This window comes from Telopea speciosissima, chromosome 1 (genome assembly GCF_018873765.1).
Source record: "Telopea speciosissima isolate NSW1024214 ecotype Mountain lineage chromosome 1, Tspe_v1, whole genome shotgun sequence".
NCBI classification, from domain to species: domain Eukaryota; kingdom Viridiplantae; phylum Streptophyta; class Magnoliopsida; order Proteales; family Proteaceae; genus Telopea; species Telopea speciosissima.
Window position 1 is genome coordinate 62,630,217 of NC_057916.1, and position 72,089 is coordinate 62,702,305.

The 72,089-nt window shown below is 41.0% G+C and overlaps 3 protein-coding genes across 3 annotated transcripts; 1 reads left to right on the forward strand and 2 right to left on the reverse strand.

Moving 5' to 3' along the window:
- Positions 1-1,812: 1,812 nt before the first annotated feature.
- LOC122652654 (protein FAR1-RELATED SEQUENCE 7-like) lies at positions 1,813-3,397 on the reverse strand. Its single transcript, XM_043846463.1, has 5 exons — positions 3,161-3,397; positions 2,758-3,044; positions 2,169-2,634; positions 1,922-2,087; positions 1,813-1,832 (listed from the first exon to the last, which is right to left on the reverse strand). The coding sequence occupies exons 1-5, from the start codon at positions 3,395-3,397 to the stop codon at positions 1,813-1,815; spliced, it is 1,176 nt and encodes a 391-aa protein (XP_043702398.1).
- A 5,786-nt stretch (positions 3,398-9,183) lies between these two features.
- Positions 9,184-48,667, forward strand: LOC122648823. Its single transcript, XM_043842065.1, has 5 exons — positions 9,184-9,461; positions 46,126-46,187; positions 46,694-46,784; positions 47,404-47,524; positions 47,634-48,667. Exons 1-5 carry the CDS (start codon positions 9,280-9,282, stop codon positions 48,345-48,347), a joined length of 1,170 nt encoding a protein of 389 aa, XP_043698000.1. The 5' UTR covers positions 9,184-9,279; the 3' UTR covers positions 48,348-48,667.
- Positions 48,668-59,067: 10,400 nt separating this feature from the next.
- LOC122652665 lies at positions 59,068-59,763 on the reverse strand. The gene has a single exon (XM_043846473.1). It carries the CDS (start codon positions 59,761-59,763, stop codon positions 59,068-59,070), a length of 696 nt encoding a protein of 231 aa, XP_043702408.1.
- Positions 59,764-72,089: the final 12,326 nt, after the last annotated feature.

Consider the following 72,089-nt stretch of genomic DNA (forward strand, 5'->3'; position numbering starts at 1 on the left):
TAAATCCAATAACCCAATAACCCAATCAACCATAGACCCTCAAACCCAATCAACCCAATAAACCATAAAATCAATAACCCAATAACCCAATAATCAAATAGCCTAATAATCCAATAACCCAATAAACCCAACAAACTCAATAAACCCAATAACCCAATAACCAATCAACCATAGACCCTCAAACCCAATAACCCAATAACTTCATCCTTAATCTTTCTTTTGTCTTTATAAACTGTAAAAATATCTTTGTTAAGAGGAGAAAGAAAAAATGTCTTTGTTAAGAGCTTTAGCCACGGCTGCAGGAGAGCTAGATCTATGTTCCTATGCCGCAAAAAATCTTGGGGTGGGCAAAATACACGATAAGACACGCCAAGCAAAACAACATTCCATGTTGATTTTGTCGGGCACACATGATGATAGACACCAAACTTTGTTTGACATTAAAGTTGCAACCTGATATGAAATCTCATTCCTATGATACTCTTTCGATGTCGAAGTTTATGCTTTGAATGTCAAACTGAGTCTTTTTAACGTCGAATTTTGAGGTTTTTTCTGCAAACATAAATTTTTTATTTTTGGGATTTATCTCATTATCAAGAAAAAATGATCACCCTTGGAGGCCTAGAACTCATCTTGGTTCATTCCTTGACACTGAAACCCCCCCTTGACATGATAAACCATGTATTTAACTTCAGTTAATTGGCTAAGGGTTTTTAGCCCCTTCAGCTGAGAACTCTTTTAATTATGTACCAAGTTTTATTATAATCATGCTTTGATATACTTCAAAAATAAAAGTTGAGAAATTAAGGCAATCGAAAAATAGAAAGACAAGAGTCCAATAAGATAGACAAGAAATTTAATAAGAGACTTACCAAAAATTAAAGTGATATAGTAAATTAAGCCAACAAAGACATTTTTACAGTTCATACCTTAAAACTGTATTTCTGTCACACTGCTTATACAACCCTCCTATGTCATGACAAGACAATAATCCACCAGTATATATGCTCCTGATTCTCTTGAGGAAAAGAGGGGACTGGTGTATGTTTCTTACTTGTGCAACTTCTATCAAAGATAAATATGAATTTATCAACCAACTACTACACAGAAAACCTAAAGTATGTAGATGACAAAAAATCAAAAATCCATTACTCCTCGTGGTATCATCAGCTACCTCAAACCAACTTTTCGAATCCACCTGCCCCAAAAAAACCTGGTGGAGATAAATAGGCACAGTAATTAGTAAGGCACACAAAATTCAATTCCAAGAACAACTCTAAAAACTATCATTTGATCATTCCCATGGATATCAAAATCTAACTATCTTATGTCAGATAGAAACATGTGCAGGCAAAATTGAAATTCATGCCTTCCTGGTATGAGTGCATTTTCCTTACTTGTGGAGAATGCAGCAATAAGCTATCTTGCAAGGAAACAAAAATTCAATTCCAAGAACAACATCAGCATGCACTCAAATGAGGAAGACAGCAGCAACAACATCCTTGGCAGTGACTGTAGTTTAAGCCTGTAAATGGCAACTCCAGTACTTGTAGTATTCCAGTAATAGTAACAGCACAAGGGTATTACAACAAGGGATTGGGATCTACATCAGCTAGGGTTTGTCCAATCCAATAGTATTTCACAGGCAAAACAGTATTAACAAACATATATAAATGCAGAAATGTCACTATATAAAATTAAAAAAATTATAAGAAAAGCACAACTGCAATGAACCAAAATCAAATATAATTTACAAAATTTAGAGTACGACTCACTCTTATCCTAACCAAAATTGGTTGAATAACAAAACTGTCACAAAAGAGTAGCAGGTTCTGCATGACAAACAAGGGTTTAGTGAATAAAGAGGTGTTGTGTTACCAAAAGATTAAGAACATATCTTAATATAACCTAAATAATTTACCATTCAAATCTATTTGCTCCGATCGATTTATGCCTTGTGTATTATCCCGTGCTCTCTCTATTTGCAAGGATAGGTTACTACATTGTGTATTAACCCCCAAGGTCTCTATTTGCGAAGAGAAGTTGCTGACTTGTGTATGATCGCCCATAATCCCCAATGTGTTAGCCTAACAATAAGATTTATAAGAAACTAATAAATATAAATAGAACTTGTAATATAGATATACCAAGACAAGGAAAAGAATTACCATAGGACAATTTTGAATGTTGTGGTCTGTACCGCCACAAGAAGAACAATGGTAACCCCTTCGATTAGTGACTGTTTCAATGCCAGCAACCATACGTTTTAAATTTGGTCCCCTTGTTATCGATCTACGTAAGGATTGATTTACTCTTCGTTGGACTACAGCTGAAGGTTCCGGATTACAACTGGAACTAGGCACATTTGCTTGCAATCTCTGGACCTGCACTAACCCTTCATTCAATATTTTTAAAGCAGCATCAAACCGCTCTTCAAAAAGAGTTCCTTCTCTTGCAAATTTATTGACAAGATCTTGTAAAAGCCATATTGGTTGTTGTGGCTGTCCTTGAGATGACCCTGACAAAGTTCCAGATGGGGTGTTACTAAATTGGGCCGCTTTGGTCCACCTATGCATGATATACCTATCTGGAATGTGGGATCTGTCTGTTATCACATGTATCTTAAGTATATGTCTGCACAGTATACCTTTGTTATTGAACAAGTTGCATCCACAAATTGTGATATCAGTCTGATGATTATCCAATACATATTGGACATCATTCTCTTAAACCCCATCCAAATGAAAGACCTTATACCTCTTCTCTATAATTTCATCATCACATTGATTCACTTGAAGACCAAAACAAGCAAACCACTCCTCAAAGAAAAACTTGAACACCTTATTAGTATAAACATTAACGGCTTGTTGCTCAATTCTGTGACTTGTAGCACAAGAAGGTGATGAGGTGATGCAGATAGCATCTTTCTTGGCTTCTTTTTCTCTTCTTCTGTTCTCAGCCTCTTCAAATTGAGTAACGAATTCATTAAGAGGTGTTGTTGATGTGAAGAAGCCCTTAAAATACATATTCATCAACTCTCCCCTCTGTGTCGTACTCATTCCAACAAAAAAGGTATTATGAAAGTAACAAGGCACCCAATGTTGACGTATCCAGAACTTTTCTTTAGCCATTGATGATCTTGTAAATTAAATCTATTTACCATGCACTCCCAACGCTCCTCAAATTCAACTGGTGTATTAGAACCATAAATACAACTCCTATAAACTGTGTTCAAATCAGGATATTTTTTGTACAATGCTCTCATGTGTTGTATCCTATGTTTCTCCAGATGCCATCTACATAGCCGATGCACAGTCAATAGAAACACAAGCTTGATTGTTCTCATTATTCCTGGGTTTTGATCTGTAAATATTGCTTTAGGCTGCATATTTTCCATCGCTCAAAGCTATGTCCTAAATAGCCATATAAATGATTCCTTTGTCTCATCAGCTATTAGTCCACAGCTAAAAAACGTACACTGCATGTGGTGATTAACACCTGTAAAAGGAGCAAATGAGAACTTATATTTGTTTTTTTATATGTCGTATTAAAGACAATTACATCACCAAAAGTCTTGTACTGTTCCCGTGCTCTACTATTAACCCAAAAAACTCCAATCAATTGGTGGTCTTCATTGACACGAATGTTTGAGTTAAAATAATACCGCAAGCGTACGGGTCAATCGTAGCTATGGGTCGAACACGAGGAGATATATGCCACTCTATTTAACTAGCTTACAAGCAATGCAAAGTGAACCAAATTAAAGTGTTAAATTAAACTAATTAAATTAATGAAAATTAATGCATCCTAACTCATAAGCATCTAACAAAATTAAGGGATTAAATTGGCGTCCTAACACATGAACATCTAACCTATCAAACTAAAACGAATTGAAAGGAATAACAAAAACACAGCCACACTTCATAATCACATAAGAAGAAATAAGGGAATAAAAGTGCATCCACATACCATAATCATATAAAAAAAATAAAAGAAATAGAGGGAGAAGAAGAAGAAGATAGAGAGAGATAAAGGAAAGGGAAAATGAGATTAAGGGTTTAGAGAATGAGATACCTTGATGTGCTTGAATACTTGAATAAACTCACCATGGCTTCCTCTTCTAAATCTCCATGTCTTGTCATCAACATAGGAACTTAGACTAGCAAGCTTTAAACTAAAACTATTACAACCATTAAACTAGACTTATGAAATCAAAACTAAGAACTTAAGCCAAAAATAAAAAAAAGAAAAATATGTGAATGAAATAAAAATTACACTAAAAACTGAATTAAAATTGAACTAAAAACTAACTAAAAACTGAACTAAAAAAACTAACTTCTTACAACCCAAAGGGCAAGGGGTATTTATAAGAGAAAGAGAGGAGAAGAGAGAAGAGGGAAGTGTAGGAGAAATATTCCCCAAGAAAAGAGAATATTCTCTTCTCCTTCCTCTTTTACAATGCCTTGAATCCTAAGAAAAAAGAAACAAATAGAAAGAAGAAGAAGAGAAGATTGTTTACATAGACCTTCTATTTCTGGAAAAGTAAACTTCCAATTCTAACAAGTGCTTCCTTTTCTTTGTAGATATTTTCTCCAAGCAATAAAATCAAAGCATCTTTGATTTTTCAAATTTCCATAGGTGAGAGAATATCTTTCAAAATAAATCTATCCCAAATAGAATTTCAGAAATGCCCTTGAGAAGTTGGAGGAGAGAGAGAGTAAGGGTGATGACTAGGATTCCTTCAAGAATAAATAAAATACCCATTCTGTCCTTCAGAAAACGTGGAGCATGGGGTGCTTATATAGGCCTCACCATTGTGTTCCTTACGAAAAATCACCCAAAATAGATCCAAATTTCGTCCAATTTGGAGTTCGGGAGCCCAAGATATCTCAAGTTGAAGTTGGACTGTCCAGAGCCCTCCAAATGGAATCTTTCGGGTACAGGAAATATAACTTTTGATTATTGCGTTAAGGCCCCTAGAATCAGAACTTTTGCTTCACTTTATCTCCGGCCGACTGTCAATAATTACAAATAAACCCCTACAGACCATTTTCGCGCTTCGTTACGGAAACGGCCGTAACTTCTTCGTTTCAACTCGGAATCAAGTGTCGTTTGAACCGTTACGAAGCTGACTCGATGGGCTACACATCCAAGCCATTAACACCTTTAAACAGCTTAAAAACATTTCTTTAGCATCATCTCTTCCATTTTCTCAAGAATTCACCTAAAACCTGAAAAGCACAAGAAAGCACCGAGTAACTCTGTCCAATGTGGTAAAATGTATGATTTATGCCCTAAGATTTCACACATAAATGTGCTCATCAACGAACATCATAAAAAAACCCTGCATCTGATGCCATTTTACTCTCCAAATAGTTAATTGTTTGTTGACAGTCTACCCCTATGCAATTTCTTCGATTTGCCCTAAGTATAGTCATACAAAATTCATCATTAATACCAGCAAACTTCTCACCACCAACAAAATCTTTTACAACTCTCCTTATATGTGCTTGTCTTATGCCACACTTATGCAGTTGTTGTACAAGGTCAACTGTACTTTTATGCCTTCTCTGATATGATCTAAGTCTGAAAGACTCATTCTTGTTCACCAATATATGGTTGTGCTCCTTTTCAAATTTATCCACCACCCACACCCCATTACTACTCTTGATCTTCAATAAAGCCCCACATTGAGTTTTCTTTGTCACACGTTACTGGCAATCCACCTTTCTCCGTTTGTCTTTTATTTTCTCACCCTGATTTGAACAGACATAATATTTTGCAACTACATGTTTATCTAACTTTGATCGATCCACCCTGAATTTCTGAACAGAAAACCCTATCTCCTTGGCATAACTGTTATAATGTTGATATGCCTCATCATCAGTCGGAAATACCATGCCAATAGTAGGTTCCAAGTCATTAACATTGGTAATCATTACTGGGAGATTCTCTTCCCCATCTAAACTCAAATCCACAGCTTGTTCCTCATCACCATCTTCTCCTTCTGAATTATTCCAATCAACATCATCATCTCTACTAACATCATGACCCACTGCATTTACTGTATTTTCACTATCAATAAGATACTCATCATTTAATACATCACTTGACCCAGTTTCATTTTTCCCATCAATAAAAGCATTGTATGGATCCGCTAAATCATTGAATTTCGTTATCACCCAATATTGTATACTCCTGCAACAGTCTTACCATGTGTAGGAACACGAGGAGCACAAAACTAAATTAGGATAAAATGTATTTTAATAATGAACATAGTATCACATAATTCAACCAAATAGTCATTTAGTAAATTGGGGGAAAAACTGCAATTCCTTGAAAGCAACACTACTTTAGGTTTAGTTGAAGAGGATTTCTTTCCATGAGATGATTGTGGAGTCCTCTCTCACATGAACTACCTATTACAATCCAAAGTCTTCCATGGGCAAGTCTTAATAGATTCCAAACATTACTAGATGGATATTCCATGTTTGAATCTGGGACCCAAATTTAACAGTCCCCATAGATCCACATTAACAATTCATTTTCATGAACTGTACTGATCATTGGTTTCCCAGGGCAATATAGAGGAATTATGGACTTATGGTGACTTTGACCCCAAGCCAACCCTATTTTGCACTAGGCTAGTTGGTCCAGGTTTCCTAGCTGTACTTATGCTGAAGAAATCAGAATGGGAGGTACAGTATAGAATTATTTGAATTTAGATGCTTGAAACACAACATGTATTGTACACTTTGACCATCACGTCTTGTTACACTGTACAACCCCATTGAACATAGAGTACATGTGGTCATAGCCAAAGAAAGACATGGAATGTACATTTCTTGTTCTTATACTGTGAAAATTTCCAGTTGTTTCTTGTTATTAAATGTTCTTTGTTTTACTCCTTATTCCAACCCCAACCTAATTTCATGGATTTCCACATACCTTGTGTGATCTTTTCTTTCTAAATGTATTTCTTGTCTAATAGTAAGGATCTAAATTAAAAGAAATGGAAATGAAGAAAAAACTCTGTAGATTTTATACATAGTTCATACAGTTACTTCTTTTTCAGTCATTACTAGGACCTAACTTCAATACAGTGGAAAAAAATTTAAAAAAAAAGTTAACAGAAGGAATTCTTGAGCACACACACCCCACCCCATGCTGTCCTACACCTGAACACACACACAGATAGCCCAATTCCTTGCTGCCCTACACCTGAGCACACACACCCCACCCCATGCTGCCCAACACCTGAGCACACACACAGCCCCATCCCTTGCTGCCCCATACACCTGAGCACACGCACCCCCATCCCTTGTTGCCCTACAACTGAGCATACACCATACCCCTTATTGCCCTACACCTGCACACACACCCAGCCCCATCCCTTGCTACCCCTACACCTGAGCACACCTCCTAATGATGTCAAACATTTGCATAGTACTACATATATTGAAAGCCAAGCATTAATGAAAAGCAAAGTCTTTTCATGTTAAAGGGTACAATTACTCCTACCTGCCCTACACCTGAGGCCCTCAATCCTAGCTCTATGATTAGAGATTATTTCATTACATTAACTTAGATCATTAGTAAACTAGATACAACAGGTCTAATATTGCATTAGCATGGAAATGGTGAGGGGAATAAGAAAACTAATATTATTTCATTACATTAACTTAGATCATTATTTCATTCATGTTCAGATTCTAATATAATGTTTTATCAACTTTCGCACAATTGAATTGCAGTATTTTCTTCCATTATAGGATTTGGAACAAAATACTAAGAAGAATAGGAAGCAAGCTACTCATAAAAATGGAACTTCATAATTTATCAATGATAACCATGATAGTATGATACAAAGACTAAAATTCTCAATGATTACAAAGAGGCTCAGCATGAGAGAGAGAGAGAGAGATCTACCACAACATATTGTCTACTGAAAACCATGAAGCTACAATTCACAGCATATAGAGAGAGATCTACCCTATATCATAGTGCTTACAACTGCTGAATATACCATAGTGATTACAAAGAGGTTCTGCATTGAGATAATATTTTTTTTGTCTCCTATTTTAAGAAGCAGATAATACAAAAAAAGGTCAATTAAAGCCAGTTCAGTTGAAGGAGGGTTTAATACATACAAAGGTCAATTAAAGCCAGTTCAATTAAAGCTTTAATTTCCCTCTTTATATCTCCTATCTACTGCCCCCCCCCCCCTTCTTTAATGTTTGTCAGGACTATTATTTACAAAGGTCAATTAAAGCCAGTTCAGTTGAAGGAGGGTTTCAATGGTTGCTATTCGGGCATAATTTCTATATGATTCAGAACTTAAATGGCAGAGGTAAAGAAAATTACCTGGAGTGGAGGATTGGGATAAGAGAATAATGACAAATCTGGGGCATCCCGCTGCTAAAAACGTAGGTCACCCTATCTTCTCTGTTCTATTAACCCAAGATGGGTAAAATTGGCACCAAAAAACCCTAAAACAAAAAAAATTAAACACTAAAACAACAAAAAAACAAAGGGAAAGAGAGTGTAATACATACAAAGAGAGAAAGAGAACATCAAATAGGTGATACCTGCTATTGATAAATCTCCATCTCCGCTGACGCCGGTGAGAATCGAACCAAGGGAGAACGCCAGTGAGGACTTCCGTCTTGTTTTAGGGTTATTTGTTAGATTTTGGTACAAGGGTGTTTTTGGAAGTTGAATTCAGTAAAGGTACAAGGGTGTTTATGGAAGCTGAATAAGTCATAACCGGTATCTTAGGATATTAGAGATCCTAACCGGCAGTAAGAGGTCGTAGCCAGTTTCCCATAACCGGCACTAGGAGGTCATAACCGGTGCCATTAAATTGTACAGTCAACCCACTTTACGGTTCAGATTTCCTTCAAAATAATTTGACGGCTCAGATTTACTTGTCGCGTTTAGTGGTGCGTGTAAGAAAAGTAACCGTAGCGCTGCTACCACCCACTCATTTTTGTTAACTGAAACAATGAGTGGCTAATTTTGTAAGAACCAATCTAATTGTGTCTAATCCTGTAAATTTCCCAATTTTATATTTGGATGCATCTGGTTGAAATTTCTCCCAAAACCCGGACCATGAACCGACCCGATTATAAGATATAAGTTAACTCATCCGTAACCCCTGCGCACCTGCTTATGGAGTTATACGATGCTTCCTAGTGACCATTGAATCAGCGAAAATAGTTTTCGGTTAAAGTCTGGTCCGAAGCGGCAATCGCAGGGAAAAGAAAAAGATCAATAGAAATGGCGGCCTCTTCGCCGGCCCCAAGCAACAGCACAGACACCACCACCACCACCACCGCCGGCGGAACCAACAGCACCATCGCAACAGCCGCCACTTCACAGCGTTCCGACCCACCGAAGCAGAACCTTCGCGGTCTCAATAAGCCCAAGTGCTCCAAGTGTGGCAACGTCGCACGGTCCAGGTTTGTCTCACTTCATTTATACCCTCGTATGAAGAACAAGGGAATTATAAATCTACATTGCTGAGGAAACCCTAATGTTTCCTTCTAGGGTACCCTTTTTTTAAATGTTCTTCTTTATACGAAAACTCGTTTTCTGTGCGCAAATTCGACTCAATGCCTATTATATGGCTGAGACAATACGTTGAATTGAGTTATATTTTCTATTTTCTTTCTCTCCTCCTAATGCGTACTTGTTTATCAGTTTATGTTCATTTCTTTTTCCTGTGTTTCTGCATTGAGGAAAGACAACTGAGTTTTTACTTGCTAATGGTGTTCCTTTGTTACGATGGAGTTTTAAATCTATTCATATAAACGTAAAATTCTCTCTGGGTTAGCTCTCCATGCATTATTTAGACTGTGTTCCTCTCTTTTGATAGTAATGTCATATCTTCTGTTGTAAACCGTACATTTCGTTATGGGTGGTTCACGTCTTTTTGCATTTCTTCGTTATGGGTGTTTCCTCTGATTGATTATTGTCAGAAACAGTTTTTTAAAGCTCAAGGAATCAATTGGATATCGTTAGATTTTAATTAGTTGGACGAAAGAGTGAATTTACAAACTTGGTTGAGTTACTAAAAATTTAGTAGAGAGAGCTGATTTATATATTCTGTGCTGCTCCTGTATTACCACAACTATCCCTTGTTCTTCAGTTTACTTAAAAACAAAACTTTTCAAAAATTCACTGAAGGAATAAATCTGCAGAGAAGTATTGGTGGCACTTAGTTAAGGCATTGTTATAGACTTTTAAATACTGTTTTATTTTATGTAACCATTGAGGGTGTTGTCGTTGATGGAGAAGTAGAGAAACCTAATGCGGAAAAAAGAAATTAATAGCCTGCCTCCTCATGGACTGTACTAACCTGCCATCACTGGACGTTGGCAATAGTTATCTGATCCGGTGAACTGGGATTCAACAGATTTGACTGATGATGTTTCTCCCTTGTGAACACCCCGCCGTGTATAAGTTTGCATGAGTGTACTGGAATTTTTGAAGACAATAGAGTGCAGATCCTTAAAGAGTACTTCTCCTTTGCTACCATGTTTCTCTCAAGCTTGAGTCATCAATGGGGCAAACGCAATGTCATACGGTGGAATGAGGGGAGAGTTTTACTCTATATGTAGCTCCTCCAATTCCTCCCACCGAGGGATTTCATTTATTTACACTACTTCACCACCCATTTTAAAATAAAACGGTTATGCCATGTGGTAATGAAATGCTATGTTATCTAACATTCATAAGTCTAGTGCTATAGTTACTTGATGCCCTATGTCTATTACAATGTTTGGTGGGTCTGGGTTTCAAATTGGGATGTGGTGATTGGGACCATTGGGTTAGATCTTTAGGAAGAGTATTGGCTTGGGCAGTTGAGTTATGTGATCTTTGTCAAAGCTTTTGCATGCTGCTAGATATGGACTTACTTTCATGCCTTGGAACACATGATGGTGAGGAGGTGTAGTCGTGTAGATGCCAACTCTTAGAAGGTATTTCCTTGACTCAAAAGTAGGGAAGTTTGCTAACCTCCTTAGACTGGTGCAAGATACTGATTGTCTACTTCGAAGAGGGGTTGTTGGATTCAGTGGGTTGTTCCAAAGGTATCTTTATCGACTAATTCCTTCCATGATTTCTTGATGAGGGAGGTTGTTGCTAATTAATTGTTTTGGCTTTCATATTTGTTAGTGATCCTTGGATTGAGGGTGTAATGCGGTGGCACTTTAACATTTGAAAATGGTTATCTTTTATTTCGTTAATTTCTTCAAATTTTGAAAGATAAAATAAATTTACTTGGTCATGCATTGTATGGTGATTGAATGATTTTCAAGCTTCTTTAAAATTTGTAGTTTGCTATCTCCTAGGATATGGGAAACTTACTTATCATGACCTGAATTAATTATTGGAGTTTGACGATATCCTTGTGGGTGATTGGGACAATGACAGAATGATTTTGGGATACTGTTGATATAATTCAAAGGTGTAAACCTTATAAATGAAAACTTCCACCGGATATTTCGGTTATAATCCTCTTCCTGTTTTGGGATCTCTTATTGTAGCTATTATAGTTCAAAAACTCGTCTCGACCAGGTCGAGATTACCAAAATCTCGAGATCTCGCCAAGATCTCAGCGACATAATAGTGCATTTTTTTTGGTTTCAGTTTGATGTTTTGGTGGGCAAATGGTCATAGTTGGTTCCAAAACTTTAGGGGAAGCTTGTTTACGCTTAATAAACAAATTTAAATCTTCAAAATTTTTTTTAAAAAAAAAGCATCCAATTTGGTGTTTTGGATTTGCACCCTTGGTTGGCAGTAAACGTTGAACCCTTTTGTATTATTGCCGATTCTACACATTGTTTGAATGCTATGAGACATAATTGGCAAGTAAAACAAGTAAATTATGCAATAATGAATGAAGACACATAATATTTAATAATTATTTAAGAAATAGTTAAAGACTTAAAGTAGAAACTACAAAGTACAGTGAACAATGCATACCACATAGACACCCAAGTACAATGAACAATACATATTTCAGACGCCCTAGTCTTCCATGTCCCAACAATACAATCTGTGAGTCAGTGACTGTCTACTGATATGAACTATGACGTATTGGATCGAGTTCACTCATGGTCCGATGGAGCCGACGTGCATTGTCCCCCGTCTGCATGACATGAATGCCATGTCATAATGTTCTAGAAGAAAACAGAGTAGTTTCTTCTCGAGCAGGTTGAGATTTTAGAGATCTCTCTGAAATTTCGCTTGTCTCGGTCGAAACTATGTATGTTTGATATCTCATATGCAATCTTGTCTCAACCAGGTTGAGATCTCCGAGATTTTTGAGATCTCGCTGAGATCTTGACGAGTTTTTGAACTGTGGTAGCCAAGGTTTAAAGTATCGGTATCGCGTTTCGTATCGGTTGGATGATTTTAAGAGACATATCGTATCGTATTGGAGATACGTATCACACGCTACAGATACATATGGAAATGGCCAAGATACACATGAAAATACACTTTTGAAACAAAAAAAACGATACAACTAAGCATATATTGTCGATACTTGATTGGTGGGGATGAATCAATACAAATAAACAATACAGATACGTATGAATCAATTACTTTAAGCTAAATGCATGTAAATTATACAAAGAAATGGGTATAAAAGTAGAGATTTTAACAAAAAATCAGGTTTTTTTGCAAACCCATACCTTTTTTGTTTTCTTCTTCTTCAAAATAAGAAACAGGAATGTTGTTTGAGCAAAAATCAACCCTATTTACATCTTTAGGATCATTTGCCCTTGAATGAGTAAATCCCTAACCTAATAGAGTGAAAGAAAGGGAAGAAGAGAGGCAGAAATGAGGTTTTGGAGTGAAAAAGAGACCGCAAAGTTCTGTTTTGTTTCTTTGTTTCACGAGCTACGTGAAAAGAGGGCAAATATCTAGTGTATCAACAGTATCGCAGAGTCCACCGTATCGGCCGATACGTCTGTGATACGTACCGATACATTTATTCTTTTTGCCCTTTTAATCTTCGTATTGAGACGATCGATACATATCGACTGTATCGTATTGTATCCCACCGTCTTGGCCGATATGATTTGATACAAGTTGATACAGCATTTTAAAAAAAAAAAATAGAGACGTCTGAGCATGTATCATCTTGCAGGCATGCGATACTGATACGTATCGGCCGAGACGAGACGGTGCAAGACTTAAAACACTGATGGTAGCTATGATGAGCCTATTGGAAAAATGGCGGTTTTGGGTGCAATGCATAGTTGTCATGGCGTCACGGCGATCCAAGTCGGTGGAGGGGTGTCACGTCGATATATCGACATGTCGCCCGCCATGGCGAGCATGTCGACCATATTTTATTTTTTATTTTCTCTATTTTTAATGTCATTTAGTATGCTATAGTATATATCCTATAACATCAAAAATCAGCATGAGAGTGTACTACTAATATACTATGGTTTAATTCATGAAAGTGTAATATCCATTAGTGTACATGAAAGTATGAAAACATAGATTAGCCTATCAAATAACTGTGTATGTGTGCCTGTGTGCAAGGTAAGAAGAAGAAAAAAAAATATAAAAAAACACCATCTCTGTGACTGTGCAAGCCTGCAACTGCAAGGCAAGAAGAAGGGGAAAAAAAAAAACTGAGAGAACTACTGGCTGTAATAAATCCCTCCACCCCCCCCATTCTGTCTCTCGACTCTCTCCCTGTCTCTGTGTGTGTAATTGTGTATGTGTGGCTGTGTGCAGGGCAAGAAGAAGATAAAAAAAAAACACCTTCTCTTTCTATGTGCAAGCCTGCAACTGCAAGGCAAGAAGAAGAAACAAAAAACCGAGAGGTCTATGATTGTGTGCAAGCCTGCAACTGCAAGGCAAGAAGAAGAAAAAAGTAAAAAAAAAAACTGAGAGGTCTGCGACTGTAAGCAAGCCTGCAACTACAAGGCAAGAAGAAGAAAAAAGGAAAAAAAAACAAAAAAAACTGAGAGGTCTGTCACTGTGTGCAAACCTGCAACTGCAAGGTAAGAAGAAGAAGTTAAGAAGAAGAAGAAGAACTGACGGAGAAAGTTGCCGGAAGTGAAGAAGACGAAGAAGTGAGAAGAACTGAAGAAGAAGAAGAAGAAGAAGAAGAACTGAAGAAGAAGGATCGAGTCGCACTCGCCGGAGGACTGGGAGGAGATTGGAGAAGAAGAAGAAGAACCAAATAAATAAAAAATAAAAAATTACTTACCTGGAGGTTGCCGGAGGGGTTCAAACTTGCCGAGAGTTGCAGACTTGCAGCTTCAGTTCTTCTTCTTCTTCTTCTCACTTCTTCGTCTTCTTGACTCCTTCAGTCTCCAGACATCTCACGAAGTCTCTCTTCTGTCTTGACAAACTTTGCGATTTCTAAAATCCCCAAATTTCAATTCCAATAATCCAATTAGGGATTTAGGGAATACTACTAAAGTGTACTGTTTAATCTTTAATGGTTTTAATTTTTAATGTTAATGTGACCAATACAAATGAAGGAAAAAGCATTTAAGCTTTTAAAAAAAAAAATTTAAAACCTGAGTTTTTTACACTTATATCGACCGATATGCCCATATATCGTGATATGGCGTCCATGGCGACGCCATGTACGCCATATCGGGCGATATTTATACATGAGCCATGTCGAAGGTCGATATGCGAGTTTCTCCAGCGCCAGGACGCCATGGCGGCGCCATGGCGACACCATGACAACTATGGTGCAATGAAATGCAGGCCAAGAGACACGTAGGTTAATGTTTGCTCTTGATGTAGGTGCACTACCTTGGACCAGCCCAAACTCGTTTTAGAACCCAGATTGAGATGTATTGGGTCTAATTTGGGTCTTTGGCTAGTAGGATATTTTAGGGTTTATTTATTTCTATTGTGGGATTAACATGCAATATTTTATTTTGATAGCTTAAGTAGGAGATAACTACTAGGATTTAGTTTCCTAATTAATTTGAGTTTCCAAATTAGAGTAGGTTTCTTTTTTATTTGAGTACATGTAACCGTGCAATTAGAACTCAAAGATTTGAAGAATGGAATAGTGAAGTGTTTGTGCCTGCGTGGCCAAAGTGATTGTGCGATCTTCTTCTCCCCCCCTCTCTTCTTATACGGTTTCCCCTCTCCCATGCAACTTTGAGTCTTGGACATCCCCTTTTCAGATTCCTTCCCCTCTCCTAACCAACCCTCCACCAATTCGGTATCAGAGCTGAAGGAGCCATCTCCTTCCTCATCAACCTCTCATTCCATTTCCTATCAATCTCTCCCATCTCATTCTTTTTCTTCCCAAATCTCTTTCCTGTTACTGTACTACGGTACAGGGAAAAAAAAATCCCATCGATTCCCACTGAATCCACCAGCCCTTCTCTCCAGCCATCCATTCCCCCTCCTTCCCACTGTGAACTACCCATCCGTTCAATTCTCGCTAAACAAAAAAAAGAAAAGAAAACCCAAATCGCAGCCCTGTCCCTCTTCCTTCTCCCCCATAACTCCACCACCTTCGATTCCAACCTCTTAGCAAAGCCCAACCCACCTTCCCTTTCCCTTCTTGTCCCTGAAACAGTGAATCCAAAAAGAAAAAAAAAAATAGAGGAGAGTGCGAGACGGAGACGTGAGTTGAAAATCATACCTGTTTTCAAGTCGAAGCTCAAATCCCTCCTTCCGGTGTACCAGACGTCATTCGTTGGACTCTCCTTGATGAACTCGAACTTAATTTTCCACCGCCAATCTCGCTTGGCAGAAATCGACTCCAACTCGTCTTCCTCCTTCGCGTTGGGTTAACACTCCGTGAAACACAATAAGTTCCTTAAAGCCTTTTTTTCCCATCATACCCCCCAATTTTAAGTCTTATCTCTTTTAGGACCTATTTTCTTTATTTCCTTTAAACTCTTATTTCTGCTGTTCTTCCAAGTTTTCCCTTTACTCTATACGTGAAACTCTTCTTGTGTGTTCATAGTTGGACTTCCCATAATTATGATTCTGCCATTATTTCCATAAATTTCTCTTTATGGGACTTGCCAATAACTTTTTGATTTGAGTATCCTTTTATTTGTATGGATCCATACCGATTCCGAATACAACCCTAGCCATGGATTCTTTTGTGTTCAATTCAGAATTTGGTTGCCCAATGGAAAGCTTGCTACTATTTATTGATGACAGGCAAAGTGACAATTTTGTCTCATGATCTGTGGTTGAGATGCTCTCAAAGGCCGACCAGATCATTAGTCACTCTAAGGATTATGAATTCATCGACTTCTCCGTTTCTCAATATTGTGACAGTGCATGTTGTGAATTGTTTGATTCTCCTCAGCGTATTATTAAATTGGGTTGTGAGTGGTTAGAAGAACGAAAAGGCATCGTTGACCATGATGGCAACTTGTGCACCCTACAGCCTTTTCATTAAGGGTGTAAATCGGTTCAGAACCGGGTATTTGGTTTGGTTCCGGTTCGGTTATTAGTGGGATCCAGATCCGGATCAAGTCCCGCCTCGGTTTTGAAATTTAGTACTCATACCGAACCTGTATGGTTCCAGTTTCTATTCGGTATTTCAGTTCCGACACGGTTTGTGATGCAGGTCATGAGTCTACATTGCACAAAATACTGTTCACGTGAACAGTCTTGAGGGCCCTATGGACAGCTTGCAAGAGAAGAATTTGAGAAGATATCCTCCACATCTCGTGGGCCCTATGGCCAGTTGTATGGAGGCAGACTGAAGGCTAATTGCTGCTGCGTGGAGAAGTCTTATAAATTAGCTTTTTATTAGATAGATTTAGTCTTTGTTTCTATTTTTAGATTTATTAAGTTATATATGATATAATCAAATTTAGAAAGCAATCTAGGATTAGTTTCCCATTTTAGTTGGGTTTTATTTTGTAATCAATTATAGGGAATTTTATTCCTAGAAGTTTGTCTTTGGTTTTATGAATCAGTACTTTCCTTTTCTAAGATTCTGTAGTTTCTTAATTAGATTGGGATTGGGTTGCTTTGAAATTGGTTTTTAATTAGGAAAGGAATAAAGAGCTGTAACCAATTATGATATAAATAAGGAGCAAGTCTGAATATAGGGCACGGTTGAAGATTGAAGAAAATAGAGAGCTATGGCTTGAAGCTGTAAGAGGCAGTGGCTGTGGGATGCAGCAACGATGAGAGACCGTGAGTGAGAGACCCTGGACTGAGAGAGTCCCCTATCCCCCTTCCATATTCCCTTCTTCTTCCCTATCCTTTTATGTTCTTCTTTCATATGTAAACTGAAAAATAGAAATAAAAAAAAAACAAATCAGTTATTCCATTTTTTTTTAATAGTTATGCCCCTAAGGAGTGTTGAACTCATGACCTCTACTTCTGAGATATTGGTCCTTGCCAACTGAGCTACCCCATTGAGGTTCAGTTATTCCATTTTGTTCTTCCTTATTTTATTGGTCCTGCTGCAATCGATCTCCCATTTGTTTTTCCCTGGTTCGAGGTGGAGCTTGCATTATTTTGGTTCCGGTTCCTGTACTTGGTTTATACTATATATATATATATATATATATAAAATACTATAATACAGTGGTATCATAAAATTTAATATTAGTTTTATAGTGTATTAAAACTAGTTGGCTTCGGAGAAGAGAACTTCCGGCTTCTAGGTCTCCGATTGACCACACCACAGGTCGCCAGAACCTACCGACGGTCCCTAACCCTTGTTTACCCAACGGTAGCAACCGATTTGCAGCCCTGTACTCTGACGATCCTGAAGATCTCAGCACTGTCTCCAAGGTTCCTCTGGTGCTGTCGCAGTGAGATATCATTCTCCCTCGAGCTCCCAAGCAGTTGACCCTGGCAGATCCACCTCTGTATCCCGATCTCCTTCGTCTTTGTTGTCACTCTGTTCTCTTCCCAGAAGAGACGAAAATATTAACCCCACTTTAGCTAAACCTTCCACCTTTGCTAACCTTCTAACCCCTTCGACTTCTGTGGGTCCCAAGCCTTTTCTAACCCCCATCCAAAATATTTCCTTACCTGTGGGTCCCACCATTCCTGTCATTGCGCTTGGAACTCCAGGAACCCCAGCTCCTTGTGGGCCTTTGCTAAATGTGCGTACCCATGTATTCCCTGCTCCTCGTGGGCCTTCGCCCAATCCCTTGGCCCATAATCTGTTAGGCAACTTCCGTCGTGGGCCTTCGCGCCAATTATCCACCCATCCCCAAACCACTCCAGCCTTCTCCCATCCATCGGGTAAGGTCTTTCTGGGCTGGTTTTGCCCATCTCCAACCTGGTCGATGGATCTTTTCCTTCGCCTGCGACCAACTCTGAGAGTCTCTCCCTCCCAATGGCAACCCTTTGCTTCCCCTCCCTCCGTTCCCCCTCAGGCCTCTGTTGCTCCTCATTTTCTTGTCTACCATCGTTGTGATTTAAGTGCCCCTCCATTCCGCAAGAAGCTGCCCATCCGGGACTATGCCGCAACCAACATTGAGAAGATTTCGCCTTTGAGTATGGATATCCGTAACCATGTTTCTTGCTGAGATATTTTGCTATGACATAATGGGCTCCCTTAAGTTGAGTCTGTTAAGTTGTTTTTAGTTCGGGGCTTTCTAGTCTCTCGTGGTTACGGGGTTCTCCCCTTGTAAAGGCTTGGCCTTGTTTTTGTTTCCCCCCCCCCCCCCCCTTTTCTTTCCTTTGGTATTGAGTCATTTAACCATCTAAAAAATAAAAAATACTATAATATATTAGTATTAAACTATGTTAATGTACTATTATATATTGATACCCAACTTCGGTTTGGTTTCGGTTCTAACCGCCGGTTCCTATGTTGGATCCGGAAAGTAACCAAGTCCTGCCTTGGTTCTATTCATCAGTTCCAGATGTAACCAAATTCTATTAGGTTCGGTTCGGTTCGGATCTGGTTTCGATTCCAATTTGACAACCTTACTTTTCATATGCGCCAAACATTCATTCTTCATGGGTTAGTTGATGAAGTTTGCTCAAAGCCAAAAGAGGCAACACCAGTGATGCAGCCTCAACCAGAACATCAAATAGTGGCAACAGAAGACGAGAAGATCGTGGAACAGGTCATGACCGAAGCTAGTGTTGTGAAAGCTTTTCCCCATCATGAGTACGTTCTCCCTCACGATTTTTGCCGCCATGGATGCACCTCCAAAGCTTCATATTTTGGATTTTCTTCAAGTTGCAGACATGGAACCGATAATTCCTGATCGTGAGCTTTTAATTCTTCCGTTTTACAGAACTCTTTGTCGAGTTTTTCTCAGCACTGGGGGAATTGATGCAAGTTCAGTACCTTGGACCGACCCAAACCCGTTTGAGAACCTAGATGGAGATGAACCAGGTCCAATTTGGGTCTTTGGCTAGTAGCATGTTTTAGGATTTTTATTTATTTCTATTTTGGGATTAACATGCAATATTTTATTTTGATTGCTTAACTAGGAGATAACTACTAGGATTTAGTTTCTTTGCGAAGATAAGCCAGAGTTCAGTGATCTATGGCTGAAAGAGGGAACTCGGAGAGGTCCTGATCAGGTTGTTTTAAAAAGCTAGGAGAAGTGAATGAAAACTACAGTTCGAGTGAGCGGGTAAGCAAGCAGGTACACCTAATTAATGAGTTTCCAAATTAGAGTAGGTTTCTTTTCATATTGGGTTTCTTTTTTATTTAAGTACATGTAACCGTGCAATTAGAACTCAGAGATTTGAAGAATGGAATAGTGAAGTGTTTGTGAGTGCCTGTGTGGCCAAAGTGATTGTGCGATCTTCTTCTCCCCACCTCTCTACTTATGCGGTTTCCCCTCTCCCCTGCAACTCTGACATCCCTTCTCAGATTCCTTCCCCTCTCCTAACCGGCCCTCCACCAGCTCTGTTGCAGAAGAGGCCCCAAAAAGAAGGTGGGTAAGAAATTAAAAATGAGAACATATAGAGAAGCATTTTAATTTCATTGCTCTACAAGTGCCCTATGAAATGCCATTCTATATCATCCGGAAGCTGCACATATGGAAAGTTTCCCGAAATCAAGTTTTCCCTTAACATATAATAGTAGTAATAGTAGTAGTATTAATAATAATAATAATAATAATAATAATAATAATAATAATAATAATAATAATAATAATAATTAATCAATTGAGTACTCGTGTAGATTTTTGGGGATAGGACTGCTGGAAGTGAATCTCAGTTGAAGTTCAATCCAAAGTCCAAAATTCAATAGGTTAGGGTCTAACCGAGATAATATGGAAGAGAATATAGAGACTGAAGAGTGAGGACTTAGGGCAGGAGAACTGAGAGGGAATGGGGTGGGGGTTTACCTGCTCTTCTTTGTCTTTTTTGGTATAAAATCAATAGGTATAGAGAGGTAGTTGTAAGGTTAGAGTTAACTGACATGTTTACCCTTGTTGCAAACATTTGCTTGATAAACAGTAAAGAGCAAAATAGATTTGAAATGATTTCAGTGAAATAGCTCTCCATCTATTTCACTATTTCAGATGAAATTGATATCAATTTGTCATAAATAAGGTGAAAAAATTATACCAAACATCCTAATTTCAATGTATGACCCCATGAAATATTTCATGAAATCATATCAAAGATAGCCTTAGATAGGGTTGGTAGAGTAGGAAATTGAGCCCAATTTGCTTTCAGTTTCTGTTTTAGTATACGTGTAGGACTATATGAGTGTTTTTCTTGTCTTATTTATATGCATGTAATTGATAGAGATTAGTAGAATGAAATGGAATTGAGTTTTTGTTTTAAGTGTGCTTGCGTGGCCTAGGCAGCTTGTTGGCTATTGTTCCCTCCTCTCTCTCTCGATTTGGTATGATTCCTCTCTTCTCATATCAGTTCTCTTCTTCCTCCTTGTTTCCTCTCTTCTTCTTCCCGTTGTTTCCCCTCTTCTTTGTTGTACTCTGTTTCTGAAATGGCTACGAGAATTACAAGAGTGGATTGATCTCTCCTGATATCTGCTCTTTCAGGCTGAGATTCCAGGCATCAGTTGTCCTGCCCTTGGCGACTTGATCCCTAGAATATCATCCCCTCCCTTGCTGCAAATCGAAACCTATACCTTACCTGGTTACTACAGTATCGCCTGATACTGTTCCAGAGAAGTTATTTCAGCCTTTAGGTTGCTGGTTTGGTATTAATGGTTGGGGATTAGAGCCCAGTGAGGTAACAATTACCCCTAGGACAATTTTACCCTTGAACCCATATTACAACAAGTTTCTAATTTGTAGGAGTTTTTTAGTTTTATATATAAGCAATCCAACATAATGGACAGAGTTGAATAAGCATATTGGAGTTTTAATGTTGCCATTGTATGGCCGTTGGTCAGGTGACCTTCTTCCCTCTTCTCTCCAGTATCCCTGGTTTAGTTTCTTCCCTTGCTGTCTGTTGTAATGGGTATAACGATAGAATTGTCTTATTTGTTTATAGGATTATTTTGGGTCTTATTTTTATTCTATAATGTTCTCCTTTACATTATAAATAAAGAGGGACTGTGTCATATTAGACACAATCTGATTTTTCCCATTCTCGAACATGGTCTCAGAGCGGGATCGTCCTTGGGATCCATTACCCTAATCAGTTCATCTCTTTCCCTCTCTCCTTTTTTCTCATTACCGCCACCATCACCACCATCAGCCAGCCCTTCCACCATCATCTAAACCCTACTGCCACCATCTAAACCTACCACCACCCTCTCCTTCACACACTCATGACGGGTCTCCCCCCACTTCTAGCGACACCGCGAGCTAGCGGGAGAACCTCCACCACCGCAACCCTCGGTGGCTCCTTTTTAGACCACCGAGGGCCCCTTTTGTTCGATTGGCTCTTCCATCATATCACGATGAAGTAAAGAGAGCCTGTAATTTTTTTTCTTTGTGATCTTCCCGAAGTTGCACCTGGAATTGATTTAGGCATGGATGCCTGCTTTTCTTAGTGTTGGTGATTCCCAGCGCCACTCCTTGCTTGTTTTTATTTTTTTGGGAGACTTCTACCATATTTTCTCTCCCTTGTGATTAAAAGTCACGGGCTCTATTATTCCTGGGACTGTTAGAGGTCATGTAATAGGGGTAGTTTAGGAACTAGTCCCATTACTAATTGCCTTATTATCATAGTTGTCATGGCGTCCTGGCGCTGGAGAGGGTTGCATGGCGACCTACGCCATGGCGACCCTCTTTGATTTCTTCTTCCTGTCTCTCTTTCCCTCTTCGATTTCTTCTTCCTGTCTTCGATTTCTTCTTCCCTCTTCGATTTCTTCTTTCCCTCTTCAATTTCTTTCGATTTCTTTTTCGATTTCTTCTTCTTGTCTTCTTTCCCTCTTCGATTTCTTCTTCGATTTCTGAATTTTCTTCTTAAAACTTGAGAAACAATAGAGAAAAAATAAAACATGGCTTGAGTATACATCTATTAACACATTAAAAATAGAGAAAATAAAAAATAAAACATGGTCGACATGCTCGCCATGGCAACGCCATGGCGGGCGACATGTCGATATATCGACGTGACACCCCTCTACCGACTTGGATCGCCGTGACAACTATGCTTATTATGTAATTGTGTTTTTCTTCTTTATTTCCCTTGTACCTCCCTTAGGGAGGTGGATGTAATTTCCTATTTGTTATGATTGAATTAATATAGGTGTATAGAGAAGCCTCTCCAACACAATCGATTACAACCCAAATATTCTCTTCTCTTGCTATCTTCTTCCTCCTCCAACTTCTTCCTTCTCTCTTCTTACCTCCTAAACCTAAAATCTAACTTGGTATCAGAGCAGGCTCAAGGTTTGAGAGTCGTGTTCAGTCCCTGTTTTCATTCATTCTCTTCTCTTTGAAATCCTTTGTGTCTAAGGATTCCAAAGAGGAGATTCCTGTGTACAACTTTGCTTAAAGAGTATGGAATAGGCTCATTCTAGCCTCTTTTGATGATTGAAGGATATACCTGAGCTGTTTTGAAGCTCTCTTGAAGGTTTAAATCTTACACAGCTGCTGCTACAAGTTCCGCCAGGTTCAGGTTGAGGTTGCAGCTGTTGCTATTCTCGGATTGCTTTTGTGTCTTGGTCAGGCTCATTTGCATCACCCTAGGACACTTATGAGGATGGCTATGATCTTCCTTGCTGATTGAAGAAGCCATCTGAGCAGATTTGCTTCTTGTGTGGGATCCTCTGTTCTGCCCAGGAAAACCCGAGAGTGTTTGCCCTTTTTTCTTGCTTTGAGCTACAGTTTGATGCTCTCTTGGTTGAGGGATGTGTATGCACAGCCTTTGTGAGGCCTTTCGTCTTGTTTGGAGTTGATACTACTCCTTGCAAGCTTTGTGGTACAGTATTATAAGGGACTGCTTGTTGGATTGATGTTGGAATGCACTAGAAGTGCTTGATTTAAGTCCTCTTAGAGATTTGCTGCTAGGACTGCTTCGGCAGTGTGCTATCCTAGGCTGCTTATTGGACTTTTTGCTTGTTTGGGTTGAGTGTGTACTCCCACTTGTCTTTGGTGTTCTTGTTTATTGTCAAATCCCTTCCATCATGGCTGCTTAGGATGCATACGTGGCTTGACTGCTGATTCACGCCCCCTCTTGTTGTCCCTCGGTTGGCTGAGAGTACTCACCAATGATTTCTTTTGTGAAGCTTGATGGTACTAATTACCTAGATTGGTCACATTCTGTGAGACTTTCTCTTAGGAGTAAGGGAAAACTTGGATATATCACAGGTGCTATCAAGGCTCCCACAGCTGGTTCACCTAGTTTTGATAAATGGGAGACTGAAAATTCTACAGTTATGACATGGTTGATCTTCTCCATGAAGCCCGAGATTGGGAGAAGGTTTATAAGGAAGGAAACAGCCAAAGCTATTTGGGATAATGTCTCTGTGGCCTTTGACAGAGTAGGTGACACTGCCAAGGTCTATCAGCTCCATAAAAAAATTCACTCATTGAAACAAGGTGACAACCCTATTTCTGAGTACCGCAGTGCGTTCCTTAATCTTGTAGAGGAGTATGATCACTACAGGGACCTTCATTTGACCAACCCAGAGGATGAAGCTAAAGTGTATCTGACTCTTGAAAAGGAGCGTGTCTTCTCTTTACTTGGTGGTCTGAACCCTAACTATGAGCCAGTTAGACTCCAGCTGTTAGGCCGGTCTCCCCTTCCCTCTCTTAGTGAAGTCTGTAGTTACTTACAGAGTGAAGAGACCAGGCGGCTTACTATGGCACCACCACCATCATCATCTGAGAGGTTAGCCCTCAATTCTAGTTCTGTTCAAGACACCCGTGGAGGTGGTAGAGGCCCAGGGCCTAACTGTGAGGAAGCCAGTATTGTGGAGACAGTTGGTGCCAGTGGAGTTGGACGCGATAGATTTAAATGTGATCATTATGGATGCATTGGACATACCAAGGATAGGTGTTGGTCTCTCCATGGTCGTCCTCCTGGTATGCGTGGTCGTAGTGGCCGTAGAGGGGGAGCTTGAGCTCATTCTGCGGCGGCGACTGATGCTGATGCCCCACAGGATGACTCCACCTTCATGGATGTAGTGGTTTGCAGGGTTGTGTCACAGTTGTGCACATCTTCTACATCTAGTATGGCTGGATCCTCATCATCCTCAGCTTTGCAGGTCTCCAACTCAGCTTCTACTGCCGCCCAGCCTTGGGTCATTGACTCGGGTGGCATAGACCACATGACTGGTATGTCTCATTATTATGATTCTTATACCATTTGCTCTGGTAATGACAAGGTTAGGGTAGCTGATGGGTCCCTTTCCTCCATATCTGGTAAGGATAATATCCCTGTGACATCATCTATTTCCCTCTCTTCTGTTCTTCATGTCCCTAACCTTACACTGAATCTTTTATCTGTGAGTCATCTGACTAAATCTCTCAACTATTGTGTCACATTTTTTCCTTCTCACTGTCTTTTTCAGGATTTGGTGACGAAGAGGATTATTGGTAGTGGACGTGAGGAGCAAAACCTCTACTTTTTTTATCCGTTTTTGCCCACAGCTCATTCCTATGTGTGTGTGGACGTAATGATAGTAGTTCTGTGGATTCTGTTATGTTATGGCATGGTCGTCTTGGCCATCCATCTTTTGTTATAATGAGGAAACAATTGCCTCACTTATTTTCTTCTATTGCCTCTTCTCATGTTTTTCAATGTGAACCATGTATGTTTGCCAAACATTGTCGGTCTTCATATCCTTATCATGGTAATAGAACTATTGCTCCTTTTCATATTGTGTATACTGATGTTTGGGGTCCTTCCCCTACTACTTTATTTGGCTTTCGTTACTTTGTGTCATTTGTTGATGATTTTTCCCGTGCCACATGGACTGTACTTTTGAAGCATAAGAGTGATGTTTGTGATGCCTTTCATAATTTTTACCAAATGATCCTTACTCAATTTGAGACTCGCATCAAAATTGTGCGATCTGATAAAGGGGGAGAGTACATGTTTGGTAGCCTTCAAACCTTCTTTACTAGTTATGGTATTATCCATCAGCTAGCATGTGTTGACACTCCCCAACAAAATGGGGTTGTTGAGAGGAAAAATCGCCATCTACTGGAGGTCACCCGTAGTCTATTGTTTGGCATGCATGTCCCCAAGACGTTCTGGTCCGCAACTCTTCTCATTGCCTCCTTTCTCATCAATCGTATGCCTACCAAGCTTCTTAATTTCAAATCTCCCTTGGACATCTTATCTCCCAAGGCCTCTGCTTTTTCTCTTCCTCCTAGAGTCTTTGGCTGTGTTTGTTATGTGCATGTTAACAAATCTGCCTGCACTAAACTTGACCCCAAAGCTTTCAAGTGTCTCTTCCTTGGGTACTCTTCTACTACCAAGGGGTACTAGTGTTATCATCCTTTTTCCCGCCGATGTATCATTTCCAAGGATGTTACCTTTCTTGAGTTAGTCCCTTTCTTTGTCCCTTCTCAGCATCCTCTTCAGGGGGAGAATTGTGGGAGTAAACAGGCTACTGATGATTTCTTTCTTTCTCCTCTACTTACATCTCCTTTTATGCTTGACATTGGGAAACACAGGATTGTAGATGTGGTTGAGGTTGATGACCAACCACCAGGGGGGAATACAGATTTGGTTGTTGAAAGTGGTTCTGGTAAGGAGAAGGATTACCACATTACATATAAAAAAGTTGAAGGCTTGCACAATACAAGAAAGCAGACCTACAAAGAGTCCTCTTCAGATCCAGATCCACATCCTAAGATTCATTCTTCTCAATCAGGTGACATTTCTTCTCCATCTGATTTGGATCTTCCTATTGCTATTAGGAAAGGGAAAAGAACTTGTACTAATCCTATATCCCAGTTTGTTTCCTATGATGCAATTTCTCCTACAGGCCTTGCCTTTATTACTGCTCTCTCTACTGCTTCCATTCTCAAGAATGTCATTGATGCTATGTCTGACCCAAAGTGGAGACAAGCCATGTCTGAGGAGATGATGGCACTTGAGAAGAATGGTACTTGGCAACTTGTAGACCTTCCCAAGGGACGGGTCCTAGTTGGATGCAGATGGGTCTACACAATTAAGTATAAATCTGATGGCAATATTGAGAGATACAAAGCAAGGTTGGTGGCCAAGGGGTACAGTCAAGTCTATGGAATTGATTACCAGGAGACATTTGCCCCTGTGGCCAAGCATAACTCAATAAGAGTTCTTTTATCTTTGGTTGCCAATAAAGATTGGCCTTTATATCAGTTGGATGTGAAGAATGCCTTCCTTCATGGTGATTTGGAAGAGGAAGTATACATGCAAACTCCACCAGGCTTCAAGATGCCTTCAGCTGAAGGGAAAGTGTGCCTCCTTAAGAAGGCTCTATATGGTCTCAAACAGTCACCAAAGGCATGGTTTGAGCGCTTCCGACAGGCTATTCTAAAGAATGGATATTCCTAGAGCCAAGCTGATCATACTCTCTTTACTAAGCGGAGTAATGGTACTATCACAACTCTCATTGTCTATGTTGACGATATCGTGGTCACAGGAGATGATGCAGCTGAGATAGGTAAATTGAAGAGCTACTTGGCACAACAATTTAAGATCAAAGATCTGGGTCCCTTGAAGTACTTCTTAGGAATAAAAGTATCAAGGACCAAGAAAGGAATCAACATATGTCAGAGGAGGTTTATTCTTGACTTGTTGACAGAGATAGGGATGGTAGGTTGCAAACCAGCAAACTCTCCTATTGAGCAGAATCACAAACTAGGAGAGGACTATGGCCCTTCTCTTGTTGATGCGGGGCAGTATCAAAGGCTAGTGGGGAAACTTATCTATTTCTCTATGACTCGGCCAGATATCTCTTATGCGGTGGGAGTTGTCAGCCAATTCATGCATGCTCCCAAGAGTGGCCATTTGGATGCTGTGTATCGCATTCTAAGGTATTTGAAGTCCTCTCCAGGGAAAGGACTGTTGTATGCAAGGCACAACCACTTGAGAGTGGAAGGTTTCATAGATGCCGATTGGGCTGGTTCCATTACAGACAGGAGATCTACCTCCGGCTATTGTACCTTTGTGGGAGGTAACTTAGTCACATGGAGGAGTAAGAAACAGCATGTTGTGGCCAGATCTAGTGCCGAGGCAGAATTTAGAGCTATGGCACATGGAGTGTGTGAGCTCATCTGGCTAAAAAGACTTGTTCAGGAACTGGGACTTGACACTGAAGGACCCATGAGACTGTATTGTGACAACAAGGCTGCCATCAGTATTGCTCACAACCCTGTTCAACATGACCGGACTAAACACATTGAGGTTGATACTTGATAGGCATTTCATCAAGGAGAAGATAGACTCTGGCTGTATTTGTACTCCTTTTGTGAAGACTGGTGATCAGTTGGCAGATATCTTCACCAAGGCTCTTGGTTCTCCTCAGTTTAGTTCTTTCCTAAGCAAGCTGGGAATGCATGATAAATATTTTCCAGCTTGAGGGGGAGTGTTAGAAGTCATGCAATAGGGGTAGTTTAGGAACTAGTCCCATTACTAGTTGCCTTATTATGTAATTGTGTTTTTCTTCTTTATTTCCCTTGTACCTCCCTTAGGGAGGTGGATGTAATTTCCTATTTGTTATGATTGAATTAATATAGGTGTATGGAGAAGCCTCTCCAACACATCGATTACAACTAGAGATGTAAACGGATAGTCGAAAATCCGTATTTGATTCGGGTTCGTATTCGTTTATGAGGATTCGTATTCGGAAATTCACTATCCGGAAACTATCCGAATTCGTCCGAAACTAATCAAATACAAATATGGTAATCCATGTTTCCGACCGATTATTATCCGATTCGTTTAGCTATCCGATGGTAATAAAATATCCGAAATAAAATATTTGTATCCGTCTATCCGATTAAGTTGCCTTCTTGAATTTTGTATTTTATTTATATTTATAACTTAGTAGCTAGTAAGTTAGAAAATATGATTGTTTTATATATATTACTATTCGACTAAGATAGATGTTATCATATATATATTAGAAAAACATATAAAAACAAAACAAAAAGTAGAAATACATAAAAAATGTAAATAAGACCAAAAAAAGGAATTAGGAAAGCCAAAAGTTTAGATGGAAAGCCAAAAGTCTCGATGGAAAGCCACAAGTAAAAATGTAAATAAGACAAAAAAAGATAGGAAAGCCAAAAGTCTCGATGGAAACTTGGAAAGCCAAAAACCTCTTTGAAAACTGAAATCTCGGATTCTCGGTCTCTCAACTCTCAAGACTCTCAAGTATAACCCTAAAGCTCAACATTCTCTTTGCCTTCCATTCGCTGTGACTACAAATCTACAATCCCTCTCTCTCTGGTTTCATATAAATATTGTTTCATGCCTTCTTGCGCACATCTTTGTTGTTACAAGAGACATCGTTCTGCATGCGCAATCACCAGTAGCAACTGTCAAAGGTAAGTCTCTCTCTCTCTCTCTCTCTCTCTCTCTCTATTGTTTCATATGCATCGTTTCCTTCGTTATAGCATTACCCCTGATGCCATTTCTATCATTCTAATTTCTAGCGAATCCATCTCTTGGATTGTCCTCTAAAGTCCCAGAACTCATTGTTCAGGTTGTCGATCTCAAGTCTGTCGGCAACAGATTTACATGAGTTTCTATCTTTCAGATTCTGTTTTTTTTTACTGTATGAATCTGGTTGTTGTATGTTGGATTTGTCATTAGTCTTATCTACAGTATCACCTATTACTTTATATTTGTTGGGTTGTTCCATATTCGGATACTGCAGGTGTGGTTGGGTTTTAGATCAAGCTTTTCTGTTTTATTATATTCCTTGCATTTTATGTATTATGTGATACAAGATTTCAAATCGATTTGAAAAACAGGGTGTAATGAAGTCATTTCTAAGAAGAAATAAAGCTCAATATATAGAAAACAGTAAACGGACAATCGGATGGTAATCGGATAGAAACATTCGGATATTTGATATCCGTTGCTAAACGAATCGAACCGGATAATATCCGGAATCCGTTTAACAAGTCGAATTCGAATTTGGTATTGTGTTATTATATTCGGCGGATATTCGGATCGAATTCGGATAGCGGAATAGTAAACGAATTCGAATTCGGATAGTACCCAATCCGATTCGAATTCGATTCGTTTACATCTCTAATTACAACCCAAATATTCTCTTCTCTCTTCTCTCTCTTCTCTTGCTATCTTCTTCCTCCTCCAACTTCTTCCTTCTCTCTTCTTACCTCCTAAGCCTAAAATCTAACTGGGACTTCTGAGATCTCTTCTGCATCCACTCCTTTGGGAAATTATTTCTCTTTCCCAGCTTATTCAGTTAAGTTGGATGCCACGAATTATTTGATGTGGTCACGCTCGTGTTGTATTTCCATTCGCTCCCGTGGATTTTATGGGTACCTCATTGGTGATGCTGCGAAGCCCTCTTTTGCAGGAGCAACTTTTGACAAGTGGGAGTGTGAGAATAAATTCAGTTATGGCTTTTCTTATCAATTTTATGCAACCACAAATTGCTCGTGGCTATCTCCTCCTTGATTCGGCTGCAAGATTTGGAAAGTTGCTCAAGATACATATTCCCAAGTTGGGATTGATGCACATGTCTATGAACTCTGCAAAAAGGTATATGGATTGAAACAAAGGGACCTCTCTTTGTCACAGTATTATGCTGAATTATGCAGTCTATGGCAAGAGCTGGATTTTTATGAAGAGTTTCAGGCTACCACAACGGTTGATGCAACCAATTTCAAAAAGCAGGAAGACAAGTTGCGTGTTTATGATTTCTTAGTTGGTCTCAATGTTGAATATGATCAGCACCGTGCCTAGGTGCTAAGCCGTGAGCCCTTTCCAATCATTGAGCAGGTTTATTCTATGATCCAACTCAAGGATAGCAGTTGTTCTGTCATGCTTCCACAGCCTACATTGGCAACCCCTAAACGATCAGCCCTTTTTTCTGGTAATCAGCCCCGTGGTGAAGCCCCTCGGGCTAGTGGCTCCTCATCTGAGAAGCCCCCCTGTGAAGTTTGACTATTGTGGGAAGGAACGCCACACCAAGGAATATTGCTGGAAATTACATGGCAAGCCATCGGATACATCCGGTCGTGGCCGTGGGAACTCAAACCAGTCCAACCAAACCGAAACAATTGAACCTGCTCCTCCTGCTCTTGCTACACCTGACTCCACTTTGTCCCTTGATGAGCGTATTGCTTTCTGTCACCTTCTTCCTCGCATGGATCAGCCAGCCTCAGCTTCTTCTGATGCTATTGCTTCCCCTGTTGCTCCTCATAGTGCCAATTTAGGTATTTATTTTCCTGATCATGGTATGTCTATTCCCATCACTCTTTGGATTATTGATTCTGGAGGCTCTGATCACATGACTGGTTCCCCTCATTTATTTTTTCAATCCTCCTTGTTCTGAAAACGAAAAGGTTCGACTTGCTGATGGGTCTCTCTCTTCTATTTCTAGGAAAGGCTCCATCAAATGCTCTCCCTCCTTATCTCTTTCCTCTGTTTTACATGTTCTAATCTTTCAACTTACCTATTATCCATTAGTAGTCTTACTTCCAATTTCAATTGCAAAGTCACATTTTTTCCTTCTCACAGTGTGTTTTTTAGGATCTAGTGACAGGGGCAACGATTGGCTTTGGTAGGGTGCACTACGACCTATATCTGCTTGATGAAGACTCCTCTTGGGTTTCTGGTCAGGCTCTTCAGACTCTTTCTCCTGCTGTTTCGGACATCCCCCCTTAGGAACCTTAGCTTGTTTATTTCCTTCTTTTTCAGCATTGTAAATCGTGTGATTTTTTCTGTGAGGCTTGTGTTTTGGCCAAACAAACTCAATTTGTTTTTTCTAGTTCAAATTCAAATAATAAAAGTGCCACTATTTTTTTTTAATCTACTTTGATATTTGGGGACCCTCTCGTGTTACATCTATTAATGGCTTCCGCTGGTTTGTTACTTTTATTGATTGTCACTCTAGGACAACTTGGCTATATTTAATGAAAACTAAGGGGAAAGTTTTTTGTTGTTTCCAACACTCCCATCGTATGGTTTAGGCCTAGTTCACTGCCACAATTAAAATACTTCGTAGTGATAATGGGCATGAATATCTGGAGAGTTCATTTCAGTCCTATCTTGCTTCTTGTGGCATTTTACATCAAACTAGTTGTGTTGACACACCTGCCCAGAATGGAGTTGCCGAACGGAAAAATCGACATCTTTTAGAGGTTGCCTGTTCCCTTATGTTTGAAATGCATGTTCCTCCACAATATTGGGGTGATGCATTGTTGATCGCAGCATTCCTCATCAATCGCATGCCCTCCCGCGTGCTTGATTTTTGTTCTCCTCTCGATGTTCTTCAAGGGTCCTCTAGCTTTCCCCTCCCTGCTATAGTTTTTGGCTGTGTTTGTTACACTTGTAATTATAATTGTTATCGCCCTCCCAGTCGTCATTGGTTTGTGACGATGGATGTGATCTTTCATGAGTCTGTGGCTTATTACTTTGCAACTCCTCTTCAGGGGGAGCCTTCGACTACTACTTCTCAGGAAGATGAGTCGCCTCTTTTGTACTCTCCTGTTTTTCCAGATACTTCAGTTCCTTATATGCAAAGGGAGATTGGTCACAAGACACTACTTTGCCTATACCAGAATTATGGGTTTATGTTTGGAGGCTGCAGAAGCAGCCCATTGCATCATCCCTACCAAGTCAACTTGCACCTCTTGAACCCGATCTGGGTCCCACTTTGGAAGGTAATTATTCTCCCTCTCCTGTTGTTGATTCTTTGGCTGATCGTACACTTGATCCCACACTTGACTTACCTATTGCTGTTCATAAAGGTACTCAATCTTGCACTATTCATCCCATTGGTAAAGTTGTTTGTTATGTTTCTCTTTCTCCATTCTACTTCACTTTTGTGTATTCTTTTTCATCTGTCTCTATTCCCAAGAAGTGGTAGGATGCTCTTTAGGAGCCTCAGTGGAAGGCAACTATGGTAGAAGAGAAGCAGGCTTTGCAGAAAAATGACATGGGACCTTATTAGTCTTCCTCCTCACAAAAAGACCGTTGGCTATAAGTGGGTTTTTACTGTCAAGCAGAAGGTTGATGGGACAGTTGATAGATATAATTCAAGGCTTGTTGCCAAGGGCTTCACATAGACATATGGAATAGACTATCAGGAGACCGCTCCAGTTGATAAACTTAACACCATCCATGTACTTCTTTCCATAGCTGTGAACATGGGATGGGACCTACAATAGTTAGATGTAAGAAATGTCTTTTTTCATGGGGAGATTGAAGAAGAGGTATATATGGATGTTCCTCCAGGATTTGATTCTCCTAAAACTTAGGGAAAGGTGTGCAAGTTGAAACATGCATGTATGGATTAAAGCAGTCACCACGAGCCTGGTTTGGGAGATTTCACAGAGCTATGGTGTTAGTTGGTTAAACTTGGAGTAATGCTGACCACACTCTTTTTATCAAGCGATCTGGTGGTAAGATTGTTGTGCTGATTGTTTATGTAGATGACATTGTTGTCACTGGTGATGATGTTGATGAGATTACTCGCCTGAAGTACTTGGGAACTGAGTTTGAAATCAAAGACCTGGGACAGCTTCGTTATTTTCTTGGCACTAAGGTGGCAAGATCTTCCCGTGGAATATTTCTATCCCAGTGAAAGTACACTCTTGATCTTCTATCAGAGACAGGACTTTTGGGCTGTAAACCAACTGACACTCCTATTGATGCAATTGTTCGTCTTCTAAGCAAAGGAAGATATCAACGATTGGTTGGCCGGCTGATTTATCTTGCTCACACTATCCAGACATTGCCTATGTTGTTAGCTTAGTGAGTTAGTATATGCATGACCCATACTCTATACATATGGAGGCTGTTTATCGTATTCTCTGCTATTTAAAGTCTGCTCCAGGCCACGGGATTCTTTTCTCACCTCACAATCATCATCGGATCGAAGCCTTTACTGATGCTGATTGGCTGTTTCACCTGATGATCATTGGTCTACAACTAGTTATGTAATTTTTGTGGGAGGTAATCTTGTTACTTGGAGAAGCAAGAAACAAGCTGTTGTAGCCCGTTTAAGTGCTGAAGCAGAGTTTCGTGCTATGGCACATGGTATTTGTGAGCTCTTATGCATAGTTATCAAGACGTTGCCTAGGCGTTCAGGCTCCTTGGTCGCCTTGGGCGCCTAGGCGGGTGCCTTGGGCACCTAGGCGAGTGCCTTGGGTGCCTTGCTCAGCCTTATTGGTGTCGCCTTGATTTTGGACCCTCTGCAACGCCTTGGTCGCCTTGCTGCCTTGATAACTATGCTCTTACGGCTCCACGGTTTTCTACTAGACTTGGGTATTCCTGTTACACTTCCTATGATGCTCTACTGCGATAGTAAATCTGCCATCAGCATTGCCCATAATCCAGTGCAACATGACAGGACTTTGCATTTGGAGATTGACCGTCATTTTATCAAGGAAAAGCTTGAGTCTGGTCTTATTTGTGTTCCTCTTGTACCTTCTCATGATCAGTTAGTTGATGTTTTTACCAAGGGACTTAGTAGTAAGATTTTTCATTCTATTGTTTCCTAGTTGGGCATGCATGATATCTATGCACTAACTTAAGGGGGGATTGTTGTAATGGGTATAAGGGTAGAATTGTCGTATTTGTTCATAGGGTTATTTTGGTCTTATTATTATTATAGATTGTTCTCCTCTATGTTATAAATAAAGAGGGACTGTGTCATATTAGACACATGTCTGATTTTTCCCATTCTCGAACACTGTCTTCTCCCTTCCCAGGTTAGTTTCCTACTTCTTCTCCTTCTTGCTCTCTCCTTATTTCATTATTTCTTCTATGTTACTGTTACTCTCCTGCTCCAACTAACGGTACTCTGTTCTAGCAGTACCAGCAGTACCCTTAGAATAGTTTCGATCTCTCCCCTCCCTTTACCTTTCTTCCTAAGATTTTGAGAGTAAAGTCCTTACTCTAGGGTGACTTGAACTGTAAAGTTTTACTGTTGCCATTGTGTGGCCACTGGTCGGGTGACCTTCTTCCCTCTTCTCTCCAATCTCCCTGGTTTGGTTTCTTCCCTTGCTGTCTTCTCTCTTCCCAGGTTAGTTTCCTACTTCTTCTCCTTCTTGCTCTCTCCTTATTTCATTATTTCTTCTATGTTACTGTTACTCTCCTACTCCAACTAACGATACTCTGTTCTAGCGGTACCAGCAGTACCCTTAGAATAGTTTCAATCTCTCCTCTCCCTTTCCCTTTCTTCCTAAGATTTTGAGAGTTAAGTCCTTACCCTAGGGTGACTTAAACTGTAAAGTCTTACTGCAAACCAATCCTACTGCTGTGAGTTACAAACCAGCAACTACAGCTGGTTACTACAGTACTGCCAGGCTTTGTTTAAGATCTATCTTACCCTCTTGCTGTTTGATCTTTCAAGTTTCTATTTGTTGCATTAGGGAGATCGAAGGGTGTGGAATCTAACCCTTAAATTTGAACTAGATTGGTTTCTTATTGGCTGAATTCTATCAATTAGAGGCAGGTAGGTTCTTCCACCTCTGGATTCTATCGAGAGGTTGAAGACAACCTTTCCTAGGTATTTTCAACCAAGGGCTACATGAAAGCCCACTAGCCTTCTTTTGTTTCTATTTAAAATCCACCTAATTTTAATTCCAGAAAATCCTCTCTCTTCAAAGTCTATTTACAGTTTTAGTCCTTTACTTGTTTACTTATTTTTAAGGGCCTGACCTGTCTCAGAAATTACAAAATTGCGACTGTTAAGTTGTTAAAACATGTGCTGTTGGTGTCTAGATTCATTGCTTGGATTGTAGCTTTGTTAGTACTCACGATGGGGGGAGTGTCCCTATCGTGAGCTGAATCTTCCATTTGTTTATTTGTAATGTGTGGTGTGTTCTTAGGAGGAGTTCTATCAGGACACCTCTATTATAAATCAAGTACTACCCATGATAGACTGGTAAGCTGAACGATGGGGGGAATGTCCCTATCGTGAGCTGAATCTTTCCTTTGTTAATTTGTAATGTGTGTTGTGTTCTTAGGAGGAGTTTTACTAGGATTACAACACCTCTATTATAAATCAAGTCTTGCCCATGATAGACTGGTAATGCTGAGTCTATCGTGGTTCAGCACCGCTATTAAGTGTTGATCTGTACTTTGTTACAGCCACTATACTTGATGCAGATAATACACAGAATTGGGTTTATTTTAGTGGAAATGAGCCTTGGGTTTGGTTATATACATGTTGAGCCTTTAGTCCAATTGGTTTTCCTTTTTATAGGCCACCTTAATGGGCCTATATGGGTAGGAGGTTGGAATACGGGATTTACTTTATTCGTTTAGTTTGGGTGTTTTATTCCATCAAGTAATTGTTATTTCCTTGGTTATTAAGAATAGGATAAAGTCTTGTATGAATATAACTCCTATTCCTGCATTGGATAGAGTTTTAATCATGTGGGCACCTATTCTAATTAGTTAAGATACAGTCTTGGTTTTAAGAGACGTCTATTCAAGGATTAAAGTATCGGTATCGCGTATCATATCGGCGGGGTGATTTTAAGAGACGCATTGTATCGTATCGGAGATATGCAAGATACGCTAAAGATACGAAAGGAATGGTCATGATACGCATGAAAATACACTTTTGGAGCAAAAAACAGTATAAATAAAGCATATATAACATGTATCAAGCATTAACACTAAAATGGAGAACAACGTATAATGAGCGAAGTGCATTCAATTGATCGAAAGAAAGGTTTGTTGGTTGAATGATCGACAGAAAGGTTTGTTTGTTGAATTTGATTCGTATTTGATGCTTGAATGTAAACCCTAATTCAAAAAATTGGAAAAAAGGAGGTTGAGAGCAGGATTTGGTCTCAGGTGGTTATTTCCACGTTCATAACTTATTTTAGACATAGTTATCAAGGTGTCGCCAAGGCATCGCCATGGCGTCCAGACTCCTTGTTCGCCTTGGACGCCTTGGGTGCCATGGCGGTGTCGCCTTGTTTTTTTACCCTCTAAAACGCCATGGTCGCCTTCGCGCCTTGATAACTATGATTTTAGACTCTGTTTTGAGTTCAGGAATGTGAACAGGAGGGTTTTAATGGCTTGACGTGATGTATTGGACCATATTGATACCTTGCGATACCAATACATATCGGCCAATACGATATGATACGGTGCAATACCATAGTTGTCACGGCGTCTTGGCGACCCAAGGCGGTGGAGAGGATCCAAATGGCAGGTGACACGAATTAGGCGAACAAGGCGTCCAAGGTGCCCGCCTAGGCGCCCAAGTCGACCAAGGTGCTTGGACGCCTAGGCGACGCCTTGACAACTATGAAATGCAATACTTTAAACCACACATCTATTCCTGTTATGGATAGATTTTCCTATTTCTTTATTTTTTATTCCAAGTACACTTTCCTTTCCCATTGTAAGTGCATTTTTAGTTTCTATTGAAAGGACGTAAGGCCATAGAGCCCCCAATGGATTTTTGATATTGAATAAAGATTGGCTTTGCTCCTATGTTCTTTGAGATTCGAAATAGTGTTGTGAGATGCTAAGGTTGGATTGGTGGGATTCCTATCAAGTTCCAGGCGAGATGCTTGGTTCATATCCATCAATCTTTCTTTCATTCTTCTTCATCTTATCTACCATCAAATCACGTTAGTACTTTCAAGTTTTTTTTTTGTTCTTATGCATACCCTACTTGCTAGAATTTCAGTTTCTTTATAGTTACTTCTGAGATTTAAAATCTGACGTCACATTTGACAAGCAGTTTACATTCTAAACACACCCACGGTTTCAAAATTTGATCTTGTTGCTGTTTTCTTTGAATCCTATTTCAAGTTGGATTTTTAAGTTTATCTTATTCTAGATCAGAGTTGATTTTTGGATTCAGATTAACATCCTAATACCATTGCAAAAAATAGAAATAGTCTGGCTGAACCTACACTAATAGAGTAGATTGAATCAATTTGCTTCATATTTTTCTTCAGAAAAGGACATGAATATAGTGAAAGAGGAACTGTTCAGCATCCTTCGGACAAAACATGCATGCATGTGGAAGCATTGAGCCCATGATCTAGGATTTCCTCGTTAACATCAGTAACCTACCACCTTAGCATCTTTGGAGCCCGCCATAGTAAGGTATAGAAGGAAAGGCTACCTTCCTGCTTCATACCGTTATTCACAGTTAATTTTATTGCCTGAACAGAGGAGTCTTTGAGACTCGTTAATGGGGGGGGGGGGGGGGAAGGAGTGCACACGCATATAAACTCAATCTTCAATTCATTCTTCATTATCTTCAATGATGGGGAATTACATCATATATAAAGAGAAATAAAAGACTCACTCTCTAATTAGGAAACTTATTCAAATAAGGAAGCTAAAAACTATTGGAAACTAAATATCCTAGTAGCTAACTTCTAAAATAAAGAGAATAAAATAACCTAAACATCATTTCCCCAAATAATATAAATTCCTAAAATCCTACTAGATCCAAACACTCAAACTGGACCCCGTTCATCTCCAATGATTACACAACTGGGTTTGGGTTGGTCCAAGGTAGTGCACCAGTTGGGTTGGCCCGGTCCAGGATGCTCCTGCATCAATTGTCCCGGACTTCAGAAAAACTCATCCACGAGTTTTGTAGAATCAAAATCGTGTGATCGACGCCAACTATCAGTCCACGTTCAACTTGTATAAAACCACGAGCCGAAATTCTTTATTGAAGTAACCATGGGAAAGCACATAATCAAATGGATCAACTATGCGATCAACCGTCATGATTTCTTGATGTTCATTGGCCAACAACATTGCCTGGATTGAATTCTGATCATGGAATTTCAATTCTTCGATTGGACCGTTGATGATTTCATTGTGATCTTCCACTGCCTGGGTCGAAATCTGATCATGGAATTTCAATTCTTCGATTGGACCGTTGATTTCATTGTGATCTTCAACTGCCTGGGTTGAAGTCTGATCATGGAACTTTAACTAAGCCTTCAACAATTCATGGTTTGCTTGAAGGGCTCTTATGGCTTTGTCATTTTGTTGAAGCATTCTGGCCCACTGTTTAAGACTCATTGGGGGTAGTGGAATTAAGGATAACAATGGCAGATTTGTAATTTATTAGACTGCAAACTGAAGAGAAGAAAAGAAGTGTGGTGTAACAGTGGGTGGGGAGGGGTAAACTTGGGAAAAAACAAAAGAAAGACAAAATAGAATAAGAATAGAATGGAGGGGAAATTCTGGAAAGAAAAAAAAGTAAGGCTAGAAGTAACTAACACGTATTGGAAAATGGGGAGATAAAAGGGTGAACTTAACAATAGAGGAGTGTGGAAGACAAGTTGGAGACTTGGACTTGTCTTCTACCAGCGAAGAATCTGGTGTAAAAAAAGAATGGCGGAAGTCTGAATTTGAGTCGATCAGTTGGAGAGTTCGAACCACAGCTGCTGAAATCAGGTACGATTTCTTTCTTTCTGTTTTTTTTTGGTTCTCAGTCTCTCACTCTCTCTTCTATTCTCTTCACTCTTTGTTTTTGGTTGCTGGTGGAACACTGAGGTGAAGGGGAAAATCAATTGGAGTTGTTGGGGGGGGGGGGGGGGGAAGGAGGAGGTGGTGTAACATAAGGGGGTCTGGGTTTCTGGTTGATGTTGAGGGATGGGTGGGAATCGACGGAATGGGCTTCGGATAGGGATGAGATGGGGTTAGGGTTTTGGTTCGATTTCTGTTTCAACAGAGTGTTGACTCTCTTTTTTGTTTGGTGGAAATCAAGGGAGGAGGTGGGATGGTAAAAACGCAGGTTGCTGTGGGAGACGGAAGTGAGGGGAAGGGTGCTGTGGTAACAGCAGGATTGATATTTTTGTGTGTGTGGAATCGCAGGTGGGGTTTGCTAAGGTTGAGGTTTCAGTGAAGTCAAGGGGACGGGAGTAGGTTTTCTGCTGGAATCAAAGGGAGGAATGGGTCAATGGGTTGCTGCACATTACTGCAGCTTCAACGAAATCTCTATTGATCTCTTGCTGCCAGAACAGAAACTGGGAAACATATGAACCGTAATACCTGGGGAGATAATAACGTAACAGGGAATAGAAAATAATAATGAGCAAGTACCAGGAGATTAAGAACAAAGCAGGAAGAGAAGAAATAGCAGGGAAGACTGAAGAGAGACTGAGAAGGTGAAGAATCAGAGAGAGAGAGATTCACTCTGGTTTGCGCTCTGATACCAGATAATGGGGGATCGGAAAGGAGAAAAGAAAAACTAGGAAGAAATTAGAGTTGCAGGGGGAAAGAGAAGAAGCCGTGAGAAGAAAAAGTAGGGGGGGGGGGGGGGGAGGAAAGGCTGCACACACACGTAAACTCAAACTTCATTTCATTCTTCATTATCTTCAATGATGGGGAATTACATCATATATAAAGAGAAATAAAAGACTCCTAAAAATAAGACTCACTCTCTAATTAGGAAATTCAAATAAGGAAGCTAAAACCAATTGGAAACTAAATATCCTAGTAGCTAACTTCTAAAATAAAGAGAGAATAAAATAACCTAAACATTATTTCCCCAAATAATATAAACTCCTAAAATCCTACTAGATCCAAACACTCAAACTGGACCCGGTTCATCTCCAATGATTGCACAACTGGGTTTGGGTTGGTCCAAGGTAGTGCACCAGTTGGGTTGGCCTAGTCTAGGATTCTCCTGCATCACTCGTGATGGTCTCCATCGCCATTGGTCGATTCATTATATGATCTCGATCATTATTAAGAAGCCATATTTTGCCTAGATAACTTTTTTTTTTTTTTTTGGTGATGGCCTTCCTTTCTTGCAAACTTCCATGACTATTTGGACAAAAGAGCCTGTTTTTATGTCGGTGACCCTATTTAAGTCAATACTTCCTTCTTGCTTGGGCTTGTATAACTCTTCTCAGCCCACAAGATCTAGTTAGTTCCTTCCTCCAACTCAGGCCATAGTAAGTTAGTCTGAACTTGTTCAATTCCATAAACACTTGAAGCTGGAACTATGGATAAAGATAGGAACTAAGTGGGAATATTTACAAGAGGGGTCTGATTAGAGTAAATTTGCCCACTTTTGATATATGTAGTTTTTGTCCACTCAAATTTTCTATAATTTCTCAATTGCGAGCTGTCAAACTGATCTTTTGCTTTTGTAAGAAGCCCCTGGAGGGAATCCTAAATTAATTGAAGGAATAAGCCCCACCCATACTGAAAACTGGCTGGTTGATCATCCACGTCCGACACTTAAGCTATACACAACAACTCAGTCTTATCCCAACTAAATGTGGTCGGCTTCATGGATCCTTGCTCTCCAATCAGCTCAATTTTACTTTAAGAGTGATTTGTCTTCATCTATAGAGAAATAGAGGGTGATATTATACAAAGAATTAGAATAGGGTGGATGAAATAGAGGGGTGAAATCATCCAAATCTGGCACTTCAGCTATAGCAATAATTTTACTTTAAGAATAATTGATCTTCATCTATAGAGAAATAGAGGGTGGTATTATACGAAGAGTTAGAATGGGGGGGGGGGGGGAGGAAAAGGTTTTAGGTCTCGATTTTGCCCCTGGTTTCACCAGGCCACGAAACCGAGATATACCGAGATCTCTGCAAGATGATGCATTTTTTCCCGTCTCAACTCGGTGGTGGGTTTGGTGGCCATATGTCCAAGTTAAGTCCTAAAACTTGACAGTCACCTTATTTTAGGCCTTTTTAAACAGTATGGAACTATTAATTTTTACAAATTCAAACCCAAAATGGTATTTTGACTTTGGACCATAGATTGGTAGTCTACGACGTACGTGAGGTCTACCCTAGGCTATTCCACACAATATTTGGAACTCATAAAATTAAAGTAGAGATGTAAAACAACTTAAATAAGCATTAAGAATTAAAATACATCAAATTCATATTTTATAATCATAATTCATACATGGTGATGATTCGACGGTTTGTTAATATTTGTTAGAAAATCGGAAAGAGACATAGATTAAACAAATACAAGTGTAAGTGTGTAACAAGTTCTAGCATATGAGAGGAGCTAGTACTGAAACGAGTGTCGGGCCGGATCATTATAATAACCACATCGTTGTTGTTGTCGAATCAAACTCTGCTCTGATTGAATCACAAAGGCTGGCTATGACATAGTATGCTGGAAGTAAAACCTCGAAGTTGTCCACTACAGCCTTATAAACCCAATCATTAGGGTATTGTAGGTACCCTAATCTAGGGTATATATCTCCAAAACGTAAGGAACTCGATTGAGAGCCACCGCACTAGATGTTGCTTATGGAACCTGAACTGGCACTGACATGTATGGCTGAGGGGCCGGGACCTCCAAAGATGCTTTCCACAAAATCTGACTTAGTGTGTGATTGACCCTCATACTTATAGGCAGAAGGTAATGATGATAAAGAGCCGGCTTGCCTAAAGGCCCCAAACTGACCATACCTAGTAAAGTGATTATACTCGAAATCGGTGCTCCCTGTGCCATATATGGATGATGGTGTACGCCACTACTCCCCATGATGAATACCACTCTCCATACTCATGCCTTCAATACTGTCAGTCAAGCTCCTGATTGTGGCATCCATGCTATTTTGCTGCTCCCTTGCTGATGGTGCGAATCGGCGACGTGAGCCTCTGCTTTATGCAAGTCCACCATGATCCTCATCCTGTGTGGCATGAGTGTACTGAGTCTCTCATGTGAAGCACACTGGCTCAGGCCTAGGCTTATGCTCTGACTTTTGGTAGTGATACCTCTCGTGCATACCCCCATCATCCCCAGCATCCCCATTACCATCATCACTATCATCAACATCACCATGATCACCATCACCACCATCATCATCACTACTGCTAGTACCCAAACATGACAACTCAGGGTTCTCCTCATCAATCCCACCAACCTGAGGTCGGGGTGTCTGTGAATGCAGACGGTTCTCGCGAGGCGACATATACTCGTCCATGTCAATACCCATCTGAGTAGCTATCTTCGGGTCGGGCCTACCCCTGACTTGATCCATAACTAGCTTGCCTCGATCCCTCACCCACTGGTATAGGGAATCCTCGTCATCTGAGTCAATCGGATTAATGTTGGCAAGCTCGATTGGTATGTTATCACCCTCCATGGCTTGGCGTATGTGGTACATCTTCAATCTCATATTGTAATGCACAAACACTAACTGCTCCAATTATTTGTGACCTAGTCAGTTCCGCCTCTTGCTGTGGATGAGTGAGAATGTACTCCAGTTGCACTTGCATCCGGAGGTAGAATAAGTTTGAGAGAGCACCTTGATTGGTACCCTTCTTAAGTGAGGTGCATCTTTCCCATAAAGGACCCACCATTCTCTTGCATTAGAAGTTTAGAATATTAGGATTATTTATAGGATACATAATTTAAATGGAGACAAGATGACATAATGAATTCATGACAAATAATGCAATGAACCTACCAGGGTCTGTGGTTTGTCTACTACTCATTCCAGCTTCACGACTGAAACTACCTCATGCATCTCTAAAGGTCTTTATCTATGTTCATTTCAAACATGCCTTGGATTAGTACACTATATAGCTGTAAATTAATATTAATAAGTACCAAGTACTAACTCTCACCTCATTGTTGCATTTTGCTTGCTCCTTAGCTTTAGGGACCAACTTTGCCACCACTAACTCCATTGCTTCTATCAGTGTATCATCCAACCCAAGGTTATACTTGTACTGATACCTTAGATTATGCTAAAAATTCCATAAATAATTTTTCAGTGTTTGAATAAGTAAAATGGTAATTCAAATGTAAATTAAATATCTTAGACTAAACAAATAAAGTATAAAAGTAAAACTCACCAGTTGTATGTAGTGGATGGGACAAGTGCTTCTCCCATCGATCCTCAATGATTTTGATATACCCCTTCCCACCACTAGGTATTGCTGGTCTCACTCTTTCTTTCATTAGTTCCATGTCAGCATACACACGTGGCAAGGTCGGCTTCTTCTCTGTGTCTACCATCCTCAGGACCCTTATCATTGGATCCAATATAAGAAAGACCCTCTTCAAATCATGCCAGGATTGGTCACTAGAGATGGTAGTCTGTGCTGCCTTACTCTCTGAAGAACTCGACTCTCTCCAACCAAATTACTCCTCGCTAACAAACATAGATCTCAGGCCAACCATTTATTCTGAAAGCTTTGCAATGTAATGAAGTCGGTGGCAAATCGATTAATGTCAGGCCTCCAAATCCCCTCCGCATTTCTCCCTCAATAATTGTAAAGAATATACATATTTATACACAAATGTGGCCACTTGTCTTGCTCGCTTGACCACACCTGCTACTAAGGATTTTTTACCCATGTCTTTAAGCATGAGGTCAACACAATGGCAACATATGTAGTCCTGAAAAAGATGCATCTTCTTGCTATTTCTATTCATCAATTTCACTCCCATTGTCCGTCACTACTTGGACAACGTGTGCTGGCCCTACTTCCACAACTACTTTCAATAACTTGTATATGTACATTGCATCCTTTTTCTCCTTGGATGCATCGACTAACTTTAAGAATATGGTCTTGCCATCACAATAGACCTTGAAGTTGTTGATGTACTGGCTAGTGGGTCCAGTCCAACCATCACACATAATTGTGATTCCATACTACTCCCATTTCGGCTTTAATGAGTTGATGTAAATTTCAAGCTCCTGCTTTTGCTTGGGCAAATAAACATTTATCAATTTCCATGGAGTGGGCCCCTTCACTCCTGCGCCAGCCCTTACAGTAGTATCAATCATAGCCTGGTAATATGTCCACTGAGTAACATTAGCTGGGATGCTATGATAGAAGAACTTGAACATTGCATCACCAACTTTCGCTTTCCAACCACCCCATGTTTGTTTTATAGTTCTTTGTTTGGTGTCCTACTGACTGTATATAATTGGATCCTGTGAAAGAATTTCAATGGGATCATTAGGATTGAAGGGTGGGGGTGGGGATGAGGGTGCAACCCCCCCCCCCCCGCACTCTGGGTTCTCCTAAAAGGCGAATCCCCCTGTCTCTGCTTCTTCCTCCTCTCCCTGCTGGTCGTACATCTGAAACAGCTGGTCTAGAACGGTAGAACCAGAGCCATCTACGCCACTGTACATCTCTGTAGCCCTAACCCTTTCCATCTCAGCTGTCATCCGGTTCTCAGAGTCTCTGGTACTGTCTTCACTTTGCCTGTGACTCAAAATCCTCCCGCTTGGCCATGTACCCATCATCTTGTGGTTGTTGGTGTCTCTTTAAGACTACCTCATGAAAGTCTTCCTTTGCCCTTTCTTATCCGCTTTCTTTAATCTTCCTCCCTTCAATTGTTTAGACATGCTCTGTTGCACCACATACGGAACTTGTGTGCATTTGGCCACATCCTTATACCCACTGGCCAAATGCTGCTTTAATCTGGTAGACCCTTCAGAATTTAGAATTTTTCTACAATAGTTACATCTTGACTTTTTTTTGTAATTTGACATTGGCTCTCCATGCATCCATGCTATATCTCCACCTCCATCTGCAGCCATTGTGCAATAGTTTTAAACCTTGGCACACTGTTATATCAACAAAGGCATGCATTATTAGCTATTCAAAATCTCGTCAAGAGGATGTATTTAAGTGACTTATAGTTGGTCTGGTTCGACCGAAGAGATTCATGAGATCTCGGTCGAGTTTTTGCTGTTCTTCTATATCACTTGTGATCTCGCCTCGACATCTGGCAATACCGAGTTATTTCCGTGCCGAGATCTTGAACCATGGATGAAATAGAGGGATGCATCCAGAGTGTTGTGTGATCGACATATTCCTCTAAAACTCAAAGGAGTGTTGTGTGATCGACATATCCCTTTAAAACACTAAGGAAAAATTTTAAAGAATAGTTATACGACCAGCAATGACGTATGGGGCTGAATGCTGGGTAGTAACGAAAAAACATTTAAGCAAACTTAATGTGGATGAAATGAGGATGTTGGGAAGTGGATGAGTGGTAAAACTAGAAAAAAATAAAATAAAGAAAGAACAAATTAGAGAAATCCTGGGCGTTGCCCCTATTCATGATAAGTTGTGGAAAACTCATCTGAGGTGGCATGGGCAAGTGCAATGGAGGCCTTTGAATGCTCCAGTATGGGGAAGTGATTTATTTCAAATTGAAGGAGCTAAAAGAGCTAGAGATAAGGAGTAAATAACCATAGAAGAAGTAGTGCAGAAGGACATATATACCTTAGGACTGGAATCTTGTATGTCTTTGAATAGAACTGATTGGAGAAGTAGGATTCATGTAGCCGACCCCATTTAGTTGGGATGAGGCTGAGTTGAGTTGAGTTGAGTGAATATTTTTTTCAACCCTTATACGGCCTCTAAGCTTCAAAATAGAACCCAAGAGCTTCAATTGTGATCCTAAGGCCAAGAGAAGATATAGCACCATATATGGCATTTTGGAAGCATAAATAAATTTGTTGTTGGGATATGGCTGAGTTGTTGTTGTTGTGAATAATTTTGAATGACATCATATACTACCTACAATAGATAAATCGGGATTCGTTAATTGCATGGATAAACATTAGATAAAGATTTCCTCTTCTCAATGGTTCTTTGGATGAGCTAACTATTACATTTGCAGGTGCCCATACCAGTCATGCAAAAGCTGCTGTGCAAAGGCTCAAAATCCATGTCATATACACGGTATGCTACCTGTTAGTAATGATGTAATTGATTTCTTTGGACTGCAGGTTTATTGCATGAAATTTGAATCATGCACTACAATATTGATAGATATGACTTGGTTTTCCTGCATGGGAAAACATAGTTATGGAGCCTGCCAACCATGTAGGATGGATAGCTCTCTATCCTGAATGGCCCAACTATGGAAGTTGGTCAAATATCATGTCAACCAGGCATTTATAGTGACCTTGGTAGTTGCTTTTGTTTAGGCAGTGAATCAAGTTCATGGAATACTTTTGTAGGAGTAAGAATGTCATCTGTCATTATCAACATTTTCTCCTTATGCTTAGTATCAAATAATGCCCAGAGGGACAATGCTTTTCCTTCTCTGTCTCATTATTAGAAAATGAGGAATGATCTATTCATGGTCAAGTAGTTATGAGAATTTCTCATGCATTATAAGTTCTGCTGAAATTACGTATTGAGGATAACCGACTTTTATTTTGTGTTCTGATTTGGCATTGCAGTTCTGAAAGCAAATGCAATTTTTCCGGACAAGACACCATCCTCAGGCTCTCCTATGTTCAATCAGCAGTCTACTGAGGTGTCTTCCACGAGGTAAGACATAAATTTCTGCATCTCACTCCTTTGGAAGTGGAGAATGACCTGCCTTGTGAGCTTGGTTACTGGATATGCAGTTTCTCAAGTTAAAAGCATGCATTGTTTGCATGCTATTTGTCCGACCAAGATAAAAATCATGGCAGTTGTAAATACCAGGCTTTTAGTCATAGAGTCTGCATTAATATTGAAGAATGATCCCAGAAACTCAGTAACTTTTCGTTTGGGGGGAGGGCAGGCCCTGGTGCAATGGTAAGGTTGCTCCATTGCGACTTAGTGGTCACAGGTTTGAGTCAGGAAACAGCCTCTCCGTGAAGCGGGGGTAAGGCTGCGTACATTATGACCCTCCTCAGACCCCGCAGTGGCTGGAGCCTCGTGCACTGGGTACGCCCTCTAACTTTTCTTTTGGGGGGAAGGGGAAGGGAGTTGTAGTCATTTTCATTTTCTGATCATTTGTTTCTAATCTGTTATCAGTATTGCTTTTCCACAGAGATTTTCTTTTCAAATAATTTTTTGTTTGATTCTTTTCATCTGTTTAGCACATTGCTGACTGAGCGGAAATTTCCTTGGTGGGTTCCATTGCTGTGTCTGGTTTTGAGCTTTGGTTTTGTGTTTCCAGTTCTGGACTTGGTTTTAGAGCTTCACTGAGAGCCTCTTCAATTCGTCAACTTTCCAACAACTTTGCACAATTCAATGGAGCCCAAGTTTCACTCCGTTCAAGGAGGCCGCTGACTAGAAAGGTGCCCATATTGTGACTGATTACAATTTTTTTTTCTTTCTTTCTTGTGAATGTTATTACTCTTGTTCAGTGTTGGAACTACACATCCTTATCTGTGAGTTCTGTTTCAGGATGCTGCAGTTATAAATCAATGGAGGTTTTCCAAGCTGAATGAGTACAAGGAACGAAACATGGAAGCTGAAAATGAAGCTTTTGATAGATACATGCAGAATGTTGGATTATTGGAGGAAGTCTTCCCGGTAGGTTCTTCCGAACCTACTGCAGATATGTTGCCTGCCTTGGAACCAACCTTGAGTTTTGGGGAGGACAACACACAGAGAATGATCTCAGGGTTAAAAATGAGGTTAAGTTCAAATCAAGGAAGAAAAGATGCCTTCAGACAGAAAATAGAAGAACTTGTTGATGGGGGGTTGAAGAAGTTGCTGAAGTCAGAATGCAGTTATGAGGGGGGACAAGCCAGTGCTGATGATGTGGATGACCAAAAGGAGCATAAGAGGCCAAAGAGAGCAATAGATTGGCGAGCTGAAAGGGCTTCAAAAGTAAATGATCTTATTGATAAATTGAACAAGGCTCGAAATGAGGAGGATCTGAAATCCTGTTTGGTGATGAAGTCAGAGTTGTTTAATCAGCTTGAGAAAGCCGATCTAACACAAAGGAAGGAGGTTGAGGTATGTGAGGAGAAAAATGAAGAAGATATTCCTGCACCCAAACAAGTGTCTGATAATTTTCTGCCTAGATCGTACAAAGAGGTTGTAATTAATCAAGAAACTTTATGTAGTGTTGACATGCATTTTTCTTCCCTTGATCAAATAGCGAGTCTTTGATATTGAGGTGGAGATCCAAGCGTACAACCTGGAAGTTTCATAGGGATGTCCAGCTAGCTCGGAAGATGTATTATTAACCTGAAGGTTGCTGAGATTTGATTGGTCTATCATGAGGATCAGAAAGTTTTGTAGGTCTCAAAGAAATAGGTTAATTGATCGTCATGCTGTGATATTGTGGACTTGTGTATTATGTTCGCAGAAATCGCAGTTCTGAATATGAGATGCCCCTGCAAAATCATCTTCGTAGCTAACTGCCATTTTCGCAAAGATGTCTAGTATTTGCATCAAAATTCCAATTATAGGTTTTTATCCCTTTTGTATAGAGATTGGATTACCCTTTGTTTTAGTGCTTTCTGGAAGTATTTATTCAAGGTCTGGTGTTTAATGATGATGATTATGGAAACTGTCCGTGTTTTTTGGCTGGGACATTTATTTGAAAATGTTTTTTGAAGGTCATGTGGATGGATCCAATTTTGCTCGTGATCGCTGAGCATGGAATGTATTGCTAAAATGCTCAAGGCACAGAGCAATATGGAGATCTCCCATTGGCTTGAACTAGGTAGTACTGACATCATTTGGAAGCCAGAAAGCCCTAGAAAATCAAAGATCAACCCATAGAGATGTACTGTGATAACCAAGCTGCTATTTACATTGCCAACAACCCTGTCTTTCATGAACGGACCAAACACATTGAAGTTGGTTGTCATTTTGTTCGAAATGCTGTTCAGAAGAAGCTCATTGTCACTTCTTTTGTTCGTTCACAGTTTCAGCTTGGAGATATGTTTACGAAGGCCTTGTTTCGACCTTAGTTCTTGGATGGTTGTTCCAAGTTGGCTCTTGGTGATGTCTACGCTCCAGCTTGAGGGGGAGTGTTAAGAATACTGATTAAAATTAGTAGTCTGGGGGTATTTTGGTTTGTTCTATGTCTGAGTTTTATTTCTGTTTCTGTTTTATTTTCTTATTTTCTGTACTTGGGGTAGTTTGGGTATTTCCATTGTAATTGGGTTAAGTGATATAAATATTACACTCTCCCCTCACGATTCAATTAATTAGAATGGTGAGGGAAGTTCCTTGCTTCCCAATTGATCTCTCTTCTTCTCTGTTGATTACAGTTGCAGGTCAGAATTGTTACAACCCCTAAGAATATTATTGGCCAATGGAATATTATTAATACTATTGCAAGCATATATCCTTGTCCTCGTATCTTCTTTTTCTTCCCTTGTAGTTAGACAAGTCACCTCTCCCACGGAGTAGGGGAAGTATGGTAGTGGCTACAATGGTTTCCCGGTATGGGTGAAATTCGGAGACCAACTTCTGTGATAGTAACTAGCACATGAAGATATGGTGGTATCAACGGATGGGATAGGAAACTACACGACGGTGATGGATGCAGTGGAAGCAGCCACCAACAACAGTGTGCACAGATATGCCATTTACATAAAAAGGAGCTTCTATAGTGGTACAAAGCATAGAGTGTAGTAGAAAAAGGGGAGTATAGTTCCTCTCCAATGACATTAACCACCAAAAGTCATTACACCCCATGGATGCTGTGAGATCGATTGTGATGGTTAATGTCATTGGGGGGATCTGGACTTGAAGAAGAGAACAGTTTCTATCTAATAATGTTAACAACCACAATCATTCTCACACCATCCATGGGGTGTGGGGATATGTGTGGTCCCCATATCCCATGGACAGTATGAGATTGATTGTTACAGTTAACGTCGTTGGAGGGTGTACGTTCTGTGGTCCTCGGTGACGAGGTTTCCTCAACCTTATTAGTGACAAGCTATTGGACTGTAATTATGGGGTATCATTTTTACACATCATCACGGGGTTGGGGTCATGCATTTTAAAATATTGAAAACAATAAGGAGTCGCCACCTAGGATTAGGGCCTAGGACCCAATGGATGTAGCCCTACCCATTATGAATGGAAACAGGCTACAAAGTTCCGCATGGTCTGGTAAGAGATTCAAGTATGGGTTCAGATTACAAGCATAGGAAGGTGTTAGGCACCCATCTTGCCCGGTGAAGACCGGTCTTTCTTGTTATAGATGCTGGAATGATGAATATTCTCTCTTTCTATGATGATAAGGCTACATAATGTATACTACACTAATATTTACAATATATACATTAAAACGGTAACAATTCTAGGGACTACATTGTAATAGTGTAAATGCAGTAATTATACCTCTATGTGGGTATACCTTAGATCTTGATAATCCCTTGGCTCATGGGAGACCAACGAATGGACCAACATCGGCTTCTTCGAATAGGGTAACGACTCTGTTGGATGGCTTTTCGTTATCTGCAAACTGATCGAATAATGTTTGTAATGGGGATTCTTGTTATCCGTGCACAGACGGGATAACAAGCTCGAAGGAATGCGATCGTTCCTTTCTTACACGGGTAATCGACGAATCTACCCGCGCTTTGGAATCGGACACTAGAAGTAGAGGGAGTTAGGGCAAAAGGGGACTATTCTCAGGCTGGGGGGGTCTCCTTACCCTTTAGATCCATGAAATGAGGGGAGGGGGACCCTCTTATTTATAGGGGGGTGTCCCACACCTCTGACCTGGATAGGCCTCCACGACACCGTGGAGGACAACCACAGCATCGTGGGGGACCTTTCCATGGCGTCGTGGATGACGTCAGCCAGCTGACGTCGTAAACCTCCGCGGTGGCGTGGCTCTTTACACCACTGCCGTGGGGGACCTCCACAGGGCCGTGGGACACTGTCCACGGCAACGTGGACAATGTGGTCCCCCTCATTTCACCTTTTGGGCCTAAATGGGCCATTTTTGGGTTCCAAGGTGTGTTTGGGCCCATGGGCCTGGTCTTTTTGGGTTTTAGGAAGGAAAAGGGGTGCGATGTCCATCGTTCGTGTCCCACTGTCATCATTGCCAAGGGTGGTGGCAAAATTTCAGTGTCTACAGTTTGCCCCTCTTTGGCTGAGGCTTATGCCAGCAGTTGAAGGGTAAAGACAAAAGACCAACTGATTTTGTCACCAAGAGCATGTACTGCTGACACCTTGCTCAAGGGTGGTAGAGTTGGAGGCGGTAAAATTTCTCAATAAACCTCGAAGAAATCGGTTAAGCGACTAACATCCTTCGTTAAACCATAAAGGAAAAAAAAATTGCATGATCATGGCAAAAATCTTTCGATAATCCTTGGAGAGATTTGACTAGACGGCTAAAAATTCTTTGTTAAACCACAAAGGAGGAATTATACGATTAATCGCGGTGAAAGATTATTCCGATAATTTTTAAAAAGGTTGCTTCGGTGGGCGTCCAACCGGTTTTTTTTTTGTGTGTCCACGGTGCCATGTGGAGATCTCCACGGTACCGTGGAGTGGGCGGTACCACTGTTCCACGACACCGTGGAGTGGGCGGCACCGTCGCTCCACGACACCAGGTTCACGGCAACGTGGCAACGACCACGGCACCGTGATCATGGCTACTCCTCTTTATAAATAGGAGGGGTCCCCCCCTTGATTTTTTATACTTTCAGACAAAAAATTCTGCCTTTTTTTCATATTTTCTGCATTTTTTGAGTGAGATGGCCTTCCGCAGACGCCCTCGACAGTCTTCTCATGGTCCGTTACTGGGTACGACCAACACGGATGATTGGGCCGACTGGTACCCGTCCTGGACGACCCTGCAAGACACTTCCTGCCATATCTGTTGCGCCATCTGGGGGCGATCACAGGCGGTAAGTACACTTACCCTATCTTGTATTTCTTTACATTTATTTAATTATTAGTCAAAATATCATAGCTAAACACCAACTTAGGCACTTAGGTGTGTAAACCGAGGCGGGGCAGTTAGATACCAAATCGGCTATCTTTCGGCATGCAAATCGGGGTGAAACCCTAAAACATCTACTTAGGCATTTTTAGGTACGCAAATCAAGACAAAGCCGTCAGATACCAAAACGGATATCTTTTGACACATAAATCGAGGCAAAGCCATCAGATACCCAAACCAGATATCTTTTGGCTCATAAATCGAGGTAAAACCCTAAAACACCGACTTAGGCATTTTTAGGCATGCGAATCGAGGCAAGGCCATCAGATACCAAATCGAATATCTTTTGGCACATAAATCAAGGTGAAGCCATCAGATATCAAACCGGATATCTTTTTGGTACGTAAATCGAGGCAAAATCCTAAAACACCAACTTAGGTATTTTTAAGCACGCAAATCGACACAAAGCCATCAGATACCAAATCGGATATCTTTTAGCACACAAATCGAGGTAAGGCCCTAAAACATCGACTTAGGCATTTCTAGGCACGTAAACTGAGATAAAGCCATCAGATACCAAGCCGGTTACCTTTTGGTACACAAATCGAGGTGAGACCCTAAAACACTGACTTAAGCATTTCTAGGCACACGAATCGAGGCAAAGCCATCACATACCAAATCAATCATCTTTTGGCACATAAACTGAGGTGAAGCATTAAAACACTATCTTAGGCATTTTAGGCACGTGAATCCAGGCAAAGCCATCAGACACCAAACTGGATATCTTTTGGCATGTAAATCGAGGCAGAGCCACTAGATACCAAATCGGATATCTTTTGGTGCATAAATCGAGGCAAGACCCTAAAACATCAGCTTAAGTATTTCTGGGCATGCGAATCGAGACTAGGCCATCAGATACCAAACCGGCTATCTTTCGTCACTTAAACCAAGGCGGAGCCACCAGACACCAAATCGGATATCTTTTGGCGTGCAGGTCGAGGCAAAACCCTAAAACATCGACTGAGGCATTTTTAGGCACATAAATCGAGGCAAGATCGTCAGATACCAAATCGGATATCTTTCGACATGTGAACCCAGGCGAAGCCATCAGATACCAAATCGGATATCTTTTGGTGCACAAATCGAGGTGAAACCCTAAAATACCGACTCTGGTATTTTGAGGAATACGAATCGAGACATGGTCGTCAGATACAAAACTAGATATCTTTTAGCATGTAAACCGAGGTGGAGCCATCTAATATCAAATCAGATATCTTTTCGCATGTAGATCAAGGTAAAACCCTAAAACACCGACTGAGGCATTTTTAGGTATGCAAATCGAGGCAAGACCGTCAGATACCAAACTGGATCTTTTGGCATGTAAACCGAGGCAGAGCCACTAGATACAAAATCGGATATCTTTTGGCATACAAATCGAGGCGAGACTCTAAAACACCAACTCTGGTATTTCTAGGCACACGAATCGAGATAAGGCTGTCAGATACCAAATTGAATATCTTTTGACACATAAATCGAGGCAGAGCCATCAACTACCAAATCGGATATCTTTTGGCATGCAGATCGAGGCGAAACCCTAAAATACTAACTTAGGCATTTTTAGGTATGCAAATCAAGGCAAGGCCGTCAAATACCAAATTGGATATCTTTTAGCACATAAATCGAGGTGGAGCCACTAGATACTAAACTAGGTATCTTTTGGCACGTAGATCAAGGTGAAACCCTAAAATACCGACTTAGGCATGTTCAGACTTATATTCTTGTTGTGTTTGTTATTTATTTATTTATTTATTCATTGGAATCTAATTACAAATTTCTTTCTTATGTTTTTGCAGGGTAAGACCATTCTGATGCCGAAGAAGTATTGCAGCACAGAGAGAGTGAGAGAGTGGTATGAGGAGCTCTGCCCGGAGGTACTATCCTGGGTGAGACGGACCGGACTGGGGCACATCGTTGCCTGCCCCATCCTCGAGGTAGATAGCCTGACCATTCGGGCTCTAGTGGAGAGGTGGTGGCCGAGCACCCACACCTTCCATCTCCTACTAGGAGAAGTGACCATCACACCTCTCGATTTCGACATGATCACGGGGCTTCCCTTTGGAGGGGCACCCGTGGCATTGGCTCCAGAGGACTAGGTGGATCGCCTCGACTACTGGAGGTGCATGACGGGGATCCAGGTCACATAGAGGGGCCTTCCTACTGCCACCTTGAGGTGGGTCTGGAAGGAGAAGGGGGTGATAGATCAGTCGCCTTCGGAGGAGCACGATCAGATGGCTAGGTGCTTCCTCCTTTATCTTCTCGTCGAGGTCCTGTTCAGCGACATGATTGGGACCATGACCGTCGACCTCGCCTTCTACTGGTTCTTCGAGGATTTTGACGTGGTAGCAGAGTTTGACTGAGCAGGTTCGGCTTATGCCCACCTCCTCTATATGATGGACTTCCTAGTCCTAGGTTCCCCGAACCTCATTGGGTGCTCCTATGTCATCTGGGTAAGTCTCTCTTGCTCTCTCCTCTCTTTTTTTTGTTTTATATATATATTAACAACTTTATTACGATCCAAACTTATTAACTTCTTTTTGTTTTCTGCAGACATGGAGCTACGAGGTCCTGTCCTTTTGGGCTCCCTTCTTTAAGGGGGGAGAGGACCAGGGCATCACTTTCCCTCGGGCTCGGTGATGGTCCGAGGGGACCCTTCTGAAGAGCGGGTGCCATAGGGATCTTCCTTCGGTTCTGGGTCTCCTGAACTAGCTACGGCTCAAGGATGTAAGTTCAAAACCATTCCCTTTTATTCTTGACCTTGATTTCACATTCTCTTTGCTTAGCAACATTTTTCTGTGTTTGGCAGATGTCCCTCCGCCCCTATTTTTTGGAGTACCTTCCCTAGCTAGACCTATTTGCTCGAGCATCTGCACTCTCCTCCGACGGATCCTCTTTGAGGGCCCGTGGGGATTCCCCTTCTGTCTGGGAGAGTGGGTGTCCCTGCAGTGGTCTAAGGAGAGACTCGTCCCCTGTCTCCCTCCAGCTCTTATGCACTCCACTCATCTTTTGGAGCCGGAGGAGATCTAGCACCTGAGGGTGGGCGAGTCGGCGGCGCAGCTGGCCACCACTGGGGACTACCCTGCATTTCTCTACCAAGAGACTGTTTGCGTCCCTCTGACTCTTGAGGGTCCTCAGGTAAGACTTCATTACTCTTTTTTTTTTTTTTTGTTTAATCAGGAAAATTATTGACTTGTGCTAACTAACTTTTATTCTTTCGCAGTACCCCATCCGCCCTCTCATTTTTGGGAGCTTTGGTTGCTGACAGTCTTCTCATGCCTCTCGGACGGCAAGGGTGGACCCTGAGGCAGAGACCTCCGATGGGGTCCCACCTGTACGATTAGCGGGTATGGATGACCACATCCCCTCCTACCGTCCATGGTTTGTCAGACCCGCCGATCCGAGTAGGTCGGACATCGAGTTGAGACCTCCCAGCTCGCCAGACTGCGACCTCGGTATCCCTATCCAATATGATGGGGTAAGTAGATTTCCTTTATTTATTTATTTTTTTCTTTTATTTATGTTTGCAAAGTGAAAACCCTCAGTTCTCATATCTCTTCCTTTCTTCTTCTCTAGGTGATCGCAGATCGGTACACCGACATGTAGCGTATGATGGCTAGCATGGATGAGGTCATCATCTCTAGAGGGGACATAATACGCCACTGGGTGAGTTTCTTCCCTTATATTTATGCACCTCTTTTTTTTTGGTGTTTATTTTTTGCTCATTGTATATTTCCTTCCTTTTTTAGAGAGATCAGGTTATGTTCCACCAGGCCTAGTCGGAGAGGCATCGGCTCGACTCTGAGAGATATCAGACTGAGCTAGCTCATGCTCGAGCTGAGATCGAGGCTCTTCGACTTGATAGAGATAACGCTGATGGCACAACAACGAGCCTCTTAGTGGACGATTTTCTTAGGGTAATTTCTCCCCCTTTTTTTTTTTTTTGTCTTATGTACATTTTGAAAAGATTTTTGGAAAGGATCATTTGTACACATTTTTTGTTTGTTATACATTATTTATTTATTTTGATGTATATACATTTGTATAATACTGAAATGATTTCTTTTTTCTATAGAAGCACAAATTTCATTGATAATGGATTCAATTACATGGAGAACGAAAGGATGAAACAATCATCAACTTGATATCACTTGTTTACAACATTTTTCCTCCATATTTCTGATAAAAGAATCACCACTTCTTGAGTCAAGACCTTTGGAGCCCTAAAATTCTTCAACTTAGATTGTTCCTGCTTTGGAGACACCAAGGATGGAATATAAAAACTGGTGTGAGTCAAACCCATGTATCTCACGTAGTTGCACCCAGGTGTCTCGGGTAGTCCCATCTCCGTCTTCATCCAATGGTGATCCCATTGGATCTCTTGAGCAGTCCTTTTACCTAAGTATTCTTTCCAATCTTGGTTCTTGTAAAATTCCCGTGTTTCTTTTCTACTTGATAATGCATAAGCCGGAGGTGAGGACACGTAATTGGTTCCACCAATCTTAACTTTTCCATCAACCACATTTGGAAAATTGCTAGAGATCCATGGAAAAAATCTATTCTGTATTTTTGAGATTGGCACATGATGTCAAATCCTTTGAAAGTCTTTGCCAAAACTGTAGGAACGATATCGCATCCTTCCTCTATTTGTTTAATAACTTTCGCAATCATTGGAGACATGCTCTTCCCTGGAGTTGTTAGGAGGTATTTACCAATAATGCAAAAAAGGTATGCTCGCTTTCTGCATTGGGTCCGGTGTTCTTCTTCCGCTTTGTTGATACTAAAGATTCTCACTACTATTAATGCATCCACCTTGTCGTAATTGAGAATCTGCTTTATCTCCCTTTTGTCCATAAGGAAGGAATCTTCCAAAGTCTTGAATGATTGATCCTTCTGCATGACAGGGAGGAACAGTTTTCCTGGAGGGGGTGCCAACATGCAGGCCTGAAATTCTTCAATAGTTGGGGTAATTCTGACCTCTCCAAAATGGAAGACATGCAATTGAGGGTCGCAACGTTTTGATGCTTCTCTAAGTAGATCATGATGGAGCTTGAAACATCTGATCCTCCCAAGTATTGACAAATTGAGGTCGTCCAGCAACGTAGGACCATCCATATGCATGCGGAGGGTCCATTAACTTAACTGTTCATCCAGCCCTCCTTTCTTTGGTTCTCACATAATACCTGCATCAAGGATCCTATTAGTACCTTGGACATAAATAAGTCTTCAGCTAATAGCCAGTCCTTAACAACCCTGGGCATACTATAAGTCCAAAAATGAATTTTGAAGGCCAAATGGCGAGATCTATCATATTTGCAGGGGATGCCAGTTAGCAGAGTTACAGAATAGACTAACACAATGCCCTTTACTCCTTTTTTTTATTGTTGTTTTTGAGACCGCACTCGGACATGTCGAGTTGCCTACGTATCCCTTGAGAGGAATCAGGTTAGACGTAGTTCAAGTTAATCAAGGAGTTCAGACGAAATATTTCTTCAGTTGGTCCATGTTGACCAATTCTCGAAGATCTTCCCCATCAAGGTCAGTGAGCTGAATTGCTTTGCCTGGTAAAATGGTTTTCACTCTATAAGGACCGCTCCAATTGGACTGAAATTTTCCTCTTGGATCATGAATTGGGGTCCTTTGCTCCCTTAAGACCAAGTCTCCTTCTTCAATGTTCCAAGGGCGTACCCCTTTGTTGAATGCTCTAGCCATCCTTTACTGATATTTCTTGAGGTTATCCATGGCTTTCATCCTCTTTTCATCCAAGAGGTTGAGCTCTTCATATCTAGCCCTCACCCATTCTCCTTCTAGTTACTGGCTATCTAATAACACTCGAAGGGAAGGAACCTGAATCTCCATAGGCAAAATGGCCTCTACTCCGTAGATAAGGGAATATGGAGTGGCTCCGGTTGATGTCCAGATTGACATTCGGTAGGCCCATAAGGCTAATGGGAGTTTCTCAGCCCAGTCATTATGTGTATTTGCCATTTTCTATAATATGATTTTTATCTTTTTATTGGCTGCTTCGACTGCTCCATTAGTTTGAGGCTGGTAAGTAATAGACTTATGCCTCTCAATACCGAATTTGGTACAGAGTTCTTCCACTTTTCCTTGAAAATGCAAGCCTTGATCTGAAATCAATTGTTGAGGTACATCATACCTGTAAATGATGTTTTATTTTATGAACTTTGCCACCTTAGCGGCAATCAAGACCGCATAAGACTGAGCCTCCACTCATTTTGTGAAATAGTCGATGGAGACTAGCATGAACTCGTGTCCATTAGAGGCTTTTGGAGTTATCTTCCCAATTACATCGATTCCCCAAGTAGAAAATGGCTAAGGGGCATTCAACGAATGCAACTCTGTTGGAGGAATGTATATGATGTTGGCAAATATTTGACATTGGTGGCATTTTCTGACGAAGGCAGCACAATCAGCTTCCATTGTTGCTCAATAATACCCCATTTTGAGGATCTTTTTGGCAAGCATTTTTGCATTCATATGCGGTCCGCAGATCCCTTGGTGCATTTCTTTCATAATGGTTTGAGCTTGTTCCTCATCTACACACAATAGTTGGATGCCATCATAAGACCTTTTATACAGCAGGCTTCCTTGGAGGATGAATTGAGTAGCATGTTTTCGCAGATGCTTTTTCTTTCCTTCCGTGAAATGTTCAGGGTACCTCCTTTCTTTAATATAATCCATTATTGGGGCATACCAAGGCCTTCCATCCTTGGTGAGTAGATTGACTGGCTCTCTGTATGCCAGGCTAGTTCTTCTCTCTACTAGAAAAGGCTGAATCTTATCTTGAGGATCACATTCCACCATCGAGGCTAAAGTAGCCAAGGCGTCTGCAAATTGATTACTATCTCTGGGTAAGTATTCGAAAGAGATTTCTTTAAAGCACTTAGCCACCTACTCCAGATATACTTGATAGGGCTTCAATTTTTCGTCCCTGGTTTTCCACTTCCCTTGAGTTTGACAAATCACGACCGAAGAGTCTCCAAAGACTTTGATCTTTTCTACTCCTACAGATAATGCCATTTTCAGACCAATGGCGCAAGCTTCATATTCCATGATGTTATTGGTGCAGTTGAAATCTAGGCAAAATGCCATGGGTAAGTAAAAGTCCTCTGGGGTCACGAGTAACATTCCTACCCCAAACCCTTTTTGATTTGCAGCTCCATCAAAATATAATTGCCATTCTTCATTTTGGCTTTCTTCCACGAAGTGCAGATCTTCATCAGGGAAGGAATCCTCTATTGGTCGTGAATCAGTCTCCGCAGGAGACGCTGCCAAATGGTCTGAGATTGCCCACCCCTTTATAGACTTTTGATTGACATAAGTTATGTCGAAATCTGATAGTAACAATTGCCACCTGGCCATCCTTCCTATCAATGCTGGTTTTTCAAAGAGGTACTTGATCGGATCCATCCTTGAAACAAGTTTAATCGGATGCGATATCATGTAATGCCTCAACCTCTTAGTTACCCAGACCAAAGAGGTGCATGTCTTCTCCACTAGAGTATAGCGAATTTCGTACTCAAGTAGTTTTTTGCTCAGGTAGTAAATCACATGTTCTTCTCCATCTCTCTTATCAATCTGTGCCATCATTGATCCAATCGATATTTCCTCTATCGATAGATACAACAGCAAGGGTTCACCCAGTACTGGAGGGACTAGTACAAGGGGTGGAGCAAATACTTTTTGATTTTCATGAAGGCATCCTGGCACTCATCATTCCATTCTTTTGGTTCTTTCTTTCTCAGAAGTTTGAAGATGGGTTCACATGTCGCGGTTAAGCGGGATATGAATCTGTTGATATATTGGATGCGACCTAAAAATCCTCGCACTTCTTTCTCGGTCCTTGGTGGTGAAATTTCTGTGATGGCCTTTATCTTGTTAGGATCCACCTCTATTCCTCTTTCACTAACAAGGAATCCTAGCAGTTTGATTGCCCTTGCTCCAAACACACATTTTTGGGGGTTCAACCTCAGCTTATATTCTTTTATTCTTTCAAAGAATTTCCTTAGGGCTATAAAATGACCTTGTCGATCAATGGATTTGACTATCATATCATCGGCATATACTTCCACTTCTTTGTGTATCATGTCGTGCAGTATAGCCGTGACTGCTCTCTGGTATGTTGCCCCAGCATTCTTCAATCCAAAAGGCATCACCTTGTAGCAAAATGTCTCCCACAGTGTAGTGAAGGCCGTCTTTTCTCGATCCTTTGGACACATGCTAATTTGATTGTAGTCAGAGAAACCATCCATGAATGATAGTAAGGCATGGCCTATAGTATTGTCGACCAATATGTCGATATGGGGTAGTGGAAAATCATCCTTAGGGCTGACCTTGTTTAGGTCACGGAAATCAACACACATACTAACCTTCCCATCTTTCTTAGGAACTGGGACGATATTGGACAACCACTGAGGGCATTGAGTCACTTGAAGGAATCCTGCATTCCATTGTTTAATGACTTCTTCCCTGATTTTCTCACTCCATTCCGGCCGCATCCTTCTCGGCTTCTGCTTGACAGGGCGACCATCTAGATACGTAGGTAGCCTGTGTTGCACGTTTTCTGGGTCAATGCCAGGCATGTCCTTGTAAGACCAGACGAAGACTTCCTCGAATTCCTTGAGGAGAGAGGTCATTCGGGATATTTTGTCATTATTGAGAGAAGAACCAATCTTGATCATTCAAGGGCATTGGTCAGCTCCCAGATTTATAAGATGAGTATCCTCTCGGATGGGTTGAGCTCTTCTTTGCTCTAATTGTTCTAACAAGTTATGATGTTCGAGAATGTTATCATCCTAAGAAGAATAAGGAGAATAAGAAGAAGATAAATCATACTCGGAATCAACAATTTCATTCAGGATAAGAGGGGGAGTACAAATGGACTTTACCGACTGGAAGTTTTCAACTTTCTTAGGGAAACTAAATACAGACTCAGACAAGACTAAATCAGAGCTGGCTACACCTTTAGATTCATTAATACAGAAACTTTTTGTCTCCCTTACCCAGTTTGCTATGGATCCTTGAAGAGGTTGTATGAGAAGCTGAGGTGCTGACCCTTCTTCCTCCTTGATGATTACTGCTATTTCGAATAGCTGGTCGATGCCTTGATCTTCTTGGATTCCATCCTTGCTTGCTTTGTCCAGTTCCATAGTTATCCAGTCTACTTCATCTTTGAAGAATATCTCAAACCCCGCCTGAAGCTTGCCTTTCTCTTGATCAAACCATGTGGCTCACGGTTTCCTCAGTAAGGAAAGTTCTCTCCTTCTTTCACAAAGTAACCATTCAGGGTCTTGAAGTAAGGAATGCTTCTGGCTGCATTGTTTCTTTGTTCCAAGGTATTCTTCTTTGGATCCCTTCTGGGGTTGAAACCTAAACCATAATGATTGGTGGTGGCTTGTATTTTTGGGAAAGTCGGAATTCCTTGCTGATTCTTTCCCAATCCTAGCCCTGGAAAATATTTCATCTTCTTCATGATCTTCATAGAGGCCTTACTCCATGTCATCGGAAACTTTGCTGGGATGGGCTCTTCTTCTTTTGCGGATATGATGCAAATATTTCCAATTTCAAACCCTCCTAATTGCACCTCTAATAGGGGCGAACGACCCACTTCTATGTTAGCCAGAGTGTGTACCATCTCTGGGTCTCCGAAAATGGTAATGACCTTTGCTCATGTATATACTTCAACTTCTGATGGAGACTTGATGCTAGAACTCCTGTTGAATGTAACCATGGCCTTCCAAGCAGCATATTGAAAGGCGCCTGAATATCGATGACTTGGAAATCTATGGTAAACCAGGCAGGTCCTACCTTGATTTCGGTGGTGAGAATCCCGATTACCTCCCTCCTGAAACTGTCATATGCTCTGATGGTTTGGCTTGACAGCTTCATTTTGTCAAGGGGTAAACCCATGCACTTTGTAGCCCTTAGAGGCATGACATTAAGGGCGGATCCATTGTCAATCAAAACCTGAGGGACTTGGTTTTTGTTACATTCCACGGTGATGTAAAGAGCCCTGTTGTGGTTCTTTCCCACTGGGGGTAAGTCTTCCTCTGAGAAGAACAGTGACTGGATAGCATAAGTAGCACCTACTATGTGAGACAATTCTTCTGGCCCCATTTCTATGGGTACTTGTACCCTAGTGAGAGCTTTCAAGACTGCTTCTCGGTGAGGTGGCAAAGCCATTAACAATCTCCAGATCAAGATGTTGGCTTGGGCCTTCTTTAATTGGTCCAATACTTGATTCTCTGGTTCCACACTCGGCCTTGGTTGACTAAGCTGATACTTTTCCACCGTTAACCCATTGTTCTTAAAATTCTTCCCAGTTCTGGTTTCCATAACTTCTGGCTTCCTCTCTTTGATGATCAGCTTGACTGGGCAAAGACTATCTTCCTCCACATCGCTATCTGTGATGATAATAGTACCTTTTGAGTGATCGCCCTTCTTTGGTTCTTGGTTTCTCATTTCCTTACCTGCCACCCCTGTGATGGACTTCTGAGCTTGGTCTAGGATCTTGGACAGAGATTCTTGCTTCTTGATGATCTGTTATATTAGAAGATGATGCTCAAGGTTTGTTGGATCCTCAAGGATCAATTGATATATGGTCTAGAAAGTCTTCAAGGCTGCTTGATACATGCCTTTGCTTTGGCCAAAGAATCGTAGAAGTTGCAATTCTTTTCCTCTTCTTGGGAATCAGAGCTTCTAGTGTTGCACTTCGAACTCTCTTCAGGACTTGAAATGACTGGGTGAATGTTCCCTGTCAGATCGTTGGATAGTCCTTCGTTAACATGGCAAAGGATGAAATCATCATGGGTCTTACCCACTCATAGTATTCCCTACTCCCACGATTAGGAGAAGAAGGAGGAGTCCCGCACAAATCTTGTGCCAATGCCAGAGTTAATCTCATAGAATTCTCTAGATGACATACTGCCTGAGGAAGTGACCACTACTTTTTAACTGGTTCCAGCTGCTGAAGTTCCTCTTGGTACTTGTCGTCTATGACCACCATTCTTGCGAGCATTTCTTGGATTTTGTTAACACTTCTATGGATCTTGTTTACCCGAAATGGTAAATCCCATGGTGCTGGCCCGCAAATATTCTCATATTTGTCAAGACGTGTCACTGGTTGATAAGGCTCTTCCCCCTCATCAGAATTCTCTTCTTCAGATTCTTCTTCTTGTTCTGGCTCTTCATCATCTGACTCTCTGGGCCCAAATTCCTGTTCACTTCCATCTTCTTCAGATGAGTCTTCTCCATCGTCAACCTCCATAGGATGGATGTTATCTGTCGGGTCAATGTGAGATTCCCCCAGATTGATGTCAGTAACCCATGCTTCCCATGCTTTACTTCTTCTTGGAGGTTCTGGGTAGGACAGAGTATCTGAGAAGAGTGCAAGATCTTCTGGAGGGGCTCCAAATAGATTGTGTGCCAGAGCGTAGGCCAGCCAAGCCATATTCTTCAATTCATGGAGAGTCCGAGCAAGTAGATCATTTTCATTTGGCATTACTAGCTTCTCACATCGTGCTATAAAACTACTGCACACCAAATCCAGGAATAGGGAAGTGGCCTTGTAAAGGATCTCCTGGGTATTAGTGGTGATGTCTAGTATGTCTGACGTTTGATAGAAGATACTCATGCTCCAACTATCAAAATCTCTCTAGACACAGTCCATTCTCCTCTTGGAGCTTCAGGGGATGATATCTCCTCGTCATCACTGCGTTCATCGTCACTTAACAAAATTGGTTGGATGAGATTAGTTGGATCATCACTATCATCGTTCCCAATATTGTTTACCCACTCCATTGTGTGGAATCCTTCTTCGGCCAACTCAGGGCCTCGCTCCTCTTCAGCATATTCCATCCATTCTTCATAGACTTCCATGCCATCAGCTTCATCCGTACTATCATCCGTGTCTCCCCCTATATGGATAAGAGAGATTTCTTCTGACAGAGATTGTCCTATGGCCAATGCCGACACGACCTTGAGAAGCTTAGGTGTCACATGTGTGAAATCATCCACATCTTCCTTTTCAGGGGTTCCTTACTTTTGAATCTGAGAGCTAATTTCAAATAGTGAGAAACCATACTTACATAGGGGTGCCCCTAAATCGAGACCTTCCAACCTAAGCTCTAAGAAGTCCAACTTCCGAAGCCGATTATTAGATGCTATGCCCCTACCACGATCACATAATTGTCCACCTGTTCGGACATTCCCATCACAGTTTGTCCTGGCGCAATGGACCCAAACTTGCCATTTTCTCAGCTCTTATCCGACGTGCCTACTCATCCTTCCCTAAATACCATGGGTTAGTTTGGATTAATGTTGTCGGATCTCCCATTGGTCCTTCCTCTTACAACATATTTACCGATCCTGAGGAGGATCCTAGAGAATAAGTCCCTTTCAGAAGGGGTAACGGCGCTTTCCATGATGGTATCGAGTATTCCACCTATGCAGCACCTACTAACCTAGGATGATAAAAAGGGGAATCCGGGTGATTCAACTCTTGAGAAACTTCCTCCTGAACTGGACATTTCTTCTTTCCTTTGCATCTTTTTACCAAGCTTACCCTATAGACACTTGTATTCATCGATTTCTTCTTCCTTCTGATTGGTTTGATCAATAAAGTGGGATCCCCTGGTTTGAAATCTTCCTACAACATGTTCACTTTGTGAGCTAGCAAGGGATTTGCAGTGACATTTGGCTGTTGTTTAGCTTGAAGTTCAATTTTGCCATCATCAATCAAGTCCTGAATTGCGTGCTTGAGGAGTATGCACCTATCTATGTGATGCCCTTTCTGGTCATGATAATGGCAGTAGAGATTGGACTTGTACCATGTAGGCGGATTGTTTAGATCCACATGCTTAGGGGGAACCAAATTGATCATCCCTTCCTTCTTGAGCTTGATGAACAATAATATGGGTGTCATTCCTCCGAAATTGAAGGTTCTTTTAGGAGGTTCAGGCTCAGCTTAGATTACGAGAGGTATGGTTTCGGTGGCCATTACTTGTACTTCTGCCTCTTGGCAACCTGTTCCTGTCTCATTTCCTCCTTTTGCCCTTGAATTTTTCCTTTCAGAGTATGTTTCGGCGGTCTCTCAGGTAACACCTTGGGCTTGTTTCTCTTTGAAGATCTTGTCTTCAATCTTCTTCCCAATGGTCATGAGCACATCAAATGTTTTGATGTGCTCATAGTATATCTTTTAGTGATACTAACCATACAGATTTTTTAGCAAAATCTCTACTTGTTCTTCCTCTGTAGGGCGGTTCTACATCTTCGCAGCCTTTTCTCTGAATCTCATGATGAAATTCAAAAATTCTTCATTCGGCTCTTGTCTTAAAGTCTCCAGTTCTCTCCAGGTGATGTCCATTTTAGTATTGTACGAATACTATTTCGTGACTGCCTTTACCACAAACGCCCAAGATTGGATCTGGGTATGATCCAATTGTGTCAACCATCTCAACGTAGACCCAGCCAAGGAATACAGGAAAGCCTATCCCATCTGATTCTCAGAAAGTCCCCAAGACCTAGCGATGGTGGCGAAGATCTTGAGATGAGCTCTAGGGTTTCCAAAGCCATCAAACTTGTCCAACTTCCACTTGAAGTCTTCAGGGATTTTTCCCTCAGGGAAGAACACTAATTCATCTTCATCTTTTTCCTTAACCTTGTCTTTGACTGCTACCTCAAGCTCCGCAACTTTCACTCTTATCTTCTTTTCCCTTTCAGTCTCAGGGGGATTTGAGGACTAGCTATCATCTCCCTCCTGTACCAATATGGTGATCGGAGTTTTGGGGTTACAGAGATAGTCCTCCTTACTTCTTACTCTACAGGTCTAGAGGTGGACCCTCCCTTAGAGATTTCATTGACTGATTGCACTAGTTGTGCCATGAGTTGTCGCATTTCAACCATGTCTATTTGCAGCCTATCTACTCGGTGCTCCACGTGACTTTCAGATAGATGATCATCTGTCGGATCCATGTTGTTCTCAAGTGATATCTCAGTTGATGAATCGGAGGAATGAGAAGAAGACAGGGAGCTTGGGAATAATGATGGACCAGCCCGGATTAGCCTTCCATCGTGTCAGATCCAGATGGGCGGGAATGATCTTTTCGGGTATGAAATTGTGCCTCTACAAAAAAGAGAAATCCTAATTTAGGTACTGAGAGTGAATTAAGAAAGCTCATATACTAAACAATTTAGGACAAGTTCCTTTTTTTTTAGTTTTTTTTTTACTCTTTTCTTTATATATTTTTTTGTTTTTGTGAATACTTATTGTTTTATTTTGGCTCAAGTAATCAAAGTTGCCATCGGAACTTCCAGTATTGCGGTAGTTCATTCTGACTATACTTTGAATGCCGTCGTCGCCCAGAACATTTCTTCAAAGGAATCATAAACAAACACAAACGAAGCATAGTTTTAAGTTTTTGATGATTATATCTTGAGTCAATACGAGACGCCTCATTTTTGAGGGACAGATAGGGTTCTAGTATATGGGAGTGAACTCCCATTTTTCTCCGAGGGACCATCGCGGGACTGTGGAATTCCCTATTTCAGATGGTCTCTCGTATTGATGTCAGATTAATCATCGGGTCACCTTAAACTCGATCCTTCGTAAAACTAACAAGGGTTAGTTTGTGTCGTATCCTAATCATATATGGTCTATTTTCATACATGATGCATGCAACGGGTAGGCTAGTAGGACAGAAATAGGCCACCTTTGACAGAGCCGATATACCTGTTGTTTATGCGAGTCATTGGTACATGTTTCTTTTAATATACCTGGAGAGTAGGTCACGCAATCTCAAAGTAACCGTGCTAGCGCCTTTTTTTGAGTGGCTAAAGCATCCCATAGCACACTAGTGATTACCCTCGCTAGTGATTCTAAACTCGTATAGTAAATATCAAAGGTTGTAGCTTTGTCGCGAATTACCCATGACTACTCATGGGGTCCAACGACTAACCACAGGGTAAATGTGTTCCCATGCCGTGTGTGTGTGCACGAAAGTGGTACAGGAAGCGGCTATCATCCGATCTCAGAGTACTTAGTATGACGTACCTCACCTCCCCCGGGGTAAAGGTACGACAGGGAGTACCCCCGTCGTTTGATTTCACTTCGAGTACTATGCATGATGTAGTTAGTACATGGAATAGTTAGCCACATAGGTTTTCATACAAAATTAGAGAGAATATTCTAGCATTTATCAGTAGCATCTATTTTAGAAAGCTTGACCTCAAGTGGACGTTTATCCACCGTAGTCCCCAGCAGAGTCGCCACTGTAAGTACCGTGGTCCTCGGTGACGAGGTTTCCTCAGCCTTATTAGTGACAGGCTATTGGACTATAATTATGGGGTATCGTTTTTACACATCATCATAGGGTTGGGGTCATGCATCATAAAATATTGAAAACAATAAGGAGTCGCCACCTAGGATTAGGGCCTAGGACCCAATGGATGTAGCCCTACCCATTATGAACGGAAACAGGCTACAAAGTTTTACATGGTTTGGTCAGAGATTCAGGTAAGGGGTCAGGTTACAAGCATGGGAAGGTGTTAGGCACCCATCTTACCTGGTGAAGACCGGTCTTTCTTGTTATAGATGCTGGAATGATGAATATTCTCTCTTTCTATGATGATAAGGCTACATAATGTATACTACACTAATATTTACAATATATACATTAAAACGGTAACAGTACTAGGGACTACATTGTAATAGTGTAAATACAATAGTTATACCTCTATATGAATATACCTCAATTCTTGATAATCCCTTGGCTCAGGGGAGACCGACGAATGGACCAACACTGGCTTCTTCGAACAGGGTAACGACTCTGTTGGATGGCTTTTCATTATCTGCGAATGGACCGAATAACTGGTGTAATGGGGATTCTTGTTATCCATGCACAGACGGGATAACAAGATCGAAGGAATGAGATTGTTCCTTTCTTACACGGGTAATCGACGGACCTACCCGCGCTTTGGAATCGGACACTCGAAGTAGAGGGAGTTAGGGCAAAAGGGGACTATTCTCAGGCTGGGGGGGGTCTCCTTACCCTTTAGATCCATGAAATGAGGGGAGGGGGACCCTCCTATTTATAGGGGGTGTCCCACACCTCTGACTTGGATAGGCCCTCCACGGTGCCGTGGAGGACAACCATGGCGCTGTGGGGGACTTTTCCACGGTGCCGTGGATGACATCAACTTGCTGACATCGTAAACCTCCATGGCGGCATGGCTCTATACACCATTGCTGTGGGAGACCTCCACAGGGTCGTGGGACACTGTCCACAGCGCTGTGGACAGTGTGGTCCCCCTCATTTCACCTTTTGGGCCTAAATGGGCCATTTTTAGGTTCCAGGGTGTGTTTGGGCCCATGGGCCTGGTCTTTTTGAGTTTTAGGAAGGAAAAGGGGTGCGATGTCCATTGTTCGTGTCCCACCATCATCATTGCCAAGGGTGGTGGCAAAATTTCAGTGTCTACAGAGGGGATATGGACTTGAAGAGGAGTATAGTTCCTCTCCAATGATGTTAACCACCAGAATCGATGTCACAACATCCACAGGGTGTGATCCCTGCACCCAATAGGTGGTGTGAGATCGATTTTTGTGGTTAATGTCATTGGAGGGGATCTGGACTAGAAGAGGAATAGAGTTCCTCTCCAATGATGTTAACTACCGCAATCGACCTCACACCATCTATGGGGTGTAGTCCCCACATCCCATGGATGGTGTGAGATCCATTTTGGTAGTTAACGTTATTGGAGGGGATGTGGACTTGATGAGGAGTATAGGTCCTCTCTAGTGACCTTAACTACCACAGTCGATCTTACAACATATATGGGGTCTAGTCCCCACACCGTAGTTCATCTCACCTCAAATGACGTTAACCCTTATAAGCGATTTCACACCAACTATGGGGTATGGGGACCACACCTCATAGATGGTGTGAGATCTCTTATGGTGGTTAACATCATTGGCAGGGATTTGGACTTTTATTATTAGAGGGTTGTTCTCTCCCATACTTATTATAAGGGATTCAAATTGGCCATAAAAATGATGCAGGTGGAAGGCAAACATGAATTGGCATCGATGAACTTAGAAATAGTGAAGTTGTTAGCCTGAGTCGAGTCATTGATGGCATGGAATCAAGGTCACTTTACTCGGCCACCCAGGTTGACCCCTGACCCATAATTCATAGTTCATGTACTCCTCATTGAAAAGAATGTCCAAGGCAAAATCTCCCTTCCACTCGAGCCACCCTTTGGGCTTGATGATGCTACCAATGTAGGACTGCATAAAGACGGTCCATAAGTAGAGCATCTATGGTCGGGTCACGTAGGTTGAGTTAGAGCAGTTGGAATCGAAGGTGAGTAGGTTTGAGTCAACGGAGATGTTGTAAAACTAAAAGGAGAAGAAATTGGTATCGTAGAGCTCCTTACGACCATGGGCAGTGATGGTGTTCTTCTACTTTGAGAGGACCAACCTTGCTAGGATTTGGGACTTTTTCGAAATACTAGAGTCCCCCGACTAAAGATGAAGTCGACGGTGCCAGTTGTGCAACACTCGTGGTAGAACTATCATTTGGAATGAGCATGAAGGATGTCCTGTTAGTGCCTGATGTTATATCTGAAGAACAACGATTGGTTCGAATCAGATCGGAGTGCCATTGCTTTGTATTTCTGGGGTCCCGCTTTGTTCTCAAAGGCCAGGTTCAGGCAAGAGTCCAGAGATCCCCTCAAATAACTTAACCACACCCCTTGGATGATTCGAGATTGACTGTGGTGGCTAACGTCATTGGAGAGGAACTATACTTCTCTTCGAGTCTAGATCCCTTCTAATGACGTTGACCATCACAATCGATCTCACACCATCCATTGGGTGTGGGGACCACCTCTGTAATATGGGGACCACACCCCATGGATGGTGTGAGATCGATTGTGATGGTTAACGTCATTGTAGAGGAACTACACTCTAATAATTATCACTGGAGAAGGTACTTATAGAAAGCAATATACTCTATACCATCACACATTTATTTATTTAAATTATTATCATTTTTTGTGTAAACAAATTAATTTAATATTACATATCACGAGGCATTGTGTACACCTTAGGTACAAACAAGTTTTCACAATAATAATAGTGATAAAAATTATTTGTGTATTATTAGTTATGATAAAAGTTCTCTGTGGGGCGGAGTGTACAGCCCACGCCCATACATAGTGGGGGGAAAAATAACCGCCCCGCCCCCTATAAAAATCAAAACTCCCACCTCCATGTACCTTCCATGTGCCCTCCCATTGGCTCTGTGCATGCATGGGGCCATGCTCCCCCTATTAGTTATTATTCCATTCAGTAACTATTGGTGGGCCCTAGTTCTGTCCTGATTAGTGATTTTTTTTTTTTATTGTATTCTATTTACTTATATGGAAAATGACTGCACCCTGTGTAATTCTTGATCAATCCCAAATGCTCCATTGATAAGAGTAGAGATGGAAAATCAACATCCCAGGAAAGCGAAGATCGCTAACCTCCAAATTTTCCTTCTTTATGATCATCAAAGAGAAGGAAATGATGCATTTTATCCAAGAATTATAGAAACTCTTTCAATGAATAGTCCAACAATTTCATTACTAAAGGGTGGAAGTTTCAGTAATTTCATCACAGAATATTGAATGGCTTTCAAGATTTCATCGGATGCATTAGTTACAAAATATTATTTAGAACAGCTTTCAAAATTTTATTATTAAGTATATTAGAAGCATTTATTACCCCTAAGAATATTATTGGTCAATGGAATATTATTAAGAATTTTACAAGTATATATCCTCGTCCGCCTATCTTCTTTCTCTTCCCTTCTCGTTAGACAAGTCACCTCCCCCATGGAGCAGGGGAAGTGTGGGAGTGGCCACAATGGTTTCCCAGTATGGGTGAAATTTGGAGACCAACTTCTATTATAGTAGCTAGCAAATGAAGATATGGTGGTGTAAATGGATGGGATGGGAAACTATATGAGGGTGATGGATGCAGTGGAATCAACCCCCAACAACAGCATGCACAGATATGTAATTTACATAAAAAGGAGCTCCTATATGGAGAACGTTGATATCGACAAAAAGAAATGGAAACTCATGCTTGTCGGTGATGGAATGGACCTCACCATCATATTTAGTGACCAAATCAATTATATGCGCGGAAGACCTTCAAAACTGCCACCATTGGTAAGCTAAATCCATGAAGTTCCTTGGTTTTGACTTTTTGAGTTCGGACTAGAGGTATTTGAATATGGATTATTGGAGTTGAGACCCTCCCTAAGAGGCATAGAAACATTGAGATTTTAGGTCATCTGGTTGGTGGTGACTCAAGCCCAATACAATTATAAAACATAGAGTATAGCAGGCAAAGAGGAGTATAGTTCCTCTCCAATGACATTAAACACCATAATCGATTACACCCCATGGATGGTGTGATATCGATTATGGTGGTAAAAGTCATTGGGGGGGGGATATGGACTTGAAGTAGAGTACAGTTCCTCTCCAATAACGTTAAGAACCACAATCATTCTCACACCATCCATGGGGTGTGGGAATATCTATGGTCCCCATATCCCATGGACGGTATGAGATATATTGATTGGTGCGGTTAACGTCATTGGAGGCGATGTGGACTCGAAGAGGAGTATAGTTCCTTTGCAATGATGTTAACCACCCCAATCGATCTCACTCCATTCATCGGGTGTGTCCCCGTAACTAATAGATGGTGTGAGATCTATTTTTGTGGTTAATGTCATTGGAAAGGATCTGGTCTCGAAGAGGAGTATATTTCCTCTCCAATGACGTTAACCACCACAATCGATCTCACACCATCTATGGGGTGTAGTCCCCATATCCCATGGATGGTGTGAGATCCATTGTGGTAGTTA

What these genes read in the sequence shown, in the direction of transcription:
- LOC122652654 (XM_043846463.1), bottom strand. Translation starts at nt 3,397, where the DNA reads ATGGAAAATATGCAGCCTAAAGCAATATTTACAGATCAAAACCCAGGA. An exon ending in AGGAGCGTTGGGAGTGCATG is followed by an intron (nt 3,045 to 3,160) that starts GTAAATAGATTT and finishes AGTACGACACAG; the next exon opens with AGGGGAGAGTTGATGAATAT. An exon ending in ACATTCAAAATTGTCCTATG is followed by an intron (nt 2,088 to 2,168) that starts GTAATTCTTTTC and finishes TCTTATTGTTAG; the next exon opens with GCTAACACATTGGGGATTAT.
- LOC122648823 (XM_043842065.1), top strand. Translation starts at nt 9,280, where the DNA reads ATGGCGGCCTCTTCGCCGGCCCCAAGCAACAGCACAGACACCACCACC. An exon ending in ACTGAGGTGTCTTCCACGAG is followed by an intron (nt 46,785 to 47,403) that starts GTAAGACATAAA and finishes TTGTGTTTCCAG; the next exon opens with TTCTGGACTTGGTTTTAGAG. An exon ending in GGAGGCCGCTGACTAGAAAG is followed by an intron (nt 47,525 to 47,633) that starts GTGCCCATATTG and finishes GTTCTGTTTCAG; the next exon opens with GATGCTGCAGTTATAAATCA.
- LOC122652665 (XM_043846473.1), bottom strand. Translation starts at nt 59,763, where the DNA reads ATGGCACAGATTGATAAGAGAGATGGAGAAGAACATGTGATTTACTAC.